Genomic DNA, 72,089 nt, shown 5'->3' with positions numbered 1-72,089 from the left:
CCAATAAACAAAACCAAGCTAAAAAATACAAAAAACAATTGACTATAATCAAAATATATTTGACCTGTTAAAAATAGTTCTTTAGTAGGCTCAAAAAGTTGGTCTTAACCGGTTGCTTTTGTAAAGCCGTCACAGTTTTACAAGATCATACTTTTAACATCATAGCTAATCACACTTCAAGCAACAATCACCAAGTCATTAAATATATATATATATATATATATATTTATATATTATCAATTTGCAACAATTAACGCTCAGTAACAAACATGACTGCAAGACATATCGCCACGCCAAATGTCAAGTACCCTCACAACTATTGTATCATTACATTATATAGAAATAAGGCTTCACAATGAAGACAAACCCCAATTTAACAAAGCTTTAAATACCTACAAATTAAAACAACTTGCAAAGCCAAATGTACAAACACACCATGCATAAGAAAACAATAAAGTATGAGGTACATGGCAACATAACCTAGCTATGATGCAAATTGATAATATATAAAAAAATAAATAAACAAATCTAGAACATGAAACTATTCCAAGATGCCAAATTGTTGAGAATCGAGACGACTACCACACATGCACAACATAACAGTTTAAAGTTGTACGCACAAACACCATAACCCCAACAAAACCTGTAAACAATGAAGCTCAGAGGTGTAGGATGATGGCAACATATAATACAAAGCCAAATCCTAACTAGCATCACAGCTATGGCTCTCAGAAGACTAATATGTCGGTTTCATCTAACTAAACAGTCAACAATTCAACAATGCGGCAATAAAGAAGACTGTTTTGAACCGGTTAGGCTAACTAAGTTATACATCAGCCAACAACAACAGAATAGGACCAAGATAGAGTATGCAAATAGCATTACATATCCAAATGGCCATAATCAAAATCAAAACAGCCATAAAATAAAGCTTATAAGCAATAGACAACTTCAATATACATTACCAAACCAAGTCTAAAGCAAAATCATACCTAATGGTCTCCGATGAACCATAAGTCAACTTCATCGACCAAACAAACAACCATCACAAAGACTAACAAAAGATGTAAAACCACAAAAGATCTTCGTTGAAGATTATCATTACACCTTCAAAGACCCTTAAAACCAATAGCAAAACAAATCGGAAAAGTGAAACCAAACAAAAGTGCAAATAAAAATCCTCAAAAGGTCTCATCCACACATCCAAAAAGAAATGTAAACCAAAAATTCCAGATAAATAACAACATCAAATGTTCGATAATGACATCCAGATTAACAAAAATAAATAAATAAATAAATAAAGACTTGCACCAACAAATCCTTCATAGCAATACAAAACCCCAACATAAAAGTTGAAAGAGAACCAACGACGCGTAAGTCGTCTTTAAGGACTAAGGATGACAAAATCCCCAAAAATCGAAACCAACACAACAACAACAAGAATCTACCTCGAAACAACGAAGAGGTAACGATCGGAGCAATTCTGGCCGTCGTAGAAGACGGATAGAAGTCCAGGCGGTGGTCTATGGTCGGTGGTATACACAGATAAGCTGAAAGCTTCAAAATGAAGCCAAAACCCAACCAAACAAATCTTTAAATACCCAAAATTAAAACAACTTGCAAAGCCAAATGTACAAACATACCATGCATAAGAAAACAATAAAGAATGAGGTACAAAACGACGTAGCCTAGCTATGTTGCAAATTGATTATATATAAACTTTTAACGTTGTCTTCTTATATTGTGTTTAATTATATGTCTTAGGATGGGTATAGGTTTTGTGACAGTTAAAAGTTTTATGTGGAACTCTGTTTGGAAATCTAATTTCAAAATCATAAAAGAAAAACGATTTAAAATAATTTAAAACTTAGAATACAATTCAAGCATTTGCATAATATTAATAAGTTTAATTTCCTAATGTTTTAACAAATTCAAAATATAGTAGATATGATATGCATAACATCAACATCATCAATTCATAACAAAAAAAAAAAAAAAAGACATAAAGTTTACATTTCAAATATTTACTATGCACTTTTAATTACTTTTTACATATCTTCAATTTTGAAACAGTAACTCGTATCATATCAATGTTGGATGTTCCGGTTAAGTATCACTTAATACCATCACTACAATCAAACAAAAAAAATATAAATTAATCATGTATACACGATGGCTTCTTTGAAAATTTGTGTGATCCTACCACAATGTTTGATTTTTGGATTTCTACCTTTAAATTTTCATGACAACCTTATTTCAACCACATAAAAGTAGGACTTTATAGTACACTTTACCCCACCGAATAATACTTCATCAAGCCTAATTGTTAACTTGAGTGTGCCTCAAGTAACACTTACTCACACTTGCTTTTTCCTTTCCACATAGACGATATATTTTTAATATAAGAATAAATATGTTGAAATAATGAAGAATTTCAAGAAATTAAAATCATTTTGGCAATAAAGATCGACAATCAATAAATTCGTTACATCACAATAGGTATTGTGATAAGTAAATTAAAACTTTTTTGAAGTTAAAGGTAGTTAATAATACATATTAATATGACAAACAATTCATTTTTAGTGGTTTGTTGTCTTTCTAAAAGGTGTGTAGGCAGGGGCGGACCTATCTTAGGGGAAGGGGTAGCTTCCGATACCGTTTGACGCTCCGACGGTAGTGTAAATTTTGAAAAAATTTGACATTTTTCTGACGTTTTTTCAATTTTATTACCGCTTTTTTCATAAAACGTTACCGCTATAAAGATTTTCTAGATCCGCCACTATGTGCACGTTAATTTGCTTTCTCCTATCTTGATTCTCCTCCACTCGCTATTCACAAACACATCCACGCTTTTTCTTGTTTTGTCTCACCCTTGTACATGTTGAAAACCTATTTCACCAAACACATGCATGCATTATTATTCAACATCACTATCAGGCAGGGCCCGAAAAATCTTTATAAGCTTCTATATATTTAGCATATTTATCCGTTTATTATGCAAAAAAAGTATTGGTGGTGTAGTGAAAAAAAAACCATGTCAAAGTAATGTAAAGGTTTCAAGTTCGAGTCTTTCCTCCATCACTAAGTTCTTATTTTTTTTTTAATTTATTTACCCTTAACCATAATTTTGGGCCCAGTTCTTTTCGTCGCCCGAGGCCTAATTTTTTTTTAGAGTTTTCGGGGACGGCTCTGCTATTGAGTACCAACTTCTCTCACTCTGCATCTTCACTCTATTATCTCATCCCACACCCCCCACACGTCTTCCGGCTAGTGTGAGGTTTGTCTATATTGTTATAATCCTTATTATGGACTTATCTCATCGTTAAGGTTTTCCCCACCATGTCAATCCAGGATATGGGATTCGCAAAAAGTATCTCCTCAAACACTCATAGGGACTCATTGTTCTAAATAAGTTTTACCTCAACATCTCAAACATCATAAAAGTGACTGGTATGATACTATTTGCAACATCCACCTCCTCATCGTTTAAATCTTCCACTTGTTCAATCATATGTGTACTTCTACACTTGGAAATAGTTATCTATAAGGTGTGCATTCATAACGTATACGTCACATTTATTTTCTATTTTAAATCATTTTAATTGTAGTAGTTGGCTAGAATAATCAAGATATGAGGATTTTATATAAGGTGTGCATTCATAACCTATACATCACATTTATTTTCTATTTTAAATCATTTTAATTGTAGTAGTTGGCTAGAATAATCAAGATATGGGGATTTTATTTTCAAGAAAAAAATAATTTACATAAATTATTTTACAAAAGCAATTGTTTATTACAATAATCTAATTAAATTTTCATAAATAACTTGGTTTAATATAATAAACAATTGAATTTGGCTATAAATAATGATATGTAAATGAAATAATTATTGTTAAAAAAGATGGATCGGAGGGTAATAAAATGTTTTTAAAAAATAAATATATTGCTGATATAACTTGCATTTGGTGATGGTGTTATAGTGTGTACAATTATATCATATAAAGACTTAACTTAAAGATTTAACTTTAAATATTACAATCATCATACTTCTCTCCTAGTTAAGTGCAATTTCATTCCTGACTTTAAAATTATATACCATCTACTATGACAGATTTGATAATCTTATCTATCTCTCTCTCTCAAAAAAAAAAAAAAAAAAAAAGGTTAATTGTATGTTAACTAGTCGGTGTTAGTCAGCTCATTGACATGGAAAACAATTAAATCGAGTCAATCAATTAAAACAAAACACTTTTATAGTTTTGATAAAAAAAAACTAAAACAATGGCAATATTGTAATTTTTAACTGAGGGAAAGTTGTATTTTTTGACTGGGGTAAAATCGTAATTTGACAAAAGCTAAAGTAATGGCAGTACTGTAAATTTGAACCTGGGGCAAAATTGTAAATTTTCACAGGGGCAAATTCGTAATTTTTAACTTGGGGTAACAACGTAATATAAATTTGAACTAAGGGCACAATCATAATTTTAAGCTTGAGGCAAAAGCACAATTTTATTTTGAACCGAGAGAAAAATCGTAATTTTGAGCTGGGGGCAAAAACATAATTTTATTTTGAACTGGGGAAAAAACGTAATTTTGAATTGAGGGCGAAATCACAATTTTTAAACGGGGAAAAATAACATTTTTGAACAGAGGGCAAAATCGTAATTTTTAAGTGGGGGCAAACACACAATTTTATTTTGAACTGGGGGCGAAAAGGTAATTCTGAGCTGAGTGCAAAACCACAATTTTATTTTGAATGGAGGGAAAAATCGTAATTTTGAGCTGAGAACAAAAGCGTAATTTTATTTTGAGCTGGGGGCAAAAATGTAATTTTAGAGAGGGACAAAAACGTGATTTTAGAATTGATATAAAATAATAAACTGGTTGGTCCAATGGGAGAGTGCTAGACAAAGTCGTAATTTTGAATTGAGGGCAAGATCGTAATTTTGAGATGAGGACAAAAAGCGTAATTTTATTTTGAGCGGGGGGCAAAAACGTAATTTTATTTTGAGCTGGGGGCAAAAACGTAATTTTATTTTGAGCCGGGGACAAAAACGTAATTTTATTTTGAGCCGGGGACAAAAATGTAATTTTAAAATAGATATAAAACATTAAACGTGTTGGTCCAATAGGAAAGTGCCAAACAGCTGCCTGACACGATTCCCCCATTTGGGTTTTGTATATGTAGGAAATATCTTAGTTTCGTGCCATTTACAATTTTAGATTGGCAAGCCTAAACCTATTTGACCATAGTCAGAACCCAGCTGGGTTGAATAAGGCCTACATTAGTAAGCCCAAAACTTTGATGTTGAAAAGCCTTTTAACCTTATATCCATTGATGAGTCTACTTCCTTTATTGTTGACAACAAAAGTGCCACATAGCACAAGTCAATGACTACCAAAATTCAACAATGGCGTAGAATGATACATACACTTTATTCCTGTTGGATTATGTGTTATGACTTATCAAATCAATGTCACTTCAACCATTGTATGTGAACACAGATAGTGATACTTTTCAAATTAGGTTGATGAAAAACATGTAACATATTGACAGTGGCGGACCCAGAAGTTATTTGCTGGGGGTGCGGATGAGTGGTTTAAGCATATTTTCAGGGGGTGCGGTCGGGTTTTTGCCTAAAAAATACACTAAATTTTTTTTCCAAGGGGTGCGTCCGCCCACCCTGGGCTTCATGTAGGTCCGCCCATGCATATAGAATTTATATAAATCTACCCATTACTCCTTGTTCGGTAGATTTTATACAAGTTCCTCAGCCTATTATCCTCCAAGCGTTTTAGAGTTGTGTTTACATGTTAAACGTGGTCCTCTCCGGTCAAGATTGGCACGCTACGAGTTCTTTATGAACCATAGGTCACATATAAACATTAGAAAGATTTATGGGTTATTTAAAAAGTCTTGGCTAGCACCCCATAGTCCTCGTATTGTGTTAGTCATGGGCGAAGTTTTTAAAGGGCTGGAGGAGGCTGCCGACCCTCTGAACTTTTCGCTCATTAATGGAGAGTATGTAGTTTTCGGATAGAAATTTTTGGGTATATACGTTTTCGACCCCCCGGTTTTATAGAAATTTTTAGGTCCGGTGACTTCTGCCACCACCCCCCTCGGGTCGGAAATCTCAAATATTACGTTTGCTTATGGTATCATGATAGTTTTTATAGTTGGGCGTAGTGTGAGGATTCTATCATCCCCACATGTCACAGGCTTCAATTATTAGAATCATATAAAGGAATGGTAAAGTTATTCTATAAAGTTTCCTAAAAATAAGAAGCGTATAAAGCCACAATAAATCACAAAATATAACACAATGTCAAGCAAAATATAACACAATGTCGAAGAAAAAAGACACAATGAGTCACAAAAAAGACACAATGACGCAAATATATAAATGACACGATGAAATAAAAAGACATAATGATGTAAACAAAAAGTCTAAAAATCTACAAGCTAAACATATAAAAACAAAAACCTAAAATCTCACATCGCAGAGTTCGATGAAATGGTTCCAATGCTGCTTGAATAGGTCAATCGAAACCCGATTGATACCCTTCTTACGACTTCTTATTTTTATAAGACTTTGTATTTGATCCTAACCCTCGTATAAAACATAATTCAAAGGTGTTATTCATTCAATATCATTAAAATACTATGACTCATAGCAGTGGCGGACCTAGAAAAATAATTCAGGGGTATCCCAAATTTTTTTACCTATAACTGCCACTAAGAGGGCTCATAGAGGCCCTGTGCGGCTAGTAAAAATTGGCCCTAAAATTTTTCTTTTACCTAGGATTATCCCTGAGAATTTGAGAGCTAGTAGGGGCTCTATACGGCTCCTATGTATATAATTATTAGGTTATACACTCTCGTGTATTACACGAGCTGAATAAAAAAATATTAAACAATCAGTATAGTATAATATGATATTTTGAGATAAGATATAATTTAAATTACACATTAATTGTATAGATACGTGTTGTGAAACTATTTTGAAAGGAAAATTGTTAATTAACCTTTCTTAATCCATACTTTTTAATATATTATTACTCCCTAATAAGGTGAGAGAATAAAAATAATTTAATATAGAATCCAAATATAATTTTATTTATTAAAGCATATGTTACTTATCATTTTTTATTAATGGGTGTACCATGCATAAGAACGTTATCATATAGTTCTCTATAAAACTTTAAATGTTATTTAGAAGTTTTATAATTAATATTTAGCTTTTAATAAAATTTCTCTACAAACTTTAAATGTTTTTAAAAATTTTATATGTATTATTTAGTTTATAGTAAAGATATCTTCAAAAAAACTGAAAACAAAACTGAAAACTTATTAATTAAGTAAAAATCTAAGACGTAGATAAATTGATAAGTAGACAAAGTAAAAAAAAAAAAAAGAGCTTGCATTCAATTCAATAAAGTAAATGATTAAATAAATTAATTAATAAACTAAATATTTAATGTAGTTTGACTATATTGGTGGATATTACTTTTTACTTTTGCAGAAGGGTGTTTTAAGTTTCCAATGCTCATGTTAATTAAAATATATCATTTCATCTTCTTCAATTTTTTTAACCATGCCGCTGCAAATTTTCGTCAACCGGAAATTTTAGATTTCGACGACCGGAAAATTGCATTGCAACTCATCCTTATCTATACTCAGGGGTGTCCTAATATGTGCTCAGGGGTATCCCCAATAAATGAAACGAGGATAAAAAAGAAAACTGCACTTCGACAAGAAAGTTGAGGGGTATCCCGGGCAAACCCCGACACCCAAGTAGATCCGCCCCTGACTCATAGGCATCGTGAGAAAGTTGAATCCGATAAGAGATCTAAAATATCACAAGTCTTTAAAAGAATCATTTTAGTTGATATTTGGAGGTCTTTCTTTCACCAATTTATGATCTTTTGTCATAGTTATTAGGAGTTAATTGCCTGGATGGTCCCTGTGGTTTCACATTTTTTCACGTTTAGTCCTCATCTTTTGGAAATAGCAGGTATGTTTCCTATGATTTGTTATTTTGTTATTCGGATAGTCCCCTGAGTAGATGTCAGTTAGTTTGCAAATAGCAGATATGCTCCCTATGGTTTGTCATTTTGTTACTCGGATAGTCTCCTGAGTAAATGTCAGGGGACTATCCGAGTAACAAAATGACAAACCATAGGGAGCATACCTGCTATTTCCAAAAGATGAGGACTGAACGTGAAAAAACGTGAAACCACAGGGACCATTCAGGCAATTAACTATAGTTATTATAAAAAACTTGAAAATAGACTATACGAGTTTATCTAATATGGTTGACACTTTTGAAGATATTTAAGATACATAACATGGTTGACGTATGTATTTTGGTGACATGGGTCGGGTCGATCGGTGAGTGGTCTTTGTCACCTATTACCAAGATAAATAGGAAAATTTGTTTCTACATGACCATAATATTTAAAAAACAGTAACTGTTTAATTATGGTATAGGCATATAGCTACACACAAATTATTAACAAGTTAACATGTGTTTAACTTGTTTAGCCATAAATTTAAACAGATCAACCTGTTTAAGACACAAAACCTATTAAGTTTAAACACAAGACCACTTAACTTTATGTCGTTTCCTGTTGTATTAATAGGTTCGTGTCAGAAATTGTCAGCCCTAATAAAAAAGTTAACTTAGAAGAGGGTCAGGGCCGGTTTTGGGCCTGTGCGGGAGGTGCCACCGCACAGGGCCCAAAATATCTAGAGGCCCAAAATTGTTTAAAATATATAAATATATATATATATAATTAGTGTAGAAAGTATAAACAAATTCACCATGTGGTTCAGTGGATGCGGCTGCTCTCTATTGAATCGGCAATCCCGGGTTCGAGTCCCACCCTTGTCACTTTTGTATTCTTATTTTCTTTATGTAATGTTATGTTTCTTTGGCCTTAAGGGCTGATTATAAAACAAGGGGAAAGGCCCCATATAGCCACATTTAAATTTGGGCCTCAATAAATTTGTAAACTTCTTCAATTTTTTTTCTTCTCGTTTAATCATTTACATAATAAACTTTACATGTTTTCTTGTTTAAATTTGTAGGTTTCTAATTTCTTATTTAACCATCTATAATATAAACTTAGAAGAACTCAATATCTTGCTCGATTTATCTTTTTTTTTTTATGAAAAGATTCGTGTTGCCAAATTAGTTTGGATATGTTTACACATGTTACAGTTCTTTTTGCGTAAAGGATTCAAGTGTTAGTTTTTTTTGCTTATCCGAAGAGTGTTGAAACTAATGTTATGTGTATTAATTTATTTGTAACATAAAACTAAGATTTATTGTTTTTAATCGATGCTAGCATTCACTTTATGAACATGGATAACTATGGTATAGAGAAGAAATGGCATGAATTATAAATACTTGATCTAGAACTTTACTTTCAAAATGCTAAAAAAGGCTCATGATTCGCTTAAGTAAGTAATTTTGTTCATTTTGCTACACTATTTTTGTTTTGTTTATTTTACAATAATTATCATCGTATTGTGGTTTTTTATATATGATTAATGAGTTTATATTATAGGAAAGGGGCCCAAAGTTTTTGTCTCGCACGGGGCCCAAAAGTTTTTTATCTTTTTCGGAGACGGCCCTGAAGAGGGTGCACAACTAGGGCGGCCTACTGGCTTAGCCTTTTGTGTTTCATTCACAAAGGGTTCGTATCGAGAAAGAATACAATAAAATGAATATCAGTACCGATGTTGTTCGGTCACAAAATACATTTTGAATAAAAAAATATATATACTGGCTTTAATTTTTTTAGGTTTTCGACATATCTAAAGTTTATGAAAAGCTAGGAATACACAACGAGAAATTATGGCAAGTCACCATATATTGGTTCCTTTGTGAATTCAGCTTTCTAATCATATCAACCCGTTTTTAATTTTAAATAAAAGGTTTTATTATAAATTTATGTCATATAATTAAAACCGAAAAGGGGCTGACCCAAAGAAACAAGAAACATGCACCAAAGATTAAAATTCATGTGGAAGTGATAGAATTGACATCCACCTCTAGTGATGTTTAACTAATCATGCACGTACTATATTTATTTGTCCTATTACATGTACAACTAAATTATATAATTTGCCCTTTTATTTTAGGGTTTTACGAGATTCTTGCCATAGGCCGCGCGTTGCGGCGGCAACGACTTAATGGTTTATAGCTAAGGTCACGTTATGTGATGCGTTAATTATATGAAAACGTGTGTTTCCACGTATCCGATCTTACTCAGTGTAACCTATATAAGCATTGTAGTTACAAAAGAAACAGAACTGAACCCGGGGTGGTTCCTTTAGTGAGGGTTCCACATAACCACTACATCATCCTTATATTTGAATCAAGACCTAGCAACATCAACAATCAGTGACTCGAATTTATACTGTCGAATGACCAGAGTCCAGACTCGTTTCCAAACATAATTTACGTCAAAACATAGACCAACCAAAATTGTATGCAAAAATAAGCATGAAAACGTATTATACTTAACCAGAGTTGTTTTTGAAAAAAAATTATGTCGAAACGTGAATTTATATAAACTGAAACATGAATTTATAGCCACCCATAAAAATAAACATGAAACGCATTATATTGACCCGACTTGTTTCCGAAAAAAATACGTGAGAAAAGTTACGTCGAAACGTGAACTTATAACGACTCATACTTAAAGATAACAATGTGAAAATATAGTTTTTTTTTTTTAATTTCAAGCTAAACAATGAAAATACGAATTAGAAAGTGAATAGGTATCATATTTATTATATGCATTTATACAGGAAAAAAGAAAAGATAATAAGCAAATGTATATTGGAAAAGGAAAAATAAAGAAACAAAACGAAAATAAAAAAAAAAAAATAGAAAAGGGAAAACAGGTTGAGAACACCTACCGAATAAAAAAAAACAATGGAACTGAAAAAGAAAAAAGTACTGAGACTACTAAATTAAAAAAAATACCACAGAATATTTAGTGGAAAGGAATCGTACCTGGGTCTATGTGGTACAACAACAAAGGCTTAACCAATTTATCCAACTATCATTTTGTTAACAACTTTCAGGTTATGATAATATATAGAGTAAACTTCCGTTTTGCTCCCTGTGGTTTGGTCACTTTAACGGTTTTGCCCCAAACCTTTAAAAATAGCCATTTTACTCCCTGATGTTTTGGTTTTGTTGCCAGTTTGCTCCCTGCGGGGAGCAAAATGGAAACACAAACAATTTGGATGGAGTTAGAGGCAGGGAGCAAACTGGCAAAAAAACCGAAACATCAGGGAGCAAAATGGCTATTTTTAAAGGTTTGGAGCAAAACCGTTAAAATGACCAAACCACAGGGAGCAAAATGGAAGTTTAAAAGAATGGGTCGGTGGCTTTGATGTGACAACTACTGACCCATTCTCTTTAAGATTATATAAAGGGTAAATTACACTTTTCGTCCTTTATGTTTGTATCAGATTGCAATGGATAGCCTTTAACTTCAATAATTACACTCACAGTCCTTTATTTGTAAAACTCATTACACGTTACATCCTTTAACCATAACCTGGTTAAAATTTTCAGTTAACTATGCCATATGCAAGGCACACGAGGGTAGATTTGTAATTTGACCAATATGTTTAATAATATATTTAAACAAATAAACCCTATCTCAAATCTTAGTTCAGATCCGTCTCTCATTTCAGTTCATCTCAAATCTCAGTTCAGTTTTGTCTCTTCTTATCTCAAATGACAGTTACATATCGCGATTTAACAAGCGAACGCCGGATTCCGACGGAGGAAGTAGCTGGAACATTGTTTCCGGTGGTTCACGGAGGGTTTACAAGTTGAAAATCCTGTTGCCAAACGGGATGACGGTATCGGTGAAGATTAGGGCTTTGGCAATTAGGTCACACTTCGTCCCTGTTCTTCACTCCAACAGCAATCATCTAGAACTGCGAATCAATAATCTGAAAGAGGTAAGCAACATATTTTTATGTTCATATATTAAAACTTCATAAAATATTCTCTTCAAGCAAGTAAGCAAACCATTGAGATGTTTGATCCTATTAGAGAATTTAGAGTTTACTGGCTACATTGTTTTGGCTTTGATTAGATTTAGATTTAGACTCTGTTGTTGGATCTTTATTTAAGCCTTTTATATTTATAGAAACCACTGGATCTGATAATATATTGAAGTTCAATTTCTATGTGATGGGGCGTTGATGGCGGCAGATCCGGTGGTGGTGGTGGTTAGGTCACGGCTTAAGAGATGGAGAGGGTGAAAGTGATGGGGTGGTGATGGCGTCAGATCTGGTGGTGGTGGTTAGGTCACGGGTCAAGAGATGAGGGGGTGAAGGTGATGGGGTAGTGGCGGTAGCAGATCTTGGTGGTGGTGGTGCGAGATTTGGTGGTGGTGGTGGTAGGTTAGGGGTGGTGGTGATAGAATTGTAAGAAAGAGAGAGAGCTGATGGAGAGGGAGAGTGAAAATGTGAGTAAGATTGAAAAGTCAAATGTTGTATTATTTTATTTTTGTATTAAAAAGGTGAAAAAGACTAATTTGCCCTCATGTGTGATTCATGTGACTTGATTTAACTACAAAAGTTAACTTGGTTAGAGTCAAAGGACTTAGATTGTAATAGGTTTTACAAATAAAGGACTGTGAGTGTAATTATTGAAGTTAAAGGTTATCCATTGCAATCTGATACAAACATAAAGGACGAAAATTGTAATTTATCCTTATATAAATTACAATAAATGTTATAAACTTTAATAATTGTATCATTATAGAGTTTTATTAACATTTCTTATAAAAAAACTTTCACATCACAATTTTCTTTTCTAACAAGTTTATAATCGATTTTATTTATATTTTACTGAATATAACACGTCAATTAAACCAATTAAACCAAACATTAACAAAATAGAACTTAAAACATAAAACTGATAAAGGTATATAAATTTTAATCCATTAAACCTTTTATTTTACAGTCAAATGTTCCCTAATGCGACTTGGAAAAGTACAGTTTATCTAACAACACAGGTGTTTTTTTTACTTATAAAAATAGTTGTAGATATATGTAAATTTTATTTTATAAAACTACGACGTAAAAAGGTCTTAGACCCTACATGGTAATGGATGTTGACTTGAAACAATTATTTCAACGCAATTTTGCATGTTTAATCATGTATTTCAACCCAACATCTCATGTGTCACCATCTATTTACGGAGCACCAATTTATAAAGATGTGTTGGTATAATTATTTCAACTCTTTAATTATACTATTTAATTTAGTTTATTATGTTATTTTTATTATCAGTCAGACCAATAGGCAGCGGAATCAATTTTTATATCTAAATTAAACTTATTTTTATTCATTTTTTTTAATTAGCTTTTTTTAGTTATAAGCTTTTGAACAATTAAAAAAACAATCATTTAGTTGTAATAATTTGTTGCAAGTATACTATTTCATCTATTCCTCGAGACACACACGTTATAAAAAATATAGTAATTAGGGTAGGGATAGTGTACATTAATTCAGAAGTGTGATAAGTGTATTATAACACTATATATAACACTATATAACACCATATAAACACCGTATAACACTATGTAACACCATATAACACTATGTAACACTATATAACAATATATAACACTATACATCTATCATAGACATGCTATCATACAAAATATAGTGTTATATTTGTTATATAGTGTTATATAGTGTTACATAGTGTTATTCGGTGTTTATATGGTGTTATATAGTGTTATAATACACTTCTCACAATTCTGAATTAATTTACAGGATCATCTACCATAGTAATTATTTTAATATAATAAAAATAAAATGGATGATGTTTGAAAACTTTATGTGTTTGGAGTTGTATTAAACTAGTAAGATTACCCATGATACGTTGCGGGGTTTCGTTCAACATCTATTTTAGTTAAGTATAACAACCGAAAGAAATATGCTTAAAAGAATATCTACACATGTTTTACTTCCACCAAAAACCATAAAAAAGATTTAAATTGGACAGTGGTACGGGATGATTTTAAATTACTTGTAAATGAAAACGTAAACACTATCTTAATTATAAGTTTAAATGAAAATTTATGTCTAAACGTAAAGTGGCTCAAATTTATATTGTGTTATGAAAACATATTATATTTGACTCGAGTCGTTTTTGAACAAAATTTATGTCAAAACGTAAATCAAATGAAAATGTACATAAAAATAAGCACGTAAATGTACTATTATATTTGATCTAACTCATTTCTAAAAAAAATAATAAAAAAAATTTTACGTCAAAACATAGAGCAACTGAAAACATACACAATAATAAGCATAAGAACATATTATATTTGATCCAACTCATTTCCTGAAAAATTTTACGTTGAAACCTAATTCAGCTCTAGTTTATACCGACACATACATAAATATAAACATATAAAACTTGATTACAAAGTCTTTAGAAAGTTAAGGGGTTATAAGTGTCAATGCTGAAAGTTGATAGGTAAAAGTATAAAAAACCAGAAAGACGAACAGACAAAAAATCAAAAAGTGGAAACACTATTCACAAACTTTACTAATTGTATTATAGTTAATAATATATTATTATAATGAAGGGGTAAAGTCATCCTAAAAAGTTTTCTAAATCTAAGAAGTCTACAAAGACACAATAGATCGCGAACTATAACACAATGTCGAGAAAAAAAGACACGGCGAATCACAAAATGACGCAAATATAGAAAATACACAATCCTAAATAAAAAGACACAATGGTATAAACAAGTATTATAAAATCTACAAGCTATAAATCAAAAAGTGAAAACCTAAATAAAAAGACACAATGGTATAAACAAGTATTATAAAATCTACAAGCTATAAATCAAAAAGTGAAAACCTAAAATTTTATATCGTAGAATTCGATGAGAAGATTCCCATGTCATTTGAATGAGGTCAATCAGAGTCCGTTTGATACCCTCTTTACGACTTCTTATTTTTAGAAGAATTTGTAATTAATTCTAACCTATTTATTAGAGAATAATATAAATTACTTTTTATATGTTATTATCTATGTCGGTTAACTTCCCACATATATTTACATCATCTATTCAAAGTGTAGAAACAGATAAAATTACAAGAAAATGAAAGGTAACAAAATAAAATTTCTATTTTTATGTGATTTATGATTAGGGGTGACCATATTTCGGTCCGACCCGAAAAAATACCTAAAAGGAACCGACAAGCCTAACCCATATCAAATGGTTAGTCCTTGATTCTCGGTTATCACCAATTTCGGTTCCGGGTGGTTCTTGGTCCGGGATTATTGAAAACCAAATCTGGAATAACCGGCCTGATGGTCAGTCATCGATTCTCAGTTATCACCAATTTCGGTACCGAGTCGGTTCTTGGTCCGAGATCATTGAAAACCAAATCTGGAATAACTAGCTTGATGAGAGGTGACTTATTTTAATTTAACGAATGGGCCCAATCCAATTAACGACTACAGAAGAATCCAAATTATCGACAAGTGTTGAAACCATACCCGAATTAGTATATAAGGCCGGTCCTCAGTTCTGTTTTATCTCCAACTTTGGTTATTAGGTCGGTCTAGGTTATCAACGGGCTGGGTCGGTCATTGGACCATGCTCACCCCTATTTACAAAGAGAGAGTGAAAAAGGAAAAAAAAACAAAGTGAATATGTATTTCCCGTTTAAAAAAAAAACTACTATTTAGGATACACATGTTGTAGCAGGATCTTTATACCAAACAAAAAATAAACGTAAAAAAGTTGAATCATGCATGAGCGTTGCAACATATTAACTCTCAAAATTTAACCGAAATCTAAAACATTATCGTATAAATGAATAACGTCGAAACAATAAAAAACTTTATTGAAGTGGGTATGGATTAACAACAACAACAACAACAACAACAACAATAGTTAAACAACTTTATAAATTATGGAGTTTAACAAAGTTAAAAATAAACCATAAGGGTCATTTTGTATTTTACTAATACTATACAAGAAGAAAACTAAAATATATATAATATGCAATAAAGATTGTAAACGAAGCTTGTGAGTATGTAACCATGCAAGAAAAATCATATTTGAAAAATAATGTTTGGTTAACGAGAGGGTTTAGTTGCGCGTTGCAGCAACGAGAATTATGTATGACTAGCTTGATACATGATACACAAGTAAAAAAATCATGTAATCCAAGATTATATGAACCGGTACGTTATTAAGTACAAACATAAAAAAAAATTAAAGAAAAATATAATAATACAATACTTAAATTAAAGATAATAAAATTTATATTTTATTTCATTTTATAAAGATTGATGAAAGTAGATTTAACCCGAAAAAGAAAAAATAATGATGTTTATCTCGTTTTTACTCCTCATCTGAAATTCATGTATCATATTGTGATTGACTTCCTACCTCCTATGAAAATAAGTCTTTCTACAATAAATAACCCACTCCTTAGTTATAATTAATTGAGTACGAATAAAGGAGAATCAAGATATGACATTTGAGACAACGGAACACTTGTTCATCTCATGTAGCGTTGCCACTCCTTAGTTATAATTAACCGAGTACGAATAAAGGAGAATCAAGATATGACATTTGAGACAACGGAACACTAGTTCATCTCATGTAGCGTTGCGTCTACTGTGATTGATGTGTCTTCATGGTGCAAAATTCCTAATATATTCGCTTTTTCGATATCAGATCTCCTCGGTATTCATGCGGATTTAAGGGCTTCGGAGAAAAAGGAGGCAGTTAAAGGTATCATTATGATCGTGTGTTGGAGCATATGACGGGCCAGAAATAACCTCAAATTTTCCAACATTCCGGTTAAGATAGATAGCATCATGAGTGAAGTCAAGGCTTTAGGTTATCTTTGGTTTTCTAATAGATCTAGAAGCAAAGGGATAAAGTGAGGCGAGTGGTGCTCTTTTGTAAATATGTAAGTTTCTTGCGTTGTTTGTTTTGTCGGCCCGGTTTGGGTCTGCGGTTTCGTTAATGAAGTATACGTTTCAAAAAAAATATGACATTTGAGGATTTCTTTAATAAACAATACTTGAATTAGACATGCATACTTGGATTTTTTAAGCTACAAAGAGTGATGAATTTATTTAAAGTGGATCAAGGTTTCGTTGAGCAACATCCAAGATCCACAGTCTTCACAAAACTAAAACCAAATATTAATAATAAAAAATACTAGTAGTTGATTAACAACTTATTACTTACTCATATTGCTTAAATATAAATCAACGTTTCATCAAATTTCCGTCAAAGTTACCGGGAAATAGCAATCTGTGGAGCATCAATCGGCACCAATTGAGATTGTCTCATCACCAATGATTTGTAGAGCTCGATTATCACCTTCTCATCATATTTTACACCCGGTTTCATCCCGAACTTAGCTTCTCCGTAGCCACCGGTTCCAGCAACCAACGACGAATTCGCCATTCGCATCATCATGTTCACGTAGGCATCACGGATCCTGATTAGCAGCTTCTTTGGAGAGAATCTCAGCTTCAACTTAAGCTTCCGTGTTATTCGTATCCGCCAGAACCTCCTTTGGCTCTTGCCGCCGAGCCGTTTGTAGCGTCTCCTCCGCCAGTAACCTTTAACTCCTTGGTACACTCGAGCTGTGATACGTGTCATTGCATAGATTTATCGAATCATGAGTATTTAAGGGTAGATTAATTTGGATTTAAAGGAAAAAGTTTTTTTTTTTAGAAAACTAATGAAATGGTACGATGATGAAATATGAATTGTAGGGTTGTTATAACTAGGGTTAAGAGTGTGTCAGTGTTTATGTGGAAATAACGTGGATGGGTCATGGGTGGGGTTTTGTCGGGACTATAATCTTGACCGTTGGATTCTTATGTTTGGCCTTGAGAAACAACGACTGTGATTGTGGTTGATTTGATTATGGGTAAGGCTGGAGGGTGTGGTTGGAGTCTACTAGGGGTTTTATTAGTCTATCTAAGCGTTACGTAGGAGCCATTTTAGCTTGGAGGCTTTATCATGTCCCCTTTAATTTGCAGGGTGTGGATGAAGCCTCCGTCATGATTACCTAATTATTTATTTATTTAAATAATAATTTTTTAAATTAAATGGCAATTTTAATAACTAGAAAATTAAAAAAAACATAATTTCATTAAAAAAAGAGTAAAATGTACGGATAGTCCCTGTGGTTTTGCAAAATAACACATATAGTCCTCAACTTTTGGAAACTACACCCGTGCTCTCTGTGGTTTGACAGTTTGTTACTCGGATGGTCCCTGTAGTGGATGTCCGTTAGTTTTCTCCGTTAAGCCGATGTGAAATGACAAAAATGCCCATTAAATTAAAACACTAAATATTAAAATTATCACACACATACATACAAAATATACATACAGACAATTCATTCTCTCTTCATCTTCTCTCCATTAAAAATCACAACCAGAATCACCATCATCAGTCTAATAAAATAATAAAAAGGGACAAGCTTCCTCCTCCTACAAGTCAAGTGGAGAAGAAACTGAAATCTTGCGATCAACAAACCGATAATACTATAGTTTGGACTCAGCACCCGTTCACACGGGGGTTGTTAGGGACAATTACTTGCATGGATTACGGTGGTAATCATGTATTGCGAACTGCCTCGGGCAGTTAATCCGCAGTCATTGGTATCGATAGATCAATGTCGATAATTAACATGCTTCGTTTTCCCCTGTGTATGTGCTGGTTATGTGTAAACTATTTCAAACTCTATATGCTATTATCAAACTTGTATGCTCACCTTTACATTTTATGTATTGACTTTATTTAACGTATGTGACAGGCAATTAGGATGCTTATCTGCTAGGAAGGCGAGCTTAGAATAAGCGTCTAGAGCATAGTTGTCTGTAGATCTTGCAGATCGAGTCTCTAGAAGCATTTGAACAATATTTATATTTGAAATCTGAGTTGTCGGAACAGAATATTTGACTTGATGTTATCTGTAATAATTTGTTTGCTATTTAAGGTACGGTATGGGACGTATTATATAAATTGAATAGTAATGATAGTTGTTATGGAAACTTCTGGACAATCTGTTTCGCTCAGTGCCATGCCCCGATGATTCCGCCATCAGTTGGGGTGTGACAATAACTAATAAATTATAACTCGTCATCTTCGTCGACTCCTCCTTGTTCACGATAAAACCATAGGTGCTCGGTCAGATCGGCTCGAAGGTTATGGTGTGTGTTCCTAGCCTGTATCTTCGCTCGGATAGCTTCTTTCACAGCGTATGTTAGTATTGGGTTCGTCGGTTGGTTACTTTCATCATAGCTTTCTCCATAAAACGCTCTACCCGATTCCTCCAATATCATGTTATGCAAAATGATACACATATACATGATGTTTCTTATTTTACTTTTTTCAAGTATCCTCGACGGCTGGGCGATGATAGACCATCTTTTTTTTAACACACCGAAAGCCCGCTCGATATATTTTCTTGCTGACTCTTGTTTTTTCTTGAAATAAAATCTTTTTTCGTCATCTGGACGCAAAAGTGTTTTTACCAACGTCGCCCACTCGGGATAAATACCGTCTGTGAGATAGTAGCCATACTTATACTCCATGTCGTTTGCATAGAATGAAGTATCTGGTACAACCCCGTTTATGACATCGTCGAAAAGATTCGAGGACACTAAAACTGCAATGTCATTGTTTGCACCAGCCATGCCAAAGTACGCATGCCAAATCCATTTATCTTGAGAAGTGACCGCTTGTAACATTAGGGTAGGACCATCGTGGTCACCACGATGATGTTGCCCTTTCCAAGCGGTTGGACATGCCGCCCATTCCCAGTGTGTGCAATCAAGACTACCCAACATCCCTGGAAACACGTGTATGCGCTGAAGGGCCTCGTATAGAAGTGGAACGTCGGCTGCGGTTGGCATCCTCAAATATTGTCTCCCGTACAGAGAGATAACACCTAATAAACTAGTGTTAATAAAAAAATAATAACGATGTAAATAAAAATAATAAATAATAGTGTTAATAAAAATTACCTTCACAAAAATTTTCAAGAGACGCACGACACATTCTTGACGACATCCTTAAATATTCATCCCACGCATCACTCGCTGTGCCGTACGCTAGTTGCCTAATTGCTGCTGTACACTTTTGTAGTCCAGAGAAACCAACTTTGCGACTTGCACTTACTCTTTGCGTGAAAAAAGGAAATTCACCCGCAAGATCATTAGAAATTTTAACGAATAGTCGTCGGCTCATATGAAACCCACGCTTAAACTGACCATCATCGTATAACGGATTTTCATAAATATAATCTTGCACTAGACGTTCATGAGCACCTAACCGATCATGTTCAAGAGGCGGTTGTCTGGTACGCGATGAAGAGGATTCGGCTTCTTCTCACAAATAATTAATCGCCTCCTGCGTAATTGCGATAACCATATCGTCAAGAACACCATCGGATGAGGAGCTCAAAGACATTTTTTAGTTGTGATTAGTGTGTGTTTTAGTTGTGATTGGTGTGTTATTTAGTTTGGGATAGGTTTATATTTGTATTTGAATAAAAAAAAGTTTTTTTTATTCGAAAATTGCCAAACGATCACATTTGACCAAGCCACCTCGTTCAACGCGTTTTGAGCTTGTTACCACGATGGAGCCCAACCCATGGCGCCCCTATTTTAAATTCGAGGGTGTGGTGGTATAGCTCCCCGGGGCGCTATAGATGGTGAGCTGGCGGGGGTGGCGCCCCCACACCCTCCGCCTATTGGCTGTGGTGATTTCGGCTCGGGCTTCGGTGCTTATAAATGGGTCTCCTATGCATGAGTTTATTTGTCATCGGGGTCTTAAACAAGGGGACCCTTTGTTCTAGCAATGGAGGCCTTGTTTAGTTGTATGAAGAGGGCGTGCTCGGTTGGATTCTTTCATGGGTTGGGGTGTGGAAACCGGGGGCCGGTTCTCTCACAATTGTTAAAATGAAACATATTTTGTAGGAATTGCGTCGGTATTTTCCTGCGAATATTAATTAAAAACCATTCTGTGAGTAAATAGTTAGGATTTTCCGACACACTTCCTACTGATAGTAATAAATCAATTTAAAAATAACATATATTTTTTTAAATAATAAAACTTCATATTTTAATATCATTAATTTCATTTTATTAGGAATGTTATTCATGATAAATTGGATTCCTACGCATTATCTACTAATGATTAAAATGAAAATGAATTCTGTTGGATTTTTGTCGGAAATTGCCGACACTTTTCCCACGCACACTGATTCCTACGAATTTCCGACTAATGGTTAAAATGAAAACGGATTTCGTCGGAAATCTGTCGGAATTTTCCGACACTTTTCCTATGCAAATCCATTTGTCAATTTTTTGTCGCTTTTTTGTCACAAAACTAAGACCCTTTCTTATACGTCGGAGTTTCGTAGGAAAAGTGTCGGCATTTTCATTCGTAGGAAATGCGCAGGAAATTTTGGTAGGAATAGTAGCAGTTTTCTAGTAGTGGTTGTTTTCTCGGGGATTGGTCCATATCTAATGCAAAGAACCTAAAAAGGCTGCCCAGATGTTTCTATTTGGTGTAGGGCTTGCGCATAAATTTAACAAAATGTAGTGTGTTTGGCATTGGTGTGGGAGGCCAGGAAGTCCAGGTTATGGCAGATGTTATGAATTGCAAAGCGGGGGTGTTTCCGTCTAACAATTTGGGTCTTAAAGTGGGGGCCAACATGAATCTTTGCAAGTATTGGAAGCCGGTGTTGGATGTCTTTCAAAGTCTGTTGTCGATATGGAAGGCGAGAAATCTATCTTTTGGAGGTCGTGTAACACTCATCAAGTCGGTACTAAATTCTCTCCCTACATATTATTTTTCCTTGTATAGAGCTCCGGTGAGGGTCATTGAGGCATCAGACCGTATGCGAAGAGTGTTCTTCTAGGGGCCTCGGACAAGAAGGCGAGGCTTAATTGGGTTGCGTGGCAAAAGGTGTGTGCCTCAACCGAATATGGAGGTCTTGGGTTCGGATCCCTAAGGGACGCGAACCTATCCATGTTGTCCTAAGTGGTGGTGCCGGTTTAAACTTGATAATGGTGGTTTATGGCGAAGGGTAGTATGGTCAATTCATCGTAATGCTAGGGGGTGGAACCCTATCCCCATAAAATTTTCCATTTCGGGGCCGTGGAAGCAGATTTCCAGCTCAGTTCAGGAGTTAAAGCGAGTCGGAGTAGATGTGTCCAATGCAATTAGAGGTGTAGTGGGTCGCGGGTCGCGGGTCGCGGATCTGATATATTTTTTTGGCTTGACTGTTGGGTAAGAGCAAGATCAAAACTGTATAGTTTGACTTGGGATGTTTGGGGTGGCTTCAACTTATCTAGTGTGGGATGGTAGTTTGCATTTGAATGCTATGATGCTGTGTATCTGTGGGTGTGTACTGTGTAATATGTCCATTTGGTGTATGCTAGTTTCCCGCTAGCTAGGTTGGAATAAGTTTTCGTTGGCCGTTCAAAAAAAAACATAAAGTACTAAGTTATGTATTTTATAGAACCATCTGGTAAACGGATTAAATAAACAATTTTAGCACTCGTAAGAAGGAATATCGTATGAAAGCGCATTTATACTATTAATAGTTGTGTCAATTCAGTAGACTAATTTAGTTGACTCGTCAATTTATTAATGTACTATTATAAAGATTTTTTTTTTTTTGGCAAATCATCTCTGTTGTAAAACAAAGACTCGAAGGTCGATTAATCGTTACAAGGTAGACTGCCAAGGCCCGAGTTCGTAAAAGGCAGAGTACTCTCCGATTACTATCCGTCTAGGTCAAATACTTCCCTGTATACTCTTAACTCCGACTAGAGTGACAGACAATAGTTTTTTAAGAAAAATCAAAAGTTTTGGACCACTAACTTTAAGTAACGTTTTTTTTTAGAGTTGGGCTGTAAACTTTTCTAAAAGCATTTTATTTAAAAAATGCTTTCTTAACTTAACGAGACGGGAGCATGTTTTTTTAATAGTCATCACGTTCTTCACTCATCAACGTGTGTGATTGAAACTCTTTAAATTCTATAGTTACATTTTATTATCAACTATTATGGGATAACAGTTTATAAGATTTGTTAACTTTTCTTATATGTTTTATTTCTTTTATATTATATTATTTTACGAATTCATTAATCAACTTATAGAATAATTTTTACAATTATATATTTTTGTTTGTTTGATTGTATATTAAGTGCACATAGGCCTCGCAAGTCGCAACTACGTATGTAACAACCGTATACAGCCCATATCTGTAAAGCCCAGTCCATCAAATAAGCCCAACAACAAAAAAGTTTTCTAAGAAGTTCATAATCAAATTTATGATATATTAAGGATTAATCTTATCACACCTAGATATATGAATATAATTTTTATAAGGCTTAGTTTTGCATCCCGAGATCTATGAATATAATTTTTATAAGGGTAGGTTTAGTTTTGCTATTCAGAAAGAGATAGTGGCATAACTTATTGCCCTTGATGTAATTTCCTTTTTTAATATGTCAATGAATTGATAAAAAAAAGTTAGGATTATGGAGGTAAGTTAAGGAATAACATTGGCTGTGTTAGGTGTTTTTATCTTATCCAAACATAGATTATCACTATGTTTATTTAAATAGATGGATTCTCCGGTGCCATTATTAATTTATTTTTTCTCAACGTTCCGGTATAAATTTTATTGAAAATAGAGATGTAGTCAAATGAGACTATATTATAGCAAATGTCGATACCGTAACAAACCGAACTAATACCAAATTCCTACCGCACCACTCAAGGAATCCTAGTAATTTATTTTAAGGGTCGTTTGCCGATTTACATTATATTTTATAAGGGTAGGAATATGGTAAAAAGTGTCTAAAATGTGAGAAGGGTAAGAAAAGTTTTAAACCATTGAATATTTGATCTAATAGTTGAGATCAATAGGGTATAAAATGTAAATTGTGTTTTAATTAGAAGGACCTTATGTAAAATTAAAGGGCAATAGTGACTTTTCCAACGTTTCAAATATGGTAACCGTTTCAAAACCCCCATCAATCTCCTATAAATCAGCGAATTTATGGTAACTGTTTCAAAACCCCCATCAATCTCCTAAAAAATCAGCGAATTTCTCATACTGAAATAAATTTTTCAACAACTTTTTATAACACTATAAAGAACAGTATATTACATGATAAAACACTATAGGAAGATATAACACTATCTGTTTACTGTAAGACACTATACATAAATAAAACACTGTTGATGGGGGATAAAACACTATGAAAGGAACAGTATATTACATGATAAAACACTATAGGAAGATATAACACTATCTGTTTACTGTAAGACACTATACAGAATAAAACACTATTGATGAGGATAAAACACTATGAAAGGAACAGTATATTACATGATAAAACACTATAGAAAGATATAACACTATCTGTTTACTGTAAGACACTATACAGAATAAAACACTATTGATGGAGATAAAACACTATGAAAAGGAGATTAAAGATACCTGTACATAATATAACACTATTGACTGGGGAATATAACACTACAACAAGAACTTACCGTACACAATTAAATGTATAGAACAAATCGAATTCGAATCACATCCCTAATATATCGCCTGATATTTTTGGCAGTTATCTTTGGAAATCAATTAATTGATAAGAATAGACAATTACTAATATACCCTTTTGAATTAATTAAGATAAGGGAAACTTGTCATTCCCAAGTTATTTCTCACACTTCTCACAAAAATTAGACTTTTTTACAGGATCCTCTACCTATTTTATAATTCTAAATTTAAACAATTTTTGTCTTTTAATCGTTTGTTAATCGTTTGAATGATCACTAAACCGTCTTAGGTTGAAAGGCCGGCCGGCCACAAGCCGGCATTAAAACAATTAAACAGCTTTCACTAAGTTATGAACCGGTCAACTCTTCATCTACAGACTACAAACATACATATACACACATATATCTCTTTCTCACTATGTACTTTCAAACAAACTTCAACATGATCATTTTTTTCATCTGTTTATCATTTTCCTTAACATTCATTTCAATCCCCACAACACTTTCTCAACCTCCCACCTGCAATGGAATCTCAATATCCTACACCCACAATTCCGGCTTCCAAATCCCACCAACAGTCACCAACTCCGGTGATCAACCCTACAACTTTCAATCCACACTCACCCTCACTAATGCGGCTGCAGACCGGCTGAATTCATGGCGGGTATTCATCGGTTTTCAACACCGAGAGGTCTTAGTTTCGGCTTCTAATGCAGTACTTGCTGATGGAACAAGTTTTCCGGCCAATGTCTCCGGTGGGGCTGTGTTTGCTGGGTTTCCGGTGACTGATCTCAAGACTGCGGTGGAGACTGCTGGTGATTTTAATCAAATGCAGGCTCGGGTTCAGTTGGTTGGGACTCAGTTTGGTGTGGCGCCACCGAATGCTTCATTGCCGGCGAATATGTATCTTGTTAATGATGGGTTCTTGTGTTCTACTCCATCAAATCCAGGCATGAACATCTATCTTTTCACGTAGGATAAAACTCGTAATATTGAATAAATAATATTTTGAGTAGTTAGTAACGAAGATTCAAGAATTGAGAAATGGTATTTTGAAAAAAATATAATTAGGATCGTAAGCGAATGGAACGTTCAGCGAATAGTATGCAAACTGTTCGGTGTGAAGTTTGTTTGTGTTCGTTCGTTTAATAAATAAACAAAGACGAACAAGAAATTTCGTTCGTTTAGTTAAATGAGCGAACACAAACAGAGGCGACGTTTGTTCATTTATATTCGTGAACGTTTCGGTAACTTGTTTGTTTATATTCGATAGTTCGTTAGAGTTTTTAGTTTTTATATTTTATTCAAATGCTTCAAAATTCCGATAACTAAAATATTTAATAAGTATCAATGTATTAAATATTCTGGTGATGAACTCTTATTTGTGTTCGTTTGTTTCCATTTGTGTTGATGAACGTTAGCTTGTGTTTATATGTGTGCATGAACACTTTCATTTCTTTAACGAAAGAACACGAACATAAAATCTTGTTCGTTAAGCATTCATGAACAGTTTGTAAACACATATATTTCCTTAACAAACGAACACGAACAAGATTGTGACACGTGACACAGTCAGTTACTTATTTGTTAGGTATAAATCGGTGATTATTTAACTTTTATAACCTTTTGAATTCTGAACATAAAATGACAAAATTTTATATATTTCTCTTAAAATTTAAACAAGTTCGTTTCGATGTATTCTAACACTCAAGTCGAACTTTTGCAGCGAATAATGAGACGCACGTCTGTTGCGAAAAGGACCCAAATGCGAAACCTAAAGACGCCGAAGAAGAAGTATTTGAGGCCCGACAAGAAGGGGATGTTGTAATTATGTACGATGTACTCAGTGCACAAGAAACTGAATACATGGCACAAGTGACCATTTCGAATCACAATCCCCTCAGCCGCCTTGATTATTGGCGGCTGAGTTGGGATTGGATGCGAGATGAATTTATTTACCCGATGAAGGGTGCTTACCCGTCTGTTATAGACACAAACGCCTGTATATTTGGCCGACAAGGCGAGTTTTATAAACAACTCGATTTCTCAAAGGCTTTGAATTGTGAGCGAAGACCGACTATTATCGACCTTCCACTCGACAAGACAAACGACACGCAATTAGGACTGGTTCCGTTTTGTTGTCGTAATGGGACCTTGTTACCACCATCAATGGACCCAAGCAAGTCCATTTCGGCTTTTACAATGCAAGTTTTCAAGATGCCACCAGACCTAAACCGCAGTCTACTCATCCCACCGCAAAACTGGAGAATCAACGGCACTATGAGCCCTGATTACCAATGTGGTCCGCCAGTACGAGTTAGCCCGTCTCGTTTACCAAATCCAAGCGGTCTTAGTGCTGACTCGACCGCAGTTGTTAGTTGGCAAGTGGTTTGCAATATGACACGGACAAAACCCAATATCCCAAAATGTTGTGTCTCGTTTTCCTCATTTTTTAACAAGTCTGTGGTACCTTGCAGTACTTGCGCATGCGGGTGCAATACTGCAAATACTTGCAGTACAAGCGCACCCGCACTTCTTCTACCTTCGGAAGCACTTTTGGTGCCATTCGAAAACAGGACTAAAATGGCAAATGATTTCGCAAAAGACAATGATTGGACTTTGCCTGATCCATTGCCTTGTGCAGATAACTGTGGTGTCAGCATCAACTGGCACTTACTATCAGATTTCAAAGGTGGATGGACCGCGAGATTGACCATTTTCAACTGGGGCGAAACTAGTTTTGCCGATTGGTTTGCGGCTGTGGAGTTAGACAAAGCGATGACAGGGTTCGAGGACGTGTTCTCCTTCAATGGTAGTCGCCTAACGGGTTCTAACAACACAATTTTTCTACATGGTCTCCCAGGTTTAAACTTTCTTGTAGCCGAAACAAACGGGCGTAACCCAAAGAAAGATCCACGCGTTCCGGGTTCACAACAATCAGTTATCTCTTTTACGAAGAAAAACATAGACGGGCTCAATGTGGCTAAAGGCGATGGGTTCCCGAGCAAGGTCTATTTCAACGGGTTAGAATGCTCGCTTCCTCCCGTTCTTCCCATCACTAGCCATGGTCCCAAAACAACAGTTGCCTTTGGTTCTAGTCTTTTTACACTTGTTTTGTTATTGTTTCTACATTATTTGATCTAAAACATTATTATTTGTTCATCACATTCATAATTATTTTTGTAAGTTCATTGGTAAAAGCTTCTGTTATGTAAACTACAACTTAAAAGTTAAAAATCTCAAAATTGCACCATTAAATGGCATTCAAATGCAAAACATTGTCTTTAAGATAAACTTCAAAAACAACAACCAACATAGGAAAATACAAATACTCCTAGCTATGATCCATACCCGGTGTACTCATAGACACAGGCCATTGTTCTACGTCGTTGAACTACCAGTCGCAGTCTTTGGCCCGTTGAAACTTTTTCGGGTATGTGTTGTGATCTTTCCGAGACTTAACCTGAATTTCTGAACCACTAAAATGATAACTGTTAAATCTCTATTTGTACCAAAACACAAACAAAAACAAGGAAATATAGAGTGTTTTGAACCTGTAGATGGCTGGCTACGTTTCCTCTCCTGAGCCCAGGAACATTCATTAGCTCCAACACCTTTTTTGGGACAGCATCTGCAATAAAATACAAACAAGTTCAAATATAATGTACTATTGAGTTGGCAAGTTATATGGGTTGAGTTCCTCATTTACAAGATCAAAGGGTTCAGGTTGAAACAAATCTTTTTTAGTTCGGGTTGAAATGGGCATGCTAGGTTGGTTGATTAGATTAGATTAGAAGGGTTTACCGGATTTTAGGGTGTAAACGAGCCAAGCTGCTCGTGAGCTACTGGAGATCGGCTCGTTAAAACTCCAATTGAGCCAAGCTTAAATGAGCTTGAGCCTCAAATAATCTCGTTTAATAAAGCTTCACTTATAAGGCTCGAGCATGCTCTAAACGAGCCCATTATTTATATAATTGTATCAATGTATTATACATATATTTACATAATGATAATTAGTATATAAAAAAATAAGATAAAAATAAATATTTCATATAAAACTTATAAGGAAAATAGCATCATATGAGAAGCATTAGGGTAATTGAGAGATGTAATTAGCATCTGGGACAAAACATTTTTCCTAAGAAAAATGCAAAAAAAAAAAAAAATTGTTGCTACGTTGCTCTTTTTATGTTAGGTTTTTTATTATACATATACGTATATATGTGTCTAAAATTGAAAAATAAGTATTGTCATAATTGCAAAAGTCCCAACTAGCATATAGACCTAGGCAGTCTTTAATCAGCCAAAAATCGACGGTTCTTGACAAATTCTGGCCATTTTCCAGCCAAACTTTGTAAAAATGAGCCGATGAGGGGTGAAAACTTGTCTTGCTAGAAAAATTACACAACAATGTGTACGTATATATAAAACTGAATATTACATATACAAATTTCAATCCGATTAATCACTAGTCCGTGCCACACCAGCTGACTAGCTCCTAATGATTCTTACAACAGTGAGTATTGTACATCTTAGTTTGATAATGTACATATATGTACAAATTTGTATAAATGATTGTACATACATGTATATAAAGGAAGATTATAGTTATGAACAGGTTTTTTTTTCTAGTGTACATATATACGTGTGTAAATACGTGTTTAAAATTAAAAAAAATAATTATCTTACATATATATTTGATACTATATGTATATGTATGATTTTAAAAATTGACAATATACACATCTGTATAATTAAAAATTGACAATATACACATGTGTATGTAGGAACTAGGTTCACTTTTTATTAAAAATGTATTACAAAATATATAATAACGAGACTCTCGTTATTTGTGGGAAATTCGACTAGTACAATATCGGTTACAAAAATTAAATAAACGAATATAAAATACAATATAATTGTACCAATCTTGATTCAAAGTCAATGTCTTTGGAAACTTCAACCGCATCTACGAGATCAAAACTCCGCTGCAAGACAAGCAAAATTGTTGACGGTTTTTGGTTGAGGCACGTGTTCAACACGCTTCCCTTAAAACAGATTCCGCGCCTCCTCTCAGACGGTCTGTCTCCCAGGGTACAACAACCGGAACAGTATGTGTACTGCCGGAGATGACTCTCATGCCCGAGATAGCACCGGGTATAATTTGGTGTTCACACAATTAGGAAAATATGAAGTTGAGAAAAGAATAATTTAGAGAGTGCTCCTCTCTAAATTTTCAAGGAACAAAAGACCAATTTGTTATGTCTATTTTTCTTCTTCTACACAAATGAATAAACCATATTCATTTTATAATTAGATGCATAGACTCATTCAACCCTCTTAATGGTGACATAAACAAGATCATTAATCTTGTAATTAACAAGATAATTAATCTTGTAATAAAAAAGGTTAAACTCTAACTTAATGGATATTAAGTGGTAGTAAAAAGAAACTGCCATTCAACTTATGGCACTAGTGGAAACCGTCTAACATTAACTCTCTAATAATTAGACTGGTTTAACCGGCCGAACGCGCATGCAGGCGCGACTTAGCTGAGCCTGCACTACGCTTCCGCGGAGACACACCTTCTTGCGCCACGCGCTAATTGGATGCCACTATGCATACCAGGATGCCACCTGGTTATGCGCCATCCATACTCGCGTGCCACTTGCAGTCTTCGCGATAGCCAATGACGTGCGCCATGCGCCATGCCAAGGCATCCGCCTACGCCACCCAAGGGTGCGCCATAAGCGGACCCGCCATGTATCTGACCACGCGCTCATGGGCAAAAATACAAAGGCGATGTGCGAAGTTCAAAGCGCACCACATTGGGCTTATAGCCCACATCACGCGCGCATATGTGCAGGTGCGGTGCGCCCTTTGGTCCCCACTAGTGTTTGCCTTCAAGGAGTGCTCCTCCTTATATACCACTTTAAGTTTTGTCTATCCACCTATGTGGGACAAGATGACAAATCTCAATCCATTTTTCTCATCTTTGTTTGTTCCAAACATACAACTTCAAGCTTCGATATCTCATTCATCTTAGCTCTATTTGGACATAGTTTGAACACAAACCCATAAATAATTATTTATACAACACATATATAAATATTATTCATGTCCAAAATATTTAGTGAAAAACTCATTTTCACTAAATTTCCAACAATCCCCCACATGAATGGAGATCGATGAAAACACCCAAAAAATTCCCCGATAAAACCTCAACAGTCGAGTATTGCAGGATAGGTAGGTTTTGCTTTTGAACCTTCCTTTGTGAAGCATACTTAGCCTACTAGGGTTTTGTAGACGTGATGTCCTTGAACAACCCCCCATTTGTGTAAGCGACAATATACATTCACACAATACTTTCCCTAGCCGGGCCATCCCCTCACTAGCGTGTCCTATAATGGTCATGGAACACTTTCCTGGTTCTGCGGGAGCTCTAGGAATTATGCCCTAATTCCATTCGAAGCGACCACACTTCTCTCCAACATAGGTGATTTCCCTTTAAATCATTAAAAGCATTATGGTTTACTATGATTTACACAAATCATAAAACCACATATTATGCTTAACCTCACAACAATGTCACTGAATATTATAGGAATGGACTAGGATGTAATTAAACACCCTTTTATAGTTTAGGGGGGGTATATGAAACATATAAACTAGCTTATATATAAACATATATATTAGCTACGCCCCCACAGTGACTACCCTTCGGTTCATGATTAAGTTGGCCTATTGAACCTAGATCTTGGGATCTCCAGTCAACTAGGTTAGGTTTCCCTCATGTCCCTTTTTTCCATGGCTTTAGTCCCATTCCACAACCTGATCTGTTATCAACCCACTGGTTGTTGGATCCAAAATTATTTGTTGACTTCGTTAAGTCAACAACAATAATTTTTCAGTTTAGATCAGTTGTTCTAACGTGTTCTTGACTTGCTAGTCACTTTTGCCTTTTAGTCGATTCATAAGACTTATAACTCGTGATCTCAACCTGGATCCAGTTATGTACCTTGCCTTTAGAATGACATGAAACTCAATTCATGGCTAGACACGTTTTCACCATGCCTTTGGTGTGTCATGACTAACATCTTACTAGATTATGAATCTAACCAATTGGCATTCGAGTCCAATCTACTCGATCGACTCCATATAACCATTGTGTACTCCACTTGGTCATGCGTTTGCAATATATGCAAGTCACCCCCACATTTAAGTGTAATTGGATATCATCCAAATGGGGCGATGAAAGGTTCTCCCTTTCATTTCGAGTTTAAGAAAACTTCTCAACTCCCATTTCCACATTCAAATGCAAGCCACCCCCACATTTAAGTGTAATTGGATAACATCCAAATGGGGTGATGAAAGGTTCTCCCTTTCATTTCGAGTTTGAGAAAACTTCTCAACTACCATTTCTTCATACCCTAAAGGGTTTGTTTCTTAAATGGTTCCTCCCCCCACATTGCTTGCATTTTAATTAAGTATCCTTTAGGACTAAAATGAAGTTATCTTTACAGTTTTGTTTTAGCACAAAATTCATTCTTGGGTCATCACATATTTTGAATGTTTAAAGTTAATTTAATCTCCGCCGAGCATATAAATTAACAAGTATTAGTCTAGCATGCTTTAGACCACAATACTTTAGCATGTGAACAGAAGATGCATCATTCTGATTCTTCACAGCCTTAAGAGATAACGCACTATCTCTTCCAAACATTCTTTTCTTAGTTTAGACACAATAATGGAATTTTATTTCACCATTCCAAAACCATCCGTTTTATGAAGGCCTCAAAACCATAGTTAACTCCATCCATTAGGATCATAACTCGTTTGCCTTTTTATCTCCAAGGCTTCACCATTGACTTCCTAAAGACTTAAACATAAGTCTTAATACAAGTCACTTTGATGAAAAATCTTTGTATAAAATCACTTGAGTCTTGAGATATAGCCAATTAGATTGACTCTCAACAACAAAGCATTCACGTATGCCTATAGTGATATATACATTTACGTTGTTGTTTCGTTTAATACCATGTATTGGGATACTCTCCCAAACTGAGAACCAAGCCTCCACATAGTTTAAACAACATTGATGGTGGTAGAAACATCTACAAGTCCATCACTATTGTAAATTTCCATTAATAAATTTTCTAAATTTATTAAAATCATTTACAATAATAACATATATTTCTCTCATATGTTATATTCTATGAAAAACTCACATGTGCATTTCCATGTTGATGCTCTCAACATTAGATGACATATTTCGTTTTCGTGCATTTCATCTCAAACCATTCACCACGTTACTTACGACGCCGTTATGCATTTGATGTTTGATATTTGACTTATTACATAAGTCATGAGCACAACCCGCTCGTTGTGTTTGTGTAAATTACTTTTTACACTTTGTATCAAAATGTGTATCCTTTTGACAAATTATTAGTAGTCCAAAATAAATATTTATCTTTTATTATATTTAAACCATTTGTTTATGTTAAATAAACCCAAACGATAGTCTACCATTTATAATAAATTAAAAGTGGACAAAAATAAAACGGATACACTAAAGATATCTAAACATCAAATGGCAAAGTGTTATTATCTTCAACACTTTTGACCGAAATAAACGCAATTATTTCATTCGGTGTCATGTTTTGAGGTACTCCCTCATCTTGGAACTCTAAACTTGAATAATCATAAGTTGTCCAAAAATATAAAGTTGTTTACAATTAACTACTCGCAAGTAGTTAAGCAACTTATTATGTCTATAACAACATCGAGTTGTTTTTCACTAAATAGTCTTTCAGAGACTATTATATGGTTCAAGACGTTATACTTCTCGTGGAAGTATATCGAATCACTTATAATTCGCAAAGACATGTTTTATTTGTTCAAAACATTTCTCGTTTTACAAGTGTTTTAAAAATAAACTATATATTTATGTTTTGATTAAAAATCAAAACAATAAACCTTATAATAGTTTATTAAATAAAACAATTTCAAACTCGCTCGTTTGAAAAATAAACCGAATACACGTCGTTTTAATAGTTGGTTTATCATATTTAAACCATTTCTAACCGCTGTTAGATAATAACGATTACTGATCGTTAAATTGAGTGGTTTGTATGATAAGCAATTCTAATGTGCTAATTAGAATTTAAATGTTTATCAAACATTCAAAATATTCGGTTTTTTTTATAAAGTAAACCGTTACTAACGCGCTTGTTAGAAATAAAAAGAATACACTTATTCTCATAAGCCAATTTTGGTTTATTTAAATGAACGTTTTCTAACACACTCGTTAGAAATAAACACAACCCTTTTCTAACACGCTCGTTAGAAAATATATAAACCGGATGCAAATCATGTTAAATAATTTATCATGGTCAACCCGGTTCTAACCGCTCGTTATAAATTAACGATTGCAAATCGTTAAAACGTTTCTAATACGCTCGTTAGAATTAAACGATTACAGAATTTGTTTCGAAGTTTATAAAAATATAAACTATTTCTAATACGCTCATTAGAAATAAACAAACACGAAACCATTTTAACATTAATGTAAAAAACCGTTTCTAACTTATTTGTTAGAAATTTAAAGGTTCAGACGAAACCGTTACAAGGTTAATTATTATCCATAAATTGTTTCCAACTCACTTGTTAATAATTATTTGCAACAAAAATCTTTTCTAACACACTCGTTAGAAAATCTGATCGTCTTTTAAGTAGTTCGGTTTACAAAATCATCGTATCTAACACGCTCATTAGATATAATAGATGATATTAAACCTTATTATTCTATAAAATTCTAACACACTTGTTAGAATTAAACGATCATTTATTGCCATAAACCGTTTTTGGCATATATAAAATAAACGTTTTCTAACCCGCTCGTTAGAAATATTAAAAATTGCCAAAGTCGTTAAATCATTTCTAACACGCCCATTAGAAATAACTTATTACAATTTTTGTTTTGAAGTTTATATAAAACTATTTCTAATGCGCTCATTAGAAATAAAAAAAAATACAAAACCATTTCAAGATTTCTTATTATCCAAAATAATTGTTTCAAACACGCTTGTTTAACAATTATTTGTAATAATAATCTTTTGTAACATGCCCATTAGAAAAATATAAACGTCTTTAAACTATTGTTTCTAACACGCTCGTTAGAACATCCAACCGTCTTTAAAACATTTTTCCTAACACGCTCGTCAGAACATATAGATGTTTTAAAACTTATTATTATTCAAAATAATTATTTCTAACACGCTTGTTAGAATACATAAATGTTTTAAAACTTGTAATTTTATAAAAAAAATTACTTTCTAATACACTTATTAGAAAATATATGTGTTTCAAGACATTTAATCCAATATTAATATACCAATTAAAGTTTATAACATGTTTGTAATAAATAAATAAAATGTTACAAACATTTTTGTATGGGGTTACAAAATATATTTTTCTAATACGCTCATTAGAAAATTTTAGTATTTCAAAACATATTGAAATACATATTATTTTGTATATGGTTCGGTTTATCTAAACAAGAACAAAAACCCATGAACTGTAAAACCTGAATCAAAACAGTCGTTTTGCAACCCGGTATTCGGATTAAAGATTGTACTCCAATCATAAAATTAATCCGACTCATTGTACTAAATAAATATTTCCCAAAACATATTTTCAAGATTTTAACAAAAATCCCATTAAATATTTTAACTTTCGTGAACCTAAATCCTCGTAGAGAAGGGATTTAAGATTGTAGCAACAATCTTCACGAAAGTCTGTTTTAAGATTGTAGGAACTAGGTTCACTTTTTATTAAAAATGTATTACAAAATATATAATAACGAGACTCTCGTTATTTGTGGGAAATTCGACTAGTACAATATCGGTTACAAAAATTAAATAAACGAATATAAAATACAATATAATTGTACCAATCTTGATTCAAAGTCAATGTCTTTGGAAACTTCAACCGCATCTACGAGATCAAAACTCCGCTGCAAGACAAGCAAAATTGTTGACGGTTTTTGGTTGAGGCACGTGTTCAACACGCTTCCCTTAAAACAGATTCCGCGCCTCCTCTCAGACGGTCTGTCTCCCAGGGTACAACAACCGGAACAGTATGTGTACTGCCGGAGATGACTCTCATGCCCGAGATAGCACCGGGTATAATTTGGTGTTCACACAATTAGGAAAATATGAAGTTGAGAAAAGAATAATTTAGAGAGTGCTCCTCTCTAAATTTTCAAGGAACAAAAGACCAATTTGTTATGTCTATTTTTCTTCTTCTACACAAATGAATAAACCATATTCATTTTATAATTAGATGCATAGACTCATTCAACCCTCTTAATGGTGACATAAACAAGATCATTAATCTTGTAATTAACAAGATAATTAATCTTGTAATAAAAAAGGTTAAACTCTAACTTAATGGATATTAAGTGGTAGTAAAAAGAAACTGCCATTCAACTTATGGCACTAGTGGAAACCGTCTAACATTAACTCTCTAATAATTAGACTGGTTTAACCGGCCGAACGCGCATGCAGGCGCGACTTAGCTGAGCCTGCACTACGCTTCCGCGGAGACACACCTTCTTGCGCCACGCGCTAATTGGATGCCACTATGCATACCAGGATGCCACCTGGTTATGCGCCATCCATACTCGCGTGCCACTTGCAGTCTTCGCGATAGCCAATGACGTGCGCCATGCGCCATGCCAAGGCATCCGCCTACGCCACCCAAGGGTGCGCCATAAGCGGACCCGCCATGTATCTGACCACGCGCTCATGGGCAAAAATACAAAGGCGATGTGCGAAGTTCAAAGCGCACCACATTGGGCTTATAGCCCACATCACGCGCGCATATGTGCAGGTGCGGTGCGCCCTTTGGTCCCCACTAGTGTTTGCCTTCAAGGAGTGCTCCTCCTTATATACCACTTTAAGTTTTGTCTATCCACCTATGTGGGACAAGATGACAAATCTCAATCCATTTTTCTCATCTTTGTTTGTTCCAAACATACAACTTCAAGCTTCGATATCTCATTCATCTTAGCTCTATTTGGACATAGTTTGAACACAAACCCATAAATAATTATTTATACAACACATATATAAATATTATTCATGTCCAAAATATTTAGTGAAAAACTCATTTTCACTAAATTTCCAACAGTGTACAATTAAAAAAAAAGAAAATCCCGATTAACAATAAAAAAAGATTTGGATTAAATAAAAGGTGTAATATAGAATGTTTCTCACATTTATCAATTAGCATGCTTTAGAATCCTTACCCGAAGTTATAATTATAAATATATATATAAATATTATATAACTTTTTCATAAAAAAAAAAAAAAAAAACAACAACACAAGCCTAGTTTGAATAAAGCTCGAGCTCTTGTAATTAAAGAAGCCATAGGTCCCCTAGGACTATTGACACCCTAGATTTAAACATTGAAACTGACACTACTTTTAACCATTTTTGGTCGGTTTTAGATGGAAATAGTTTTAGACGGAAATAGAACACAAATTGACTCATAAAGGGATACAAATAGTACATACTTTGGATTCCAAGTTGTGTCACAGCATCCACGAATTTTTGATGAAGTTCATCAGTCCAAACCAATCGATGCTTTTTACCAGGAATCTTAACTTGCTCATCTTCCACAGGAACACCATCTGAGCTTGCACAAATCTCTTTATCTTCTACAGACAGACTCGATTTTGGTTCGCCCTCTTCCACATTATCAATCTGTTTGAAACCGAACATTTTCTTACGAACAACATGTTGCCACAGAAACCGAACAACCTCCATCCTGACCGGTTTCAATAGATAAGCACACGCGCCCTTTGTAACGCTCTCCATCATGATTTTGATTCTGTCTTCTGCTGACACAACTAATGATAAAAGAACCAGTGTATGAATAATGAATAATGAAAAATGAATAATGTAGTGTCGCCTGCCTGATGTACGCATCCTTACCCTCCGTTTTTACAAGAGGCTGTTTCCACGACCAGACACTAACTAAAAAGAAAATAAATTAAATGACTTACTAACAACTGGTAGATCGCTTTCGCGTTGAACGATCTCCAAAAACTTCATTCCGCTCATATCCTGTGAGAAATGGACTTCTGTTAACACCATATCGAACTTGATATCACCATTCCTGAGTAACATTAAAGCTTCTGTTGGCTGTGTGCATGGTGTAACTGCATATATCAACAGCACATGTATCAACAACACATAAAATCATAATAACTATAATGCAAGAACATGTTAACATATTAATAAAAATGAACCTTGATAATCGCAGTATTCAAGCATCCTGGAAATAACAAAGAGAGATGTGAAAGTATTATCCACCAGAAGAACATTGAGACCATGAGGATCAAAAGAAGCTTCAAGTGGATGAGGTTTCATAGTGGCGATTTTGGATGAATACATGAATGGAATGGTGACTGAAATATATTGGTGATTTTTCAGAGAAAGAACAGGAAGTTTGTTTGACGAGTCTTGAATTAGTCATCATACGTAAAAATATTAAATGCCATAAAATCTAATTCGTGATAGATGGTGAAAGATTTACCTGACCATGTTATTTGTTGTAAACTCTTATAGAAAAATGATAAATTTATTTACTTTGGAAAAAAAGTCATTTTTAAAAAATTATTTAATTATTAAATTTCTTTTAGTTTCATTAATTTGTTAAAAATCGAATTTTCGTTCACCTTTTTATCGATTTTGTTTTTTTTCCATCAATGGATGTTAATTTTTTCGGTTAATTCACTTCATATGCGATGTATGTGAGCGTTTTTTTGGTCTTATTACCCTTAAAGAACTATTTATGTAAAGATAATAAAAATTTGCGATGTATGTGAGCGTTTTTTATTCTTATTACCCCTAAAGAACTATTTATGTAAATATATAAAAATTATTTACACGGACTATTTAAGCAAACAAATAAATATACTACTTTATTTATTTCTACAGTTTTTTTCTCTGTTTTTAGTTAATATGACAGTATCTTGTTTGTATACTCGTTGTTTATATTTATACCTATTTATGCAAAAACATATAAACGGGCATAAATATACGACTAATTTGTTATCAAATCATTTTGCATTAAACTGAAACTTCAAATAATAGTTTTTGTTTATGAACTGGAATTGGCGTCCGCGCTTCACGGCGGGGTCGTTGGAGGTTGCTGGCGAGGATGTACTTGTCTTATGATATATCGATGAGTTATCATAGATGATGCAGACTTTAATATAAACGATGCTGAAAATAAGTAATCAACACGGTTAATTGAACATGTCTAGAGTTAAAAGTTAGCTTTAACTACAATAAGTTAAATAAAAAAAATTATATTTGTTACCTGGTGTATTACAGAGTTAATATAAACCATGTAAGCTTTAATATAAACAACGGTAAAAATAAGAAAGTAACATGATTATGTAAATATATCTAGAGGTAAAAGTTAATTTTAATTATAATAAGTAAAATAAACAGATAAAAGAACAAATATTTGTTAAAAAAATAACTTTATTAAAATTCAAGGGCCGTATTAAAGTTCGAGGGTTAAAACGTAAATTGTTTATCGAAAAAAGAATTATTATTAAACTTCCGTATGATAAATCTATTAAAGTTCAGACGTATACGTAAATCGATTATAAAAAAACTATTATAGTTAAGGGGTCATATGATAAATCTATTAAAGTTTAAGGTTAGAAACACAAATTAATTATAAAAAACAATAATATTATAGTATTATATATGTTAGTTATTTAACTATTAAAGAAAAAAAAAACAAATAATATATAGTACTATTCCCATTTGCTTTTTTTATTATATAAAACTAGTTTTCAAGCCCCGTGTTGCGGGCACGTACTTAGTAAAATTGTGCTAAGTAGTAAGCAAACGACCGCTAAACCTAGGGAAACTCGTAAAAAACATGAATCTATACCGTCATGTAACATAAAATATAGGGGAGAAATCGTAAAACAAAAAATGTGAATTTATGCCGCCATATGACGTAGAACGTAGGCAAAGATAAAGACAAACTTATACCATGAGGTGACACAAAACGAAGTTAAACTCGAATTTAAACCAATGAATCTTTAAGATAAAGACAAAAAAAGACAAAACTTAACACTTGAAAGTAAAACATACAAACTTATGGGACTTAAAACTTACACAAATGGGTCCTGTGGTTTATACCTAATCTCGCCTTTGGGTACTAACTTTTTATTTTAACAGATTTAGGTTCTATGGTTTCAATTTTGTAACACCTTTGGGTACTAACACCAAAATTAGTTAATTAATGACTAAAATACTCTTGCATTTTTTTAAGTTTATCAATGTAACACATTTGGGTACTAACACCTAATTTTATTTAAGTTTAAATCAATTTCACAAAATCTATTTATTTTTTTATTTTCATCTTTTTATTATATCTCTTAATTAACATAAAGTCTATTTATTTTTTTATTTTCATATTTTCATTAATTTTTTTATTTAACATAAAATCTACTTGTTACACCAGTATTTTTTTAAATAGATTTTTTAAATAAAATCTACTAGCTATATAGTTTTATGTAAATTAAATTTCTTACTAGTTTTAAATAATGTAAACCTTACTCGTTTTGAATTTTGGATATATATGATTGATAATAATAATAATAATAATAATAATAATAATAATAATAATAATAATAATAATAATAATAATAATTAATATCTCTCATGTAAAAAAAATAAGCCATTTTTAACTCGTTTTTTTTGTTCATTTACATTTTACTATTTTAGAAAGATATTTAATTTACATAAAATCTACTAGTTGCACCAGTAAAATCTACTAGCTATATAGCTTTATGTAAATTAAATATATATTTTACAAAAAAAAGAGTTAAAAAAAGGCTTAATTTTTTTTAGTTTTATCTAAATACCTAGCTATATAGTATTATGTAAATTAAATATCTTTCTAAAATAGTAAAATGTAAATGAATAAAAAAACGAGTTAAAAAAAGGCTTAAATTTTTTTACATGAAAGATATTTATTATTATCAATCATTTCAATCCAAAATTGAAAACGAAAATTTAATTTACATAAAACTATATAGCTAGTAGATTTTATTTAAAAAATCTATTTAAAAAAATATTGGTGTAACAAGTAGATTTTATGTTAAATAGAAATTTAATAAAAATATGAAAATAAAAAAATAAATAGAGTTTATGTTAATTAAGAGATATAATAAAATAATTAAAATAAAAAAATAAATAGATTTTGTAAAATTGATTTAAACTTAAATAAAATTAGGTGTTAGTACCCAAATGTGTTACATTGATAAACTTGAAAAAATGCAAGGGTATTTTAGTCATTAATTAACTAATTTTGGTGTTAGTACTCAAAGGTGTTACAAAATTGAAACCATAAAACCTAAACCTGTTAAAAAAAGAAGTTAGTACCCAAAGGCGAAATTATGTATAAACCACAGGACCTATTTGTATAATTAACTCAAAGTAAAATAAATAAATAAATACAAAAGCAAAAGAGGTGCTGTTCCTAAAAACATACCTCAATTGTATATACATAATAATAATAATAATAATAATAATAATAATAATAATAATAATAATAATAATAATAATAATAATAATAATAATTTAGGATCACACCCTATTTTTGCATCTCATCCTCATGTATTGCAAATAGTTATAAAGTCCGAAATTTTAAGTTACATCTTATGCAACTTATATAAGTATTAGACAACGTATATGATATTGAATTAAAACTTATCCACGTTATAAAATCTAACTTATAATAAAAGACTTCAAATAATGACACATGTCATTCTCTCCAAAAACCTCATAAATTTTATTTATATTTGTTTAATAAATTTATTTTAATATTCATATTAATTAATAACTAATATATAGATATCATTTATTTTTATCATTATCTTTATCTAAAATTAATAAATAACTTCAATTTTACAATTTAGGCCCTTTGTTTTTTACTTTTAACCCAAATTTTTCATCTTTTGCAATTTAGTCCAAACTCTTTTTTATTTTCAATTTGGTCCACAATACTTTTCATCTTTCCCAAGTTTTTCGTTTCTGTCTAAATTTTGTGAGTTAACGCGCCGCAACGTGCGTGTGGGTTTCAACATTTTTTCATATGTTTTTTTACTGTTTGACTGGCCCGTCGCGTCACATCTATTTTTCTGCGTTTGACAAGTTTGTCCAACACGCGGGTCCTGGATGGACTTAGTTATTTTTTTCCGTGTTTTACGTTTCGTCTTAATTTCTCAGCAACGAGTGTGCGTGGTTCAAAGATTTTACGTATGCTTTTCGGTCGGTGTTATTTTTTCCCATTTTTTTTTACGAGCCTTTTCGATGTTGGTGGTCGCTAACAATGGTATAGTATTGCTACTACTTAACACGGTTTTATGACAACCGCTGCAACGCAGGGGCTTAATACTAGTGATATAACTAAATAAAAGTAAACAACAATGGTTTTTCCTTGTTTTGTCATTCCATGAATTTAATCTTTTTTCTTTAGTTACTAATTAACTATTCTTTTTCCGCTAACACTATGATGTATAAATTATTTGCTACTTGTTTCTATATAATGCAATTTTTTTTTTTACAACTTATACCCAATATAAGAAATTTGCTCAAATTGCTACATTTATACAATAACAAGATACCCAGTAGAATTCCATTAATAACCAAGCTATTGGTGGAGTATAGAGATGGTGGGATCACACCTTAGTTATGAAAGATTTCAACATTTTTCTACTAGTTTTGAACTGCTCCTCGGTTTTTACACAATATTGATGGAATCAGGACTCAATCAGACTCTCGACTCGTTCCTTAGTCGAAAGCCGGCTTGAGAACTGATTTCCACCAAAGAGATGGACCGATTAACGGGTCAAACATGAATCTTCATCAAGAACAGCACGTTTGTCCGAATGGGCTGGCCCATCCAGCCGAATGAACTGGATTTGGCATATTTTCCGTTGTTTGACACGTCGTCACGCCGTCTCCGTTAACTTAAAACTTTTACTTAGAAAATTTTTCAAAACTTCAACCACATATCATCTGCCCGAATGGCCATCCGTCTGGATGACCTGACCCTGTGATATCCATTGTTTAATTTTTGTTGCCACGACTGTTAAAACATTTTAATCAAAACTTCGAAAATTCTAACGGATCACAGACTATGTAGGATCGAATTCGGACCGAACGAATCGATCAGAAAAGTTTATCTCAATACGAAAGGCGGAAACAGTCGTATCAAGTTCAATTCAGCACACAAATCACTTTAACTGTCAATTTGATTGATATAATGACGTTTTACAGCGTGATGACACTTCGGCAGCATTTCGTTGCACAAACCGGAAAAACTTATCTGATTTCGCTTGGAATGGCCTTTATATAGGCGTTGAGATTCCGCTTGAACATCACCATGTTCATTTCAAGCGGAATTAGAACAATTTGATTTCAAGCGAAATCAGCATTATAACTTAAGCGGAATTAGAACATTTTTAATTTCGCTTGAAATGACCTGGTGTCAATTCAAGCGGAATCACCTCTAATTCACACTTTCTTGATTTTCGTGCCCTGATCTAACTAGTTCTATACAAGACTCGATACAAGACGAAGTCGACAGACGCATGCACCAACAGACTCCCACTCGAATGTTGACGAGTCTTAAAGTGTTGAGTCTTCGCATCTTCAGTCTTTATCAGTCTTCGGGCTTCTCTTCAAAGTATTTTACACTGTAAAGCATCCTCAAATCTCTTTCTTCTCTCTTGTCTTCAATCTCTTCCTCGAATGTTGATTTCTTCGTTCTTGCATTACTACAAATCCAGAATCAATGCTTGCTCTGGCTCTCACAGACTCCCCCTATCAATCAACTGGGATCGCAGTCTGGCTTTCACACGTTCAAGATCGTTGCCTGGCTTATACTCTGCTTTGAATCGAAATCCTGGCTCTTTTCAATCACAAGCTTCTCAGGATCGACTAACCTAGCTCTTACTCAAACCTGCACATTCTCTACCACAAACATGAGCTTTTTATGATAAAGATTTGACAGTCTTAGACACTACTTGCAAATCTCTGACGAACCACTTGCAGAATAGATTTTAAAAACCTTTTTAAACACAATCTTCCACTCAAAATAATCTTCATCATGTTTAGCACTTGGAATTTTGAACATCAGCTTTCCAACAACAGTTGACGAAAATCTTTTTGGATTTTTCAAAATTTATGCTAAAACACACATAAAATCTTTTGGATTTTTGAATAATATGAAATGCAGTAAAGAAATATTTACAGACAATATTTTTTTGTGAGTTTGTGTAAGAGGATCATATCAGTTTATGAGACAAATCACCAACACCGTTAAGCTTGATTTCATTTTAAGTTCTAAACAATTCAACTAGATTGTCAGTGTACTGAGCCATTTAAATTTTCACACAAAGTTCAAATGTTTCGAGATACGAGATTAATGTTTTAAGAACTTAAACTTATTCGCGTGTCCCACCACTTGAATATACTCCCGTATCCAGATCCCAATATTCAGTCTTACAGGTGAGTATACCTAGATGATATCTGTAAAGGGGTTAAATTGCGAAACCGTGAGAGCTCAGGTCAGAACTTCCGTTCAGCAGAGAGATGACGGCTCGACTTTTGGTGTGTCCCCTTTAGAGGATCTTTTCTTCAACAGCAATGATTATCAATTTTATTGTTTCATCATTTTTGCTGAGGGTAGGCTATATTTCAAGTAAGCGTAAAGTATTCTCCGGGGACTAGGCCATTGCTTCCGCAAAATCAGAAGTCCCGGGATAATACCCCAGATATCACTGAGTATAAAGACCTAGTATCTCAGAAAAAGGGACCTTTCAAACAAGATTTCGGGGGTTACCCATATATCCAAGAAATGTTACCCACGAGGTAAGAAAGTTTGAAATTTAAGTTTATATCCTGTCACAATCTACTAAATGTGCAAAAACCTACTGGCACATCCTCAGTGAGATTGTTTATCACATTTTTAACTTTCCATATCTTTAGCATGTTGTGATAGTCCACTGATGTACTATCATTTCCTCTTCTTTGACACAAAAACTCATTTTTCATTTTATCATGTTTTTGTCTTTTCCAAATTTTCTAATGTTTTTGGATTTTCTTAAAATTCTTACTCCCCCTAAAATGCAAATACATTTAAAGAAATTTGAAAACAAGCTGTAAAAACAAAGTTGACAACTGTTGTGAATTGCTTCAATTCTCCATTCACTCGGCATAAACAATCAGAACTCCCCCTCTCAACAAACTATTTTCCCATTATGATTTCAAAACACTTAAGTTTATTTTAATCAAAATGGTTTTTCCGAAAATAAATTTTGTTGATTTTACCACATGTAGGTTCGGGGTTCATCATCTTGCTTTTTAACCATTTGTATGAGGATTACATCAAGTTCAAATTAATGACCTTGATTAATCACTTTGTAAAATCAAACCTTTTTACCACTTGTAAGAAATCAAGTACAACTTAATGTCCCTGATTTACCACTTGTAAAATTACCAATCCAAATACTAAGAATGATGCCGATTCATGTTCCACTCTTACCAACCTGGGAACTCCGGCAAGTCACACTTAACCATTTTAAAACTATTTTAATAAAGATGCTGATTCATGCTCCACGATTACCAACTTGGGAACTCCGGCAAGTCAGGTTTTTCTATTCAAAGAATATATCCACCCAAGCCTGACCAGCCTTGGGTGTTACCGAGCTACCAACACTTGGTTTCTTACCTCCCGTTTTCTTCTCATAGAACTCTTTAACTCCTTTGACTTTTCTGTCAATCATTTTTCCAAAGAGGTGTTTTACTTTGGGGTTAAATGCCTTTTCAACATCAAAAACCTTTTTGTCAGAATAGAATTGGTATGAAATTTCAACTTTACCAATTTTCTTCTTGAAATTTTCAGCCCGAAGTGGTGGAAAATTCTCATCATCCACAGTCAGAACTGATTTTTCACCATTTTCCTTAACCTGTGGGCTCCTCTGATTTTGTGGAATCAGATTCATCACCAGAAGATAGCTCCTCTGATTTTGACCTATCAGAATCATCGCTATAACTATTACCAGACTTCTTAACAACCCATTTCTGGTTGTCAGATTTAGCTCTTTTCTTGTAAAACCTGTTTGAACATTCACCAATTTCAAATTTTGAATTTTTGAATAGTTTGGTTCTATCAATTGGCGGTTCAAACTCAACCACTTTCTCTTTCAGTTTAGAAACTCCCTGTTTGGTTTGAATTTCCTGTGAACACTTCATGGAAATGTGATCAGTTTTTCCACACTTGAAACAGGTTCGAGTTTCCTTCTTCTGATCAACAGTCTTCATCTCATCTTGCTTCATTGCAAGGAAATCTCTGTTTGACTGCTTTCTGAATAACCTTTCTTTCTCTTCTTCAGAAGATGTACCTGAAACAAATGTCATCTTTGATTTAAAATCTCGAACATATTTTTCATTTTTCTGATTTTCTGTTGGAGTAAAACCAAGACCTTTCTTTTTGAAATTACCGTTATGGTTTGATTTCTTTCGATAACCAGAACCAGAACCGTAACCTTTTTTCTTGTTTTCTCTTTGTTGAGTTCTTGAGGTGTATTTTTTAGGTTTATCAGTAAGATTTAAATCTTTTATTTCAGAAATATTGATTTCTGTTAGTTTGAAAACCTTTTTTATCATCTCAGTTTTGACACCTCTTATTGGAAATTCCTCATCAGAATATAATTTGTCCGAATCATTCAAAGTATATGCCATTTTAAATGTTTCATCATTCAAATTAGATTTTGATAACAGGAATTCTTTATCATAAACTCTTTTGCCCTGTTTTTCATTTTGACCCGGAGTGCTGGACTCAGACTTTGACTCCGACATAGACTCCGACTTTGACTCCTCAGTTTCATCGTTATCTAACACATGATCCACCACTTACTTCATCAATTGAGATTGTTGATCAGTTTCAGACGATGTAAACGTGACATCAATACTTTCTGGCAAATTGACTGAGGACTCTGACTCCCACTGTAAGTTTGTAGCCTTTTGAACTCTTTCAAAATTTGGATTTCTGGGCAAATATCCATTTTCCAGCGGGGGTGGACACTTGTTATAACTGACACCTTGTTTCTTACCAGAATTCTTTTTGTCAGTCTTTTTCTTTGTGTCATGCTTCTTTTCGTTCTTCTTCTCGGAAGTTTTTTCTTCAGTAACCCTCTGTTCTTCAGTCACTTTATCATCTTCAAATGCCTTCATGCCTTCAACAGTTGGATAAATCCTGTCAATGACATAAGAAGTACATGAGTAACTTTTCAACAAACGGTTAACTCTTTTAGTTTCAATTCTTTGAGCCTCCAGTTTCTGTTCTAAAACAGCACACTTCTCGATGTAGTTGTTCACAACTTTCTGCTTAATCATGAACGCTCCTTGAAGTGTCTTCATTGCTGTTGCCTGTTCTTCACTAGTGTCATTGTACATGTTCATTGCTTTGTTCAACACATCATAATATTCCTTTAACCTGTTCATGTTGTTGATCAACTCACTATTTTTCTTCTTTATAATCTCGCAAGTTTCGCAATTCACAGGAATCTCTCTGGCATCAACCTCTTCACTAATCTTGAACTTTTGAACTTCTTTAACCTTTCTTCTGACCACCGGAACATCTTCATCATCACTGCTGACCGGTGTTTTGATCTTTTTCTTTTTCTGTTTAGCTTTTTCATCTTCACTGTCACTTTCTCCCATCATTTTCAAATGATCTCTCATTCTTTTTGCATAATACTCAGTATCATCATCACTATCTTCTTCAATTCGGGCAACAAAAGCTGTGTGAACTGGAGCTTTGTTAGGATCATAATCATCCCAATTGAAATTCTCCTAGCTAAACCCTTCAGGTAATTTTTCATCGTCTTGATCAATCACACATGCTTTACCATCAGCTGGTATATATTTATCCCAGTTGAACCCTGTTGATGGCTTCTTTTCATCTTGATTCACCATACAAACTATCTTTGAAGATTCTTCAATCACATTCCTTCCATGTGCTGTTTGTGCCTGTTGTTGAGTTGGTTGTTGAGCAACTTGATGGTAGATGGCCTTCCGGTAGTAATCATTGTTGTTAAACGGATTTTGAGCTCCACTTGCCTCGCGATTGGTGCACTCCCTCTTGAAGTGTCCTTTTTCCCTGCAACGAAAACAAGTGACTTTAGATTTGTCAAAACCTAAAGTAGAAACATTAGCTTCACGTAGATCATCTCTTCCTGTGATCTGTTTGAATTTTTCAGCTCTCCTCAACACGCTAGCTAAACACCATTTTATATCCATTAACTCCATCTCTTCAGCATCGATCTGATCGTAATCCTCTTTAGTCAGCATTGGATTCTCGATCCGACCTGCAACAAAACTCCCATATGACTCTAAAGCAGTTCCCAACAAAGATATGTGGCTTTTTGCAATTTCTTCTGTGTAATCTTGATCATCCTCTAGATTCAAAACAATGTTGCACTGTAATTTCCTGCCATTCTTTGTTGTTGCCGAATTCGGATCAAAAGATGGATATGATGAAAAACTCATTTTACTGCTTGATCCTTTAGATGAACCACTAGATGAACCTTTTGCATTAAATGCTGTTTCAACTTTTGGTGACATGTTTGTCTTTTCATTCAATCCTGCTTTGTAGTACAAACTGATGTCTTGTTCACCATCAAACACTTTCATTCTTGAAATCTTGATCTGTTCCATTTCTTGTGCTTCAAGCTTCTCAATGAACTTGCTTAGTGTTGGATTGTTGAAACCTTTTTTGTTGCTTAGCATCATCAAGTATGTACCCCAAGTCTCATGTGGTAATGCATCAGCCAGTTTCTCAATCAACACTTCATTCTCTTCGTTGATGCTAACTCTCTTCATGTTTACCAACATATTGCAGTATCTTTCAATTATCTGCTTTGTACTTTCATTTTTCAAACCATGGAATAAATCAAACTCTTTTTTCAGAAGTGATTTCTTGTTTTTGATCATCTCTTGGCTTCCAACAAACTTAGATCGTAATGCTTTCCAAATCGAATATGCACTCCCAGTGTGTTGTAATAATACCAAGATATCCTCTTTAACTGCCTGTTGTAGTAAACTGATCATCATTTTTTTGTTTTTGTATTTCTTTTTCTCCTCGGCACTAAGATCTTTGATAGGAATCACATCTTCGTCATCATTTGTTGGTCTAACGTATTTTGTTTCAATGCATTCCCAAGCATCCAAGTAATTAGCTTGCACCCAATTCTCAAAACGTTCTTCCCAACCCTAATACTCCTCGATGTTCATGAGTTTGGGTGGTTTTTGCATAGTGCCTGTTTCGTTTTCCAACATTGTCTGCTGAGCAACTGTGATCGGGGTAGCAAAAGCGTTATAAAATTCCTCTGCCATGTTTCGGTTTTCAAGAAATTCTTAAACAGTCCGTTCAAGCGAAATCACAGACTTCAAACAAAATCACTGTTCAAGCGAGATTAACTCTGAAGCGAAATCACCAAGTTCAAGTGAGATTACTGATTTCGCTTGAACCCACACACCTCTTTCAAGCGGAATAAAGATTTTGAAACGGAATTAACGATTCAAGCGGAATCACTCAAGCGAAATAACCCAACTGAAGCAAAATAGCACGTTTGAAATCAGCAGAAATTTTCAAGCGGAATAAGAGTTTCAAGCGGAATTAACCAACTAATTCCGTATGAAATGCTGCTGGTCATCATTCTCAAGCTGTTTTCAAGCGGAATTAAAAAAATTATCAGTTTTAGATCGATTTTAGGCCTGAAACTTTCAAGGCTTTGTTAAAATTCTATTGCGCACATTCTGTGAGAAATTTAGCCAATTTTAACCGTGAAAAATTTTTAATTTTGAAAAAGAAGGTGTAGAAAACAGAATTCGCAGTTGAATTGGTATGAACTCTTCCTCTTGAGCTCTGATACCACTTGTAGGATCGAATTCGGACCCGAACGAATCGATCAGAAGAGTTTAGCTCAATACGAAAGGCAGAAACAGTCGTATCAAGTTCAATTCAGCACACAAATCACTTTAACTGTCAATTTGATTGATATAATGACGTTTTACAGCGTGACGACACTTCGGCAGCACTTCGTTGCACAAACCGGAAAAACTTATCTGATTTCGCTTCGAATGGCCTTTATATAGGCGTTGAGATTCCTCTTGAACATCACCATGTTCATTTCAAGCGGAATTAGAACAATTTGATTTCAAGCGAAATCAGCATTACAACTCAAGCAGAATTAGAACATTTTTTATTTTGCTTGAAATGACCTGGTGTCATTTCAAGCGGAATCACCTCTAATTCACACTTTCTTGATTTTCGTGCCCTGATCTAACTAGTTCTATACAAGACTCGATACAAGAGGAAGTCGACAGACGCATGCACCAACAGACTATCCGCCCGAGTGGCCATCCGTCCGGATGACCATCCGTCCGGATGACCATCCGTCCGCCCGGATGGACTGGACCCATCCGTTTGGATAGCCTGTTGAACACTTAACCCACGTTTTACCCCACTCGACACTCTGATTACGAACGCTCAGCCCTGAGGAAGACTTATACATCTGTTTCCGTGCACAGGCTGACCCGACGCGCTCCCTTCAATCCAATCCAGATTGTGTTTACTTGCTAAACACACACTGTGAGTATACTCGAACCCATTTTCGTTTAACGCACTTTTGGGTGTTACATACGTTCTATATCAAAACATAACACACAACGCAAACACTTTATATACGCTAACCGCTCTCGCATGCTATACGTGATTTGTTGAATGATTGTTACTATGCTTATACAGTGTTACACTAGACCGCCTCTAGCAACGATAGTACTATAGTTTGGACTCAGCACCTGTGTGACAGGGGTTGCTAGGGATCACATTACTTTACTTCACGTGTTCACTTCAGGGAACATGTGTCGCACATACTCTACAACACAGTCTCGTGGTTAGGTTGTATCATTGTTGATAGTTACATGCTTCGCCTGTTACGTGTTACATGCTGGTTATGCATAAACGCTTTTCATACTATTAGCTATAAAAACTTGTGTACTCACCTTTATTTTATGTATTGACTTTTATTTTAACGTATGTGACAGGTTGATTGGATGTTGTGCTGCAATCAAGTTAGGAAGTCTAGAAACCCACCAAATAAAATCTGAGTTGTCGGAATGGAATTTGTTTTTGAGACTTAATATCTGTAATGACTGTTTTGACTTATTTATTTAATAGTATGGGATGTTAAACTTTATAAATATTGTCACTTAATAGTTGTTGTGGATTCTCTTGAACAATCTGTTTTGCTCAGTGCCACGCTGTCACGACCCCCGACCCCATCCTGGCCGGAATCGGTGCCGTGAGCAGTCCAGTGGTACCGGTGGTTATTTTTGAAAAACGTTGCAGCGGAATTTTCATCAGGACCGTGAGTTAGGAAAAATATCAGAGTTTATAAAACACCGGATTTGATTTAAATGGGATAAACCCCTGTTTTACAATGGTAGCTTTAATAAAGATAAATTTTATTTTATAAAACAATATTTCTTAATTAAAATAAACCACTTCTTGATGCCTTTCAGTGCCGTATCTAGCCTTTATTCCAATCTATGGTAATTACCTGAAACATGTTTGAAAAAGGTTTTGTCAGTGGAAAATACTGAGTGAGATCATTCCATTTTTATAAAATATATTGTTATACCTTACAGTATTAAGGTTTTTATATTTATTTGTATTTACCCCACTCAATCAGTATTTTGTCACATGATAGCAGTTCCAATATAGCAGCAATAATATCACTCATTGGCTTACTTTTGTCCAATAGTGAATTTATCAAATAACTATACTTTACTATTATTCAATTTAACTGTCATTAGGCGATTCCTGTGATGGGGTCATATCACTGTTGATCATTCTTTCAACTAGTGATTCTAATTATAACACTGTTGATCATTCTCTCAACTAGTGTCTTTGGTCATATCACTGTTGATCATTCTTTCAACTAGTGACGCTGGACATGATGATGTCCTATGACATTACTTTGTCAAATATATTATTTATGGCACAAAAGCATGTAATCCAGAATCAATTATTTATAGAATATAAAAAGTTAATCGCTGTAAGTATAACAGGTAACCTTTTATGATTTTGGAAAACATTTGTAAATATAATTATATCACAAAAAGGTGATAAAACATTGATAAAAGAGTATGGACTCACAAACGGTGCGAAAAGAGAAATGAACTCACATTGCAGATTTCTACGGGCAAAGTTTAGTCTACAGATAAGCCTTGATATATTGCTGATTCAATTTGGGCAGAGTCTAGCCTACTGATTATCCTAATAACAATTCACACAAACGGGGTTGTAACTAATACAGCAGTTACGACAATTCACGAGATTAAACCCTTACAACGATTAACAAGTGCAATACTTAACAATTCAATCGGATTCGCAACGAATAACAGAGCATAGTCCGAATTCGAACATCATTCAAATATTCAAGTCAGAATCACGATGAATAACAAAGTATAAGCTCAATTTGAGCAGCACCCGGACAATCGTTGGATAGTTACAATCGATCGGACGTTGAATCGTAATAGCGATCGAGTTATTACCCTGATTGCGGCAGCGTTTCGAGGTGTGTGTGTGTTAATTGTGGTAAACAGAGCATAACTCCGTCTAATTTCCGACTTTGTTCGTCGTTCAAGTGCCCAGAAGCAAGTCCCGAAGCCTGCTATTTATACACGAATTTGCTCCTGCTTACGGACCGTAAGCCTGAGCCCTTACGGTCCGTAAGGGACACCTATAATTCTTTGGCTTGCCCCCCACGGGACTAGCCCTGATGAGTCAGAAATTTGGTCCAATTAAATTTCAACAACGTTTTAAGTAGATAATCGTCAACTAGGTTTTACCCCCCTTGAGTTTTAGGGGTCCTGATCCTGATTCCGATTGTTCTGAAACTTTCAGGGTTTGTGTAGAATTACTTGGGTGTCTTAATTAGGTTTTCCTATTGAATAAAATAATATAATAAATAATGGTTTTGACGAGGGTTGTTACACACGCCCCGATGATTCTGCCATCGGTTGAGGTGTGACATTGACGCCTTTAGTCCTCCAAGTATCAAACTTTCATATAAATTTCACAGATGATTCCTCTTGTCCAACAAGTGGCTTATTTGAGAATACGGACACCGTAAAAGGTCACTCAGAGGCATAGTTTTAGCATGTTGACACTTTTAGTCCCTCCACATTCATACTTTCATCATTTGGCAAAATTAGTCCCTCCTAGCCAACATTAGGCATAAACAGGAATCGGGATACATGTCAGTACATTACTCGACACGATTTTACGAGGTGTTACATACCAGTACAATATTTTAAGATCCTGGTACATCTTATCAGAACCCGAATGAACAGAGTACCGAGACTTGTGCGCTTTATCCATCACAAGCTCACTCAGATTACCGTGCAAAGGGACCGATATTCTCCATAAAATAGCGAATACCGTCAGACTTGGTTGCGAGTTGTTTCTCCATGCCACGCATGGATTCAGCTTGAAGGTTCTCGTCCTTCAACGTTTCAGTTTGGGCAGAATGAATTTGGTCGGGAAGGTGTCACGACCCCCGACCCCACCCTGGATGGAATCGGGCGCCGCGAGTAGCCAAGTGGTACCGGTGGTTATTTAAAAAAAACATTGCAGCGGAAATTTCATCAGGACCGTGAGTTAGGAAAAATATCAGAGTTTAGAAAACACCGGATTTTTATTTATTAAATAGATGGGATAAAACCCATGTTTTACAAAGGTAGCTTTTAATATGGGATAAACCCGAATGATAATTCTTAATTTAATTTAATTGATAAAATGAGCCACTTCTGTAAGTCTTGTTGGTGTCGTATCCAACTCTTACTCCAATCTACTGTAATTACCTGAAACGCGTTTTTAAAAAGGTTTTGTTAGTAGGGAAATACTGAGTGAATCATTCATTTTGATAAAATGACACATTGTTATAATGTACAGTATTAAGAGCGATTACAATGTTTATATGTCAACCAATTACCCACAGTATTTGTCACTCGACTCGTTTCTATGACTATGGTCATATCACCCATTGGCTAACTCGTTGTCCAATGGTGAAGATTATCAAGTAATGTACACAAAACCCCATATACCGGCTGTAATTGAAGACTACAAAGACTTAATCCCTGTAATTATAACTTTGGAAACCAGACATGATTTTGAAAGCAAATTTGGTAAAAAGAGAATGACTCACAGTATAAGCATGCAGTATTGATTTAACAAGCTTCTTGATTCTACTCCTTCTGATAATTAAGCATATACTTTATTGATTTGAATCTTCTGATGACTTAACAGCATGTTTTCGACACAACTGAACTGCTCATGACCGGATCTATTTATAGCTGAAAAATGGGTTTTACGCGGCCCGCGTAAACCCACACTTAACTTTTACGCGGCCCGCAAGGGCCATAAGGGCGGCGGTAAGTGTAACACCTCGAAAAATTTCGTCCAATAATGTCTTGACACGTGTCATAAGGTTCCGGTATGTGAAAACATACTTTAGAGGGACTAAAAGTGACAAACAGTGAAAACTATGGAACGTAAGGGTCCAAAGTGTTAACAATGGATAAATAGACTCTATGATAACCCTACATAATGTTTATAACCTTAAACGGATGGTTCATGGATCATACGACACGGAAATTGCACAAAAGTGAAGTATTGTAAACTATAGGGGCCAAAAGTGTCAACATGTTCAATTTATACCTCTGAGTGAACTTTTGGCAGACCCGAAGCTTTGTAAAGCTAAAATATACTCAGTAGAATATGTGGTAAAAATTTCATGAAGTTTCGTCAACGTATGAGAAAGTTATGGCCAAAACCGTACTTAAGGGACTAAAAGCGTCAACGTCGAATTTCATGGCTTTTCGGTTGAGCGCAAAGTTATCCGAGGACATTACCATGTTGGTAAATGTCCTAAGGTTCTTAAAAACCAAGTTTGGGGGTTTACGAGTCAAAATAAGCAGCCGAAACATCGCGTGCAAGTTCAGGGACCAAAGCTGCCAAAATGGAAAATAGTTTGTCTGATCAGGGGTCAGGCGACCCGCCTGGGCAGACCCAAGCGGGCCGCGTGGGGCTGCCAGTAACTGAATTCGCGAACTGCTTTGGTTTGGGTCCGAATTTAAGTGTGTAACAGCTGTTTTTCACCTCCAAAAGCCCCAATAAGATGCCATGCATGCCTAGTGCCACAGTAACCTCCTTACAAACATCTGAATTGAGCTTTAAATCAGATTTTCATCCATTTTCTTGGCACTTGAAATTGTGAACAAAGAACTCTCTACTCTCAAGAACTCTCAAAGCATCTCTGGAGCATTTCTGGACATCAAGGCCGATTCCTAGTGTTAGCTAAACATCAATAGGACCCTTGTAAGCTTCTAATTCAGTCTTTAATTCGTTCTTGCATCGATTATTAGTAAAAGTCAAACTGATTGTTCATATACTTTGACTTTCTGATTAAACGAGTTTCACTCAGTCATTTCTCAAATTGAAACCAGATATATGTTGGTATTTATGTGGGAAACAAACCCTCAAAAGGGTAATCTCTGATTCCCACTACATGCATGCTAATTGTCGAGTCAAACTTGTTTCTAAAAAGTCAACAGAAGTTGTTTTTGTGAAAATAAGCTTAGATGGTAATGTAAAGGACATGCAATCCGTTTGATCATCATAAATAGCTTATTAATGAATGTAAGAATGTGTTTTACCATGATCAACTCGACAATCTTTAGTATAAATACGAATCGGAACCGAAAGTCTTGTAAAACGACTATTTCGTAGACTATCGATTCGGATTCGTACATGCATGTTTGAGATCTGTATTGGAGAGTATTTTTGACCATTTTTATTTTGGTAAAACTTTCTGGAATTTTTGTTGTTTGAGTCTATGCTTAGCCGATTCATTTGCATGTTTCCGATTATGCTTAAAAGTTGACTATTTTGCCCTTTTTGATATAAAACGTGATTTTTGGAAAAGTGAAAGAGTAGAAATCTTTATTTCTAATATATAAACTTGCACCGAAAATTTCGGATCAGCTGGTGGTCCAGATTTTGAGTTATGGCCATTAGCGTAAAACTATGTTCTTAAGTTACATAAACGGCCCTTTTCGCATATAACCCATTTCAGGCCACGTTTTGATACAAAACTTTTTACCCACTGATGTTATATAATATTTTGGGATTTTTGATGATTTTTATTTAATTTTTGGCTGATCATATCTTAGATCGCTTAGTTATTTCGGTTTATGTCGGTTTTGACCGTTTAGGCCATAAAATGAGTTTTATGCATTCTTTTGACCCGAAACCTTTTCCTACTGATTTTATATGTTAAATAAATTATTTTAAGTATTCTAGAAATATAAAAATCCCATATTTATTTTGAAAACCCGGAAACGGCGTTAAATCGCAATTTAAGCATTTTTAGCGCATAGTAAGCGTTATACTCATTTTAAACATATAGGACTTGTACCTACTGATGTAATTAGCATATTTTCACATAATAACAGTAAGTATAAGTATATGAACTCAGATTTCCAGTTTTGGCAGTTTTAGCCCTTGTGAAATTACTAAAATACCCCTACGGTGCATAGTTTGATTTTAAATGTTAAGTTTGGTATATGGGTCATACCCTACTGTTATAATATGTTAAATGAAGTATATTTACTGTATAAACCAGACCCAAAACTCAGATTTCTAATTTGACTCTTTTATAATCTTTTAAATGACCAAAATGCCCTTATAAGGCATAAATTGAGTTTAAAATTATTCCGGGCAATATAGAACATAACTTACTGATATTATATCATATTTAAAGCATATTATCTCAGGAAACTTGCATTTGACTCTTTTGGCTACCCGTAACGCCCGTTTTGCGTTCGGTTCGGTTTACGTAACTAGTTTGCGTAAATTGACCGAAACGGGTCAAACGTTATCGTTTTTATCTCAAAATCCAGAATGTATTTAGTATACCCATATTATACAAGTATTCAAACTTGTCGGGTCTAAATCACATTCTACCCGGTCCTTCGCTTAATCGTGCGCATGTACCGTATCATCCTTAAAACTAACCGGTCAAAGCTTAGGCTTAAATAAAAGACCCGTTAGGAATCTAATAGGTTATTATAAACCTTTGTTCCAGATTAGGAGGCCCAGTAAAAGCTACCACTCTTACCGTTTGTGTTACATACTTGCTCAGGTAAATACATTTTGACTTATTTTCCCTATACGGGCTTGGGGTACGGTATTTAAAATACCGCTTGATCGGGCGCACAAGTCCTGCACCTTATGGGTGTACAGTCTTGAATAGCTTGTGCGACTCGTTTAAACAGTCTTGTCTTACTTTAGGCTTTGGGGGGTTATTGACCGTGTCCCGGATATCCTTGGCATTATCTTACGAGATGGCCACGACCAGAGCACGGGGTGTAGGCGTACACTCGGCGTGTATAACTCTTTAATGTGGTGTGTCATTTAATCTTTAGCCCGGACAGCAGATCCCGGGCCACCAAAGATACGAGTGCATGTAAATCGTTCACAAGTTTATATTGCATAATTATCCCAAGTTAATAAAAATATTTATGCCTTGTGCATTTAAATCAATTTTCAATCATTTTCAAAATGAGTCAGTCGATTTGTATTTACCAGTGTAAACTGACGTATTTTTCCCAAAAGGTTAAGTGCAGGTACTATACGAACTAGGCTGGCTGTTTCCTAAGAGCGTCCACTATAGTCTCGCAAGCTCGGACGACAAATAAACTGTTGAACAAATTTTATCTTATTTTTATTTGATCCGCCTGTGGATCCGTTTCAACTACTGTGATAGTTATTATTGCACTTTATTTAAAAGTTGAAATGTATCTATTCTGCTTCCGCTGTGCATTATTATATTGTGTTGATTGTCTATGACGATGCCAACTACGTCACTGTACCCCACACCGGGCCCACCGGTGACACGTGGAAATCGGGGTGTGACAGGTTGGTATCAGAGCCAACGCTGAGTGATTAAACACTAGTCTTTTGTGTTTAATCTCAGTTACACAATTGCACAATCCTCGATTTTCGAGTCTAGACAAAGAACTTAGGAAATGTTCAACATTTCGTTTATTTATCTTTATTTTTATTATTAGCTTTGTCTTATATATTTTGTTGTGCAACTTGTTTAAATTTTTGACAGGTTCATCATGCCGCCACGTATGCGAGGACGAGGAGGATTCGCCACATCGCACGATCATGAGGCAGGACCCTCACACAGACGAGCTCCATCAGCTTCGCACAACACCGCAGCCAACGATCTTTGGAGATCATTTGCCGAGCCAGCCAGGCACTCGGTATCTGCGAGCACTTCGCCATCACTACCCCAATCATTTGGGCCACACTCGGAAAATGGGCCCCATGGTTCCCATGGATCTTATATACCTCTTCATCAGTCGCCTCACCAATACCCAGCACCAGCTTATCAGGGCCTATACAACCCTGACGCTTTCTTGGATGAGCCAGTGGGTCATAACCGACTAGGACCTGAAGACCACTTCTCAGGTGGTCACGAGATGGAAGTTGACGAGGACACGGACCCTTCACTGCCACTGTCAGGTACGCCCAACCATCCCATCGAGATATCGGATGGGTCACCATTTAGGGGATCACCCTACAATGGTGTTGATAGCTTTGAGGAGAAGTTCAGGCAGCACGATTGGTATTACACCCCCAGCCACCACAACTCTCCAATGCTCCAGTCTCGCCATGGTTCGCCGGTGCACTCGCAGCACCACTCTCAGCAGCAGCAGCTCCAGCAGCCGCCCTTGCAGCAGGACCTACCTGAGGCCCTCTGGCGCGACGTGATCACTCCGTCGCCACCGCCACCACCAGTTTTGCCTCCCCCGCCTCAGAGGCCACGGAGGAATGCGCGTATGTCTACGCGAGGAGGGATTCGCATCGGTACCCCTCCACACATTGGTAGCAGCCGCTACTCACCTCTTCATGAGGAGTCCGAGATGGGGGAGTCTCCGCATCCCGTTTCGGAGGTCACTTCTGCGCCGATTCCGCCTCTGCCGCCGCAGAACTTTGGAGAGCCGATTCCGGCTTACGCCAGCGCAGCGCAGTTCAACCCGTTTGAGCCGACTTTCCCTCCCGGTTATGATTATACGGGAGATCCCTATTGGTTAGCCTCAGGCTACAACCCTCTCAACCAGGAGAGTACTTTTGGAGGTCCCTGGGCTACGGGACCATCGGCTTTTGGTTTCCCACCGCAGGGCTACCAGCAGCCATCGCAGCCACAGCAGTACCAGCCACCACCGCCGGCACCTATGATGTCGCCGCCGCAGGTTCAGGAAATCCTGCAAGGAATAAACAGTGTACGACGTGAATTGCAACATGAGATGCGAGCTGATCGCCGACGCAACGATGGCATGTTCAAGAAGATGTTTGATTTGCTCAAGGGTAAGAGTAAGAAGGATCGTTGAATCCTTTGTTGTTAGCTCTTTTACTCATGTCCCTGCGTGGACATCTATTCCGGCATTCTACCCCTGCGTGGGTATATTTCCCTTATTCTACCCCTGCGTGGGTATGTTGTTCTATTAACCCCTGCGCGGGTTTGTCTTGCTTTATTTGTTGTTGTTGTTTGTTTAGCCCCTGCGCGGGCATGTTATTCATGTTATTTGAATTAAAGTCCCGTTTAGGGCAAAGATGTACTAGTTACTTTATTTAAAATTTGAAATGGTTAATTTGAATTTCTCATTTTATTTAGGTGCATGAATATAATATTTAAATAATGGAAAATATCAATTTTTATTTGATTTGCCATTTATAAGGATCTTAGTAAGGTATAACCTAGCTTGAATGCCTTATTAACAGGCCTGGCCATGATGGTAAAACCTGGTTGAAAGGATTCAACTCCCTGTTAACATCTGAAAACATGTTAACCTTCCTGACTAAGCGTGATCTGTAGAATCACACAAGCCACCCTTTTTAATAAATTATCTACAGATTATATCAGTACACAAGTCTGTTTATGCCTTGATACCTACGGGTTATGACTATGTCATATAGCGGCAGTTGTGGTTTACGACTCCCTGCCTAGTAAAGGATTATTTGTTTAATTATACAACTTATAATCCTATAAAAATCTAAATTTATAATTTAGTAAGTTGTCCGAAGTGACTAGGCCTATTGTGCCAATGTATATATTTCATTCCATAATATAGTTGCTAATAAAAGCCCTGAATGAAATTAAATAAATTAACTATTATGGTTCTTAATACCATGGTTAATAAATCGTCTAGAACGATAATACTGTTAGGTTTCTAAATAAGACCTTGTCCTTTTATGTAGCTTAAAGCTACAATGGCCAAATCGGAGGAGACCAACAGTCATTCTGGAGAACACCTAGATAATACCAGGATTCACGTCACTGGTGAAGAATTGCAAGCACTGATAGATAACGCTGTTGCCAAAGCTATGGATAGGCAATTCAGGGAATCTAGCGGTACTCGAAGTAGGACCCGAACAGTAACGCACGTAAAGCCCAAGACTCATTCTGAGGCTCATAGTAAGCCACCTTCTAGAAAGAGTGAGCCGAAGAAGGAGGAGGATGATAATCACTCCTCCAACCACAGCAGCATCCCAAAGCAAGAAGTCAAGCTGAAACATGATACGCACAGCAAGTCCTGTACGTACAAATATTTCGTATCTTGCAAACCCAGAGATTTTACTGGGGAAAAAGGAGCAGTAGATTGCATGACGTGGATCGATGAGATGGATACTGTGGTTGATATCAGCGGGTGTGCTGATAGGGACGTCGTGAAGTACGTGTCCCAGTCGTTCAAGGGAGATGCGTTAGCATGGTGGAAGTCACTCCTACAAGCTGCCGGTAAGGCCACACTGTACGGTTTGTCGTGGGAACAGTTTGTGGCCCTGATCAAAGAGAATTTCTGCCCGCAGCATGAGGTCGAAAGAATTGAATCGGATTTCGTATCTCTGGTTATGAAGAATCTCGATTGTCAAGCGTATCTTACTACGTTCAACACTTTATCTCGGTTAGTGCCTTATCTGGTGACCCCGGAGCCGCGAAGGATTGCTCGATTTATTGGGGGTCTGGCACCGGAGATAAAGGCAAGCGTCAAGGCTTCAAGGCCTACGACATTTAGATCCGTAGCTGATCTATCCCTCTCCCTCACTCAAGATGTTGTCAGATTGAGAGCTATGAAGAGCTCAGAGGAAAACAAGAGGAAACGTGAGGATGACACCTCACGAAGATCTGAGAAACGACACAAGGGAAACAACGACCATAGGAAAGGGTCGGGGTTCAAGAAAGGAGATCAGTCGGGTGAAAAACCCAGATGCAAGAACTGCAAAAGACACCATTTTGGGAAGTGTCGTTTGGAAGCAAAATCCTAGTCTTTCGAGAAACGTTGTGGGATCTGCAAGTCCACAGATCATAAAGCTGTGGATTGCAAGAAAATGAAGGATGAAACTTGTTTTGGTTGCAACGAGAAGGGGCACATTCGGCCAAACTGCCCAAAGAATGCGAAGAAAGCTGATGATGGGAAGAAGACTAATGCGAGAGTCTTCAGAATGGACGCTAAGGAGGCAGTTCTTGACGACAACGTCATTACAGGTACGTTTCTTGTAAATGATGTTTTTGCTAGAGTCTTGTTTGATTCAGAAGCTGATAAATCATTTGTAGATGATAAGTTTTGTAAACTGTTAAACCTTCCTGTTAAAACCTTAAGTGTAAAATATGAGGTGGAATTAGCCGATGGAACCATAGAAACCGCCTCGACTGTTCTAGATGGATGTGTCATATCCATTAGGAATCATCTTTTCCCGTTATCCTTGCTTCCCTTTAAGCTAGCTGGATTGATATAGTGATAGGCATGGATTGGTTATCGAGTAACCAAGCCCAGATTCTGTGCAGCAGAAAGCAAGTAGTAGTGAAGACTCCGTCTGGTGAGTCACACACTATTCAAGGAGATACCCAGCATGGATTGCCTGAGCAAGTGTCCATGCTCAAAGCATCCAGATGCATGCAGAAGGGATGTGTCATTTATATGGCACAAGTCACCATTGATGAGCCGAAGCCGAAGATTGAAGATATCCCTGTTATCTCGGAATATCCTGAGGTATTCCCTGAAGAACTACCCGGTTTGCCACCGGATAGGCAAGTGGAGTTTCGGATAGATATCATTCCAGGCGCTGCACCTGTAGCAAGAGCACCATACAGATTGGCACCAACGGAGATGAAGGAGTTGAGGACGCAGTTGGATGAGCTTTTAGCTAAAGGTTTTATTAGACCTAGCTCGTCTCCTTGGGGAGCGCCAATCTTGTTCGTTAAAAAGAAGGATGGGTCGATGCGTCTGTGCATCGATTACCGTGAGCTTAACAAGGTCACTATCAAGAATAGATATCCGTTACCCAGGATCGACGATCTGTTCGATCAGTTGCAAGGAGCGAGCTATTTCTCCAAGATCGACCTGAGGTCAGGTTATCATCAGTTAAAGGTCAAAGACGAAGATGTGCACAAGACAGCGTTTAGGACTCGTTATGGACATTACGAGTTCCTAGTGATGCCTTTTGGGCTCACCAACGCACCAGCCGCATTCATGGATTTCATGAATCGTGTCTGCAAGCCTTATTTAGATAAGTTCGTTATCGTCTTTATTGACGACATCCTTATCTACTCGAAGAGCCAAGCTGACCATGAGAAACACCTTCGTTGTATTCTCAAACTTCTGAATCAGGAGAAGCTTTATGCCAAATTTTCGAAGTGTGAATTTTGGCTTCGAGAAGTCCAATTCCTTGGATATGTAGTACACGAGTGTGGTATCCAAGTAGATCCCGCTAAAGTAGAAGCAGTCATGAACTGGCAGGAGCCGAAGACTCCTACCGAGATTCGCAGTTTCCTCGGATTGGCAGGATACTATAGGCGATTTATTGAGAACTTTTCAAGAATTGCTGCGCCCCTAACTTCGTTGACTCGTAAGAAGATTAAGTTCGATTGGGGCCCTAAGCAGCAGGAATCCTTAGACATCCTGAAGAAGAAATTGAGCAACGCGCCAGTGTTGACACTGCCCGATGGCATAGAAGATTTCATAGTGTATTGCGATGCATCGCACACTGGCATGGGCTGCGTACTCATGCAGAGAGGCAAAGTCATTGCCTACGCTTCTCGACAGCTCAAGGTGCATGAGAAGAACGACACCACCCACGATTTGGAATTGGGTGCGGTTGTGTTTGCTTTGAAGCTATGGAGACATTACTTGTATGGAACCAAGTGTATAATTTATTCGGATCACAAGAGTCTTCAGCACTTGTTCAATCAGAAGGAATTGAACATGCGTCAAAGGCGATGGATGGAAACTTTAAATGATTATGACTGTGAAATAAGATACCATCCAGGCAAGGCGAATGTGGTTGCCGACGCCTTAAGCAGAAAGGAAAGGGTGAAACCGATCAGAATCAATGCCAAGCGCATTGAAATAAGAAATAATTTGAATGAAAGGGTGTTAGCTGCACAGAAGGAAGCTGTGCTGGAAGCTAACTATCCTGCAGAAAAGTTAGGAGTAACTGAGGAGCAGTTATCCTACGACAAAGATGGAATGCTACGACTAAACGGACGAATATGGGTTCCAGTCTATGGAGGACTTCGGGATGTTATCCTCCAGGAAGCCCACAGCTCTAAATATTCCGTTCATCCTGGAGCTGATAAGATGTACCAGGATTTGAAAGCAAACTACTGGTGGATTGGTTTGAAAAAGTCAGTAGCTGAGCATGTAGCTAAATGTTTGACTTGTGCGCAAGTCAAGGCTGAGCATCAGAAGCCGTCAGGTTTGCTTCAACAACCTGAAATTCCCAAGTGGAAATGGGAAATGGTGACAATGGATTTTATCACCAAGTTGCCGAAGACGAAAAAGGGAAATGATACCATATGGGTCATAGTAGATAGACTGACTAAGTCAGCTCATTTTCTACCCATCAAGGAGACGTATAGCTCCGATATGTTAGCTCAATTATACGTCGATAAGATAGTAGCGCTACATGGTATACCTATATCTATTATCTCCGATAGAGATACTAGATATACATCGCATTTTTGGAAGAGTTTCCAACAATCGTTGGGCACTCGTTTGAATTTTAGTACGGCTTATCATCCTCAGACTGATGGTCAGAGTGAGCGTACTATTCAAACTTTGGAAGACATGCTTCGTGCATGTGCGATCGACTTGGGTGGTAGTTGGGATAAGAACCTACCACTGATTGAATTCTCCTACAACAATAGCTACCATTCTAGCATAAAGGCTGCGCCTTTTGAGGCCTTATACGGTAGAAAGTGTAGATCGCCCATTTGTTGGGCAGAAGTTGGAGAAGTCCAACTGTCAGGACCAGATATCGTCTTTGAGACGACAGAAAAGATCATTCAGATTCGCGATCGTTTGAAAGCTGCCAGGGATAGGCAGAAAAGTTATGCGGATCCTAAGCGCAAAGATTTTCACTTCGATGTAGGTGATAAGGTATTGCTCAAAGTATCGCCCTGGAAGGGTGTGATGAGATTCGGAAAGAAAGGCAAGCTAAGCCCGAGATATATAGGACCTTTCGAGATTATCGAACGTGTCGGGTCAGTCGCTTATAAGTTAAACTTGCCTGAAGAGCTTAGTGCTATTCACAATGTGTTTCACATCTGTAATTTGAAGAAGTGTTTCGCTGACGAATCACTGGTTATACCGCATACAGATATACACATAGACGAAAGTCTGAAATTTGTGGAAAAACCTTTGTCGATTGAGGATCGACAGGTGAAAAAGCTTCGAAGGAAGCACGTGCCTATTGTTAAGGTCAAGTGGGATGCCCGTAGAGGTCCCGAATACACGTGGGAAGTGGAATCCACGATGAAAGAGAAATACCCTCATTTGTTTGAGTAAATATCGAGGTCGAGATTTCTTTTAAGGGGGTGAGGATGTAACACCTCGAAAAATTTCGTCCAATAATGTCTTGACACGTGTCATAAGGTTCCGGTATGTGAAAACATACTTTAGAGGGACTAAAAGTGACAAACAGTGAAAACTATGGAACGTAAGGGTCCAAAGTGTCAACAATGGATAAATAGACTCTATGATAACCCTACATAATGTTTATAACCTTAAACGGATGGTTCATGGATCATACGACGCGGAAATTGCACAAAAGTGAAGTATTGTAAACTATAGGGGCCAAAAGTGTCAACATGTTCAATTTATACCTCTGAGTGAACTTTTGGCAGACCCGAAGCTTTGTAAAGCTAAAATATACTCACTAGAATATGTGGTAAAAATTTCATGAAGTTTCGTCAACGTATGAGAAAGTTATGGCCAAAACCGTACTTAAGGGACTAAAAGCGTCAACGTCGAATTTCATGGCTTTTCGGTTGAGCACAAAGTTATCCGAGGACATTACCATGTTGGTAAATGTCCTAAGGTTCTTAAAAACCAAGTTTGGGGGTTTACGAGTTAAAATAAGCAGCCGAAACATCGCGTGCAAGTTCAGGGACCAAAGCTGCCAAAATGGAAAATAGTTTGTCTGATCAGGGGTCAGGCGACCCGCCTGGGCAGACCCAAGCGGGCCGCGTGGGGCTGCCAGTAACTGAATTCGCGAACTGCTTTGGTTTGGGTCCGAATTTAAGTGTGTAACAGCTGTTTTTCACCTCCAAAAGCCCCAATAAGATGCCATGCATGCCTAGTGCCACAGTAACCTCCTTACAAACATCTGAATTGAGCTTTAAATCAGATTTTCATCCATTTTCTTGGCACTTGAAATTGTGAACAAAGAACTCTCTACTCTCAAGAACTCTCAAAGCATCTCTGGAGCATTTCTGGACATCAAGGCCGATTCCTAGTGTTAGCTAAACATCAATAGGACCCTTGTAAGCTTCTAATTCAGTCTTTAATTCGTTCTTGCATCGATTATTAGTAAAAGTCAAACTGATTGTTCATATACTTTGACTTTCTGATTAAACGAGTTTCACTCAGTCATTTCTCAAATTGAAACCAGATATATGTTGGTATTTATGTGGGAAACAAACCCTCAAAAGGGTAATCTCTGATTCCCACTACATGCATGCTAATTGTCGAGTCAAACTTGTTTCTAAAAAGTCAACAGAAGTTGTTTTTGTGAAAATAAGCTTAGATGGTAATGTAAAGGACATGCAATCCGTTTGATCATCATAAATAGCTTATTAATGAATGTAAGAATGTGTTTTACCATGATCAACTCGACAATCTTTAGTATAAATACGAATCGGAACCGAAAGTCTTGTAAAACGACTATTTCGTAGACTATCGATTCGGATTCGTACATGCATGTTTGAGATCTGTATTGGAGAGTATTTTTGACCATTTTTATTTTGGTAAAACTTTCTGGAATTTTTGTTGTTTGAGTCTATGCTTAGCCGATTCATTTGCATGTTTCCGATTATGCTTAAAAGTTGACTATTTTGCCCTTTTTGATATAAAACGTGATTTTTGGAAAAGTGAAAGAGTAGAAATCTTTATTTCTAATATATAAACTTGCACCGAAAATTTCGGATCAGCTGGTGGTCCAGATTTTGAGTTATGGCCATTAGCGTAAAACTATGTTCTTAAGTTACATAAACGGCCCTTTTCGCATATAACCCATTTCAGGCCACGTTTTGATACAAAACTTTTTACCCACTGATGTTATATAATATTTTGGGATTTTTGATGATTTTTATTTAATTTTTGGCTGATCATATCTTAGATCGCTTAGTTATTTCGGTTTATGTCGGTTTTGACCGTTTAGGCCATAAAATGAGTTTTATGCATTCTTTTGACCCGAAACCTTTTCCTACTGATTTTATATGTTAAATAAATTATTTTAAGTATTCTAGAAATATAAAAATCCCATATTTATTTTGAAAACCCGGAAACGGCGTTAAATCGCAATTTAAGCATTTTTAGCGCATAGTAAGCGTTATACTCATTTTAAACATATAGGACTTGTACCTACTGATGTAATTAGCATATTTTCACATAATAACAGTAAGTATAAGTATATGAACTCAGATTTCCAGTTTTGGCAGTTTTAGCCCTTGTGAAATTACTAAAATACCCCTACGGTGCATAGTTTGATTTTAAATGTTAAGTTTGGTATATGGGTCATACCCTACTGTTATAATATGTTAAATGAAGTATATTTACTGTATAAACCAGACCCGAAACTCAGATTTCTAATTTGACTCTTTTATAATCTTTTAAATGACCAAAATGCCCTTATAAGGCATAAATTGAGTTTAAAATTATTCCGGGCAATATAGAACATAACTTACTGATATTATATCATATTTAAAGCATATTATCTCAGGAAACTTGCATTTGACTCTTTTGGCTACCCGTAACGCCCGTTTTGCGTTCGGTTCGGTTTACGTAACTAGTTTGCGTAAATTGACCGAAACGGGTCAAACGTTATCGTTTTTATCTCAAAATCCAGAATGTATTTAGTATACCCATATTATACAAGTATTCAAACTTGTCGGGTCTAAATCACATTCTACCCGGTCCTTCGCTTAATCGTGCGCATGTACCGTATCATCCTTAAAACTAACCGGTCAAAGCTTAGGCTTAAATAAAAGACCCGTTAGGAATCTAATAGGTTATTATAAACCTTTGTTCCAGATTAGGAGGCCCAGTAAAAGCTACCACTCTTACCGTTTGTGTTACTGATGTGTGTAAAATGCAACATATAAAACACATCAATTAAGGCATAAAACTAACCCTTTTTAAGTACTAATGTTGGAAAAAGAGTGTTTTTGTCTTCCTTTTGTATTTTCAGGATGAAATGAGCTCAAAATCACAAAAGAAGCAAAAAGACCCCTAATTCTACCATAAATACAAGAAAAGGAACAAAAGTGGACTGCCCGGACCCTCAACGGCACCTCCCAAGACAAAGAGAAGAAAACAGAGTCTGAACACGCCCCGTGTCCAGCGAACACGGGGGCGTGCCCAGGAAGCAGCAGATAAGACAAACCAGTAGAAGCTTCTATTGCTGGGCACGGGGCCGTGTCCAGCGAGCACGGGGGCGTGTTGAAAGTACAGCAGGCGCATTAATTGTAATTCGCAATTACAATTAATGAAGAGAGAGAGTGTCAGACGGGCACGGGGCCGTGTCCAGCGGACACGGGGCCGTGTCCAGCGTTCTGTCCAGCCTATAAATAGAGGAGCTTGGTTTCATTCTCTCTCATCCCTTGGCACACCACCTCTCTCACACCTCATCCACCACCCACCACCACCATAACACCATCATCCACCACCATCATCCATTGTCCATCGTAGAGTGTGTGAGTCGTCTCGGGATCCAAGATTGATCGTAAGAGTTCTTGACAATCAAGGCCATGTTTGCCTAAGTCTCTTACATCACTTGGTGAAGACAAGTGTTTAGTATAATACTTTTTATTTTTAATCTTTTGCACTTTTTATTTGGTTTTGTATTAATGACTTTAATAACTAGTTACTTATGTTGAAGGTGATCTTTCCTTATCGTTTGTCCGTGGTGTCTTGGCATTATTTTACTGTCTATATAAAATAAAAGATTTTCACCATTCATATCTCCACGGTCTATATGGAGGTATGTTGGCTACCTGGTCGGGGGTTAAGGGAACGGTTTGGTAAGGGTCTTGCCCTTGTTCAGCGTTTAGAGGTCCTGCTTGGGACCTGGGTCAAATTTAGTAGGATCTCCTTCAATGCCCATAGGTATTGGATGGCGGGGATCCAAACTCTTTGACCCCCTCATAAGCTAACTACTATTAATACTATAACCCGGCTATTTAGGACTGTATCCCTGCTGACTCAGACTACTTAGCCGAGGGTAACGTCACCGCCAAAAGCGGGGCCTACCATAATTTGCATTAATAACTTAATTCATTATCTTTCAATAATCTGATCCTTTAGGATTGTATCCTTGCTGACTCAAACTACTGGGTTGAGGGTAACGTCGCCTTCAAAAGAGGGGCCTACTACAATAACTAAGATAATCTCTTAAACAAGTGCAAAAGTGCAAAAATAATCAAAGGTTATACTAATACACGTGTCGGATCCAAGTGATTCATCTTGTCTATCTGTTTTTATTTTATTTTATTTTTCAGCATTTAGTTAGTTTTTATTTTTCTTAGTTTAAAACATTTTTCTAACTTTTTGATTTGGTTAGACGTTGAGGATAAACCGGTATTAAAAGCTCTTGTGTCCTTGGACGACCTCGGTATCTTACCAACACTATACTACGTCCACGATGGGTGCACTTGCCCATATGTGTGTTTAGTGTTAGTGAATATCGTGTTTTATAAATTTAAAACTTGGTTAAAAGTGTAAAAAGGGCTTAATTATTTATTAAAAACATATACACACTGACACGCATCAAGTTTTTGGCGCCGCTGCCGGGGACACAAGGATTTTAAGAAAGTTAGGAATCAACGGCCTAATCATCTTTTTATTTTTCTTTAATTTTTAGGATTTTTTTTTTAGATTTTTTAGCTTCTGCAGAGCTCGACACGGGGCCGTGCCCGCTGAACACGCCCCGTGCCCAATCATTGGAACTGGCAATCCTGTTTTATATCAGACAGTAGGCTGAACACGGGGCCGTGTCCACTCAACACGCCCCCGTGCCCAAGATTCAGCTGCTGAAAACAGAACCGTTTGATCCCGGCGGTTGGTAATTTCTGATACAAACATGAGTGATAATGATTCTTTTTACTTTCGGCACTCTTATGGTTTGTGGTGTCGAATATGTGGAGGCGAACATGAGGAATTAAAATGTTTCTTCCTCACTTATAGGCCACACTATATAGACCCACCAATTCCTTGTAACCTTAAGAGGGGCGAAAGTAAAAATAAACATTATTTCTCCCTCGAATGCGCCCAGCCAGATATTCTAGGAGAAATGCTCCTAGACGAGCTATTTCAACTAGAAGAACTACTTCTAAATTGGTCAAAAGAACTTAGGAAGGATTTCTTAGATCCATCCCAAGATGATGACCATGAGGAAATGTTGGAACCGCATTCCGACAACCCCGTTGCTCCCGAAAATACCTTTCCTCCTAAACAAGACACGGACGATAGTCGTCCCTGTGCCGATTGTGCCGTGAAGGACTCCCCATCGACCTCGTTCGGTGCATACATAGACCTGAGCGATTCGGCATACACCTTCTTTAACGAGAGCCCGGGAAAGGGTTGGACTTGTCCACCTAGAATAAAAATAGGAATTACCCTCACCGACAACCTCTTGCGTTCTCGCCTTAGTATAGGACAATTAAGGTATCTTAGGCACTTTGGGGTTGTTCCAACAAGTCAGGAGCCACCCGATAAGAATTAGTTCCTTAAAGACAAAACTTCATAAGTCAGCTTTCCGACACGGGGTCGTGCTTGGCCAACACGCCCCCGTGTCCATCAAAAGATTCCCCTCTGATCATGACGTCAGAATACGGACAAACTGTGTCAGAATTTTCTCTGCACACGGGGCCGTGTCCAGCGGACACGGGGCCGTGTCCAGCAGGCTGTCATTTTCTATAAATGCAGCCAAAAATCCTGCACATTTGGACCAACTTGGGGACAGAGATTTGAAGGAATCTTCTCTCAAACAATCCTAGGTAAGTCTAAAAGAAGTTTCCAACAACCCATCTTGTCCTTTCCTCTTCTAGACATTTCCTTCTTCTTCATCTTTCTTCAAAAGCCACCATGAAAAGTTTGAGTTTTCAATCTTTATGGTAGGAAACAAGGAGTTTTGGTCATGGAATCTTGGTAAAAACATGTTATGTAACATTGTTTAGAGTTATTTACTGTCAAAAAGCTTGCATAAACTCAGAAAATAACTTAAAAAACCAAAATTCCTTGCTCCAAAATTCTGCAGAAAGATGAACACGGGGCCGTGCTCAGTGAGCACGGGGCCGTGTCCAGAAGCTGTTTCGTCTTATAAACTATTTTTGGTTTATTTTTCGTAGAATGGCGAGTGAAAACAGCGAAACATCATCCGTTCATTCCTCAAACAACCGAAGGGGAAGGAGGCCCTCCGTTGAAGCCACACTTGTGCACTACGTAATAGCGCTAAGGGAGGCTCTCGACGAAATGACGTCCGTGGAGGAGGTCCTCATTGACCGTATTAACGATCTTACAATGGGATTGGAAAGCAGCTTCCAAGAGATTAACCTTTTGCACCAAAGGTTAAACATTTTGGTAGCACCCCCCATGGAACCAGTTCTTCCACAACAAGACTGGAACTTGGCGCTCGGTATTAACAACCCTACCGGGTGGGGAGACCTCCCCGCAGAACCTCCTATGGAAATCCCACAAGAAGTTCCGGCGGAAGTTGAAACTCCTCGAACAAATGCAAACGAGCCCTCCTTCCTCCTTCCAAGGGAGGTAGAGGAGTGGCTTGCCGACATATGAGGAGAACCACACCCGAAAGGTGGAGCTCTACAAAGCCTTATCTAACCAAGATCGGTAGATTCTTGGAAATTTTGCTAAATTAAAATAAAACATAGGGCTAGAACTCCATAAGCTTAATATCTATGTAATTTTTATCTTTATGTAATGTCTCTCTATTAGCAATGTTATGATGGTTTTTATGATTTATGGACTCATGGTGGTAATGGATGAAAGAGGGAACGAGAAAAAATGGAACCATGCGGAAGAACAGAACAAACCGACAAAAATCTCCATAACAGAAGGCTCCACACGGGCCGTGCCCAACCAACACGGCCCCGTGCTGAGCCCCCTGCAGGAAATCACCCAGTTCAGGTAACTGGACACGGGCCGTGTTCAGCGGACACGCCCCCGTGTCCAGGCTTCTGTTCCAATTCTATAATTTTTGTTACTGGCACTTGACCACGGGGCCGTGCCCGGTCAACACGGGGCCGTGTCCAGAGCGCCAGTAACACAAAACTTTGTTTTTAAACACACTTTTACATATTCTAATCAACCAAAAACTCTATTTTTGGACACATTGAGGACAATGTGTAATTTAAGTGTGGGGGGGGGGGGAATGCTAAAACCTTGAAATTTTGCAAAATCCTAAAACAAGCCTTACACAAAACTCTATTGGAACCGCTAAACACCCCAAATTTTTTCAAAAAAAAAAAACTTTTTTTTTTCATTTTTTTTATTTACTTGTCTTAGTTTAAGTTGGGAATAACAAGTTATAAAAGGGTTATATATATTTTTTTTTTACAACCGATAGCGTCGTGATAAAAAGAACTAACATAAGAAAATTATGAAACGGTATAA

The 72,089-nt window shown here is 36.0% G+C and overlaps 4 protein-coding genes across 4 annotated transcripts; 1 reads left to right on the top strand and 3 right to left on the bottom strand.

Annotated features, from left to right (window-relative positions):
* Window positions 1-17,335: 17,335 nt before the first annotated feature.
* On the bottom strand, window positions 17,336-17,707 carry LOC118479491. Its single transcript, XM_035974036.1, has one exon. The coding sequence runs from the start codon at window positions 17,705-17,707 to the stop codon at window positions 17,336-17,338; it is 372 nt and encodes a 123-aa protein (XP_035829929.1).
* Window positions 17,708-19,191: 1,484 nt separating this feature from the next.
* Window positions 19,192-19,977, bottom strand: LOC118479490 (protein ALP1-like). The gene has a single exon (XM_035974035.1). It carries the CDS (start codon window positions 19,975-19,977, stop codon window positions 19,192-19,194), a length of 786 nt encoding a protein of 261 aa, XP_035829928.1.
* A 4,993-nt stretch (window positions 19,978-24,970) lies between these two features.
* On the top strand, window positions 24,971-27,838 carry LOC118479680 (COBRA-like protein 7). The gene is made up of 2 exons (XM_035974370.1): window positions 24,971-25,602; window positions 26,379-27,838. Exons 1-2 carry the CDS (start codon window positions 25,071-25,073, stop codon window positions 27,794-27,796), a joined length of 1,950 nt encoding a protein of 649 aa, XP_035830263.1. The 5' UTR covers window positions 24,971-25,070; the 3' UTR covers window positions 27,797-27,838.
* A 208-nt stretch (window positions 27,839-28,046) lies between these two features.
* LOC110944343 (two-component response regulator ORR21) lies at window positions 28,047-38,090 on the bottom strand. Its single transcript, XM_035974034.1, has 5 exons — window positions 37,970-38,090; window positions 37,724-37,879; window positions 37,232-37,567; window positions 28,207-28,283; window positions 28,047-28,154 (listed from the first exon to the last, which is right to left on the bottom strand). Exons 1-5 carry the CDS (start codon window positions 38,088-38,090, stop codon window positions 28,047-28,049), a joined length of 798 nt encoding a protein of 265 aa, XP_035829927.1.
* Between the last annotated feature and the right edge of the window lie 33,999 nt (window positions 38,091-72,089).

The sequence above is a fragment of the Helianthus annuus genome, chromosome 6 (assembly GCF_002127325.2).
Source record: "Helianthus annuus cultivar XRQ/B chromosome 6, HanXRQr2.0-SUNRISE, whole genome shotgun sequence".
NCBI classification, from domain to species: domain Eukaryota; kingdom Viridiplantae; phylum Streptophyta; class Magnoliopsida; order Asterales; family Asteraceae; genus Helianthus; species Helianthus annuus.
This window is presented reverse-complemented; position numbering and strand designations above follow the sequence as displayed.

What these genes read in the sequence shown, in the direction of transcription:
- LOC118479491 (XM_035974036.1), bottom strand. Translation starts at nt 17,707, where the DNA reads ATGACACGTATCACAGCTCGAGTGTACCAAGGAGTTAAAGGTTACTGG.
- LOC118479490 (XM_035974035.1), bottom strand. Translation starts at nt 19,977, where the DNA reads ATGCCAACCGCAGCCGACGTTCCACTTCTATACGAGGCCCTTCAGCGC.
- LOC118479680 (XM_035974370.1), top strand. Translation starts at nt 25,071, where the DNA reads ATGTACTTTCAAACAAACTTCAACATGATCATTTTTTTCATCTGTTTA. An exon ending in TTCTACTCCATCAAATCCAG is followed by an intron (nt 25,603 to 26,378) that starts GCATGAACATCT and finishes GAACTTTTGCAG; the next exon opens with CGAATAATGAGACGCACGTC.
- LOC110944343 (XM_035974034.1), bottom strand. Translation starts at nt 38,090, where the DNA reads ATGAAACCTCATCCACTTGAAGCTTCTTTTGATCCTCATGGTCTCAAT. An exon ending in AAGCGATCTACCAGTTGTTA is followed by an intron (nt 37,568 to 37,723) that starts GTAAGTCATTTA and finishes TTTTATCATTAG; the next exon opens with TTGTGTCAGCAGAAGACAGA. An exon ending in GACACAACTTGGAATCCAAA is followed by an intron (nt 28,284 to 37,231) that starts GTATGTACTATT and finishes ATTTTATTGCAG; the next exon opens with ATGCTGTCCCAAAAAAGGTG.